This window comes from Pseudophryne corroboree, chromosome 4 (genome assembly GCF_028390025.1).
Source record: "Pseudophryne corroboree isolate aPseCor3 chromosome 4, aPseCor3.hap2, whole genome shotgun sequence".
NCBI classification, from domain to species: Eukaryota; Metazoa; Chordata; class Amphibia; order Anura; family Myobatrachidae; genus Pseudophryne; species Pseudophryne corroboree.
The window spans coordinates 349,555,390-349,627,478 of record NC_086447.1 but is presented as its reverse complement, the minus strand read 5'-3'; positions in this window follow the sequence as shown (position 1 = coordinate 349,627,478).

The following is a 72,089-nucleotide window of genomic DNA, read 5'->3' as shown; positions in this document are numbered from 1 at the left end:
GTGCCACCCCCCATTCCCCCTAGACCACCAGGGATTCGGGCACTAGGCCCATGGGGCATGGCAGGCACTAGGCCTGAGGTGCATTAGGCGGGCGCTAGGCCCGGGGGACCAAAGGGGGCATTAGGCCCACCAGGCCTGAGGGGCATTAGGCGGGCACTAGGCCCGTGGGGGGTAGTTCTAGGTGGTAGCCCCTCTTTCCCCCTAGACCACCAGGGATTCGGGCACTAGGCCCGTGGGGCAAAAACAGGCACTAGGCCTGAGCAGCGTAGGGCGTTAGGTCCCCATTTCCCCCCCACAGTTAGGCAGGCCCACGGCCTGAGTACCAAAGGGCGTTAGGCCCCCATTTTCCCCCCACAGTTAGGCAGGCCCACGGCCTGAGTACCAAAGGGCGTTAGGCCCCCATTATCCCCCCACAGTTAGGCAGACATAGGCAAGGGGCATCCAGGGCAAGGAGCCCAACGCTATGGTGTGTACAGTAAGTCGGCGCTAGGCCGCAGGTTGCTGAAGTCGGCGCTAGGCCGCAGGTTGCTGAAGTTGGCGCTAGGGCGCAGGTTGCTGAAGTCGACGCTAGGCCGCAGGTTGCTGAAGTCGGCGTTACGCCGCAGGTTGCTGAAGTCGGCGTTACGCCGCAGGTTGCTGAAGTCGGCGTTACGCCGCAGGTTGCTGAAGTCGGCGATAGGCCGCAGGTTGCTGAAGTCGGCGATAGGCCGCAGGTTGCTGAAGTCGGCGCTAGGCCGCAGGCTGCTGAAGTCGGCGCTACGCCGCAGGTTGCTGAAGTCGGCGATAGGCCGCAGGTTGCTGAAGTCGGCGTTACGCCGCAGGATGCTGAAGTCGGCGTTACGCCGCAGGTTGCTGAAGTCGGCGATACCCTGCAGGTTGCTGAAGTTGGCGCTACGACGCATGTGTGATGAGTTCTCAGTTTTCCCCACAGCCAGGCCCCCATGGAAGGTAGGCTGTCGGAAGTACGCGTTGGTGAGTACCACAAGGTTGAAACAGTATTACGGTGTCGTGCTATAACCTCTGTATAAGTGTCTCTCCGTCATAAAGCGTAAGCAGCGCCACGTTCTGTGGGCTGTGTTGTGTGTTCTCTTACAGGAGCAAAGAAGAAGGGCCAGTCGTCTTGCGGAAGCCAAGTATATAGCTGGTGAGCATAAAGGTGTTTTGGGTGTGTTCGTGGTGTATGTTGCCCCCTCCCCCACATCCCCTTTGGGTGTTTTTCGTTCGGGGTCGCCCCTGGTGCTTCGCACCACTACGGGGGCACCCAGTCTGAGGCCACAAGTGCCAATGATGACCCTTCACTGAGCCCATGTCAAGATCCGGGTATCTGGACGCCATTTCTTACCCATCAGATGCCTCATAAGGCTGGCTCAGCGCTCCAGGACCGGATCCCATCTGTTATCCTGATGTTTACATTCCTGTATCCTCTCCTGTCACTCTGAGACGCTGTCACAGTGAACGCCATATTACACCTGGCATGGCGTCTCCCGCGGCCTCCGCCGCCGTCCCTGAGCTTCTGCATGCAGAGTGTCTGAGTGGCGATTACGTCAGCCGCGGCCTCCGCTGTGTCCGCGTGGTTGGATGTGCACCTGTCAGCTTGGCGCCTCCTGTCTCCGGTGGCCGGCGCCGCCATTACTGTTTTCATTACCACATGGATTACAAACCAAACTTCCCTCCAAGTGTCTGCATGGGCGCAGCCATCTTGGATTCTGTCAGCTGATCATTTCCACCAATCTGTTCTCAGTATTGATAATCTGCATAATTGCCTAGCCAATCCCTTCCTTGCTGCAGGTATAAATACACTGTGCCTGAGCAAGGAAGGCGTCAGTGCTTTGGTTGTCAAACCTAGTTCCTGTTTGTCTCTCTCCTGTGATTGTCTTCCAGGTTCCAGCTCCTGTCTCAAGACTTCCACCATAGAGACCCGCACCAGCATTCCACCTGCGGTGTAGCCTGACTCTCCAATCCATTGTGGATTCATCTGTTTCCAGCTACAACATTACCTGCTTCCAGCCCAGCTTCCAGCAGAGTACAGCTTCTCTTAAAGGGCCGGTGTCCTTTCTACACTTTACCACTCTCCACCGGTATTATTATTTCTCCGCTCTCAAGTTCTACATTTCAGTTCATATTTCATCGCTCCCAAGTTCATTTATTATTTAACTGGTTCCAGCCAGTATCCACTCCGTGCTAACAACAGTCTGGTTCCAGCCAGTATCCACAGCAGCCGTTTTATCTTCAGCAACCCAGCTTTTCCTGGAACACCAGCTGGCACAATCCTGGGTTATCTCCATTGCTACAGTCGGGCCTGGTAAGGACTTTCCATCTAGAAGATTATAAGAACTATCTCACACTACCAGTGCCCTGTGGCTCCTGCCATCCTGTAGTACCCAGGAACTGTATTTATTCTTTGCTGACTTTTACGTTTTCTTTTACTGCTGCTGTGTTGCGGAGTTGTCATAATAAACATCATTGACTTTTATCCAAGTTGTCGTGGTCACGCCTTCGGGCAGTTATTATTCATGTTACTTACATGTCCAGGGGTCTGATACAACCTCCCAGGTTCCGGTACATCTCAGCCCCTACAACTGAGGCTGCCTCCCGTCAGCTCAGGCCCTCAGTTGTGACAGTAAGCACTGACCTAATGAATCCAGCCGGAGACCAGGATCAAGCGGCCAGGCCGATGCAAGAACTGGCAGCCCGACTAGAACATCAGGAGGCTGCACAGGGCCACATCATCCGCTGTCTCCAGGATTTCTCTACTCGGCTGGATGGGATTCAGACAACTCTCCGTGGATCAGGCGCGTCTGGTGCGTCAACCACAGTGACTCCAGCTATAACCCCACCCACCTTACCCATTTCTGCTCCACGTCTTCATCTTCCAACGCCAGCAAAATTTGACGGATCTCCAAGATTCTGCAGGGGATTTCTCAACCAGTGTGAGATTCAGTTTGAGCTACAACCTGGCAATTTTCCTAGTGACCGTACAAAAATTGCCTACATTATTTCTCTTCTCAGTGGCTCAGCCCTTGATTGGGCATCACCGTTATGGGAGAGGTCCGACACCCTGCTATCTTCCTACTCTGCCTTCGTGTCAACATTCAGGCGCATCTTCGACGAGCCAGGCCGGGTAACCTCAGCTTCATCCGAGATTCTCCGTTTACGCCAGGGGTCACGTACTGTAGGACAATATCTGATACAGTTCCAGATCCTGGCATCCGAACTGGCATGGAACGACGAGGCCCTGTATGCTGCATTCTGGCATGGCTTATCTGAGCGTATTAAAGATGAGTTAGCTACCAGAGACTTACCTTCTAAGTTAGATGAGCTAATCTCACTCTGCACGAAAGTTGATTTACGTTTCAGAGAGAGAGCAACTGAGCGTGGAAGATCATCTGCTCCAAAATCTTCTGCTCCTCCTCCTCGTCAACTGTCACCATCTAAAGATGAGCCCATGCAACTTGGCCGTTCCCGTTTAACTCCTGCTGAGCGCCGAAGACGTCTCTCCGAGTCTCTCTGTCTCTATTGTGCAGCTCCGTCTCACACCATTAATGCCTGTCCCAAACGTCCGGGAAACTCCAAATCCTAGCTCGCCAAGGAGAGGGCCGGCTAGGAGTAATGATCTCCTCTCCATCTCCTCAAGATTGTAATCTCCCAGTCTCGCTTCAAGTTGCTCAACGTTATCGGAACGTCATTGCCCTCCTTGATTCCGGAGCAGCTGGGAACTTTATTACCGAAGCCTATGTTAAACGGTGGTCCCTACCCACCGAGAGACTTCCTTCGTCCATTTCTTTAACTGCCGTGGATGGCAGCAAAATTTTTGATGCAGTTATTTCTTTAAGGACTCTACCAGTTCGTCTGAGAGTGGGAGTTCTTCATTCCGAATTTATTTCTTTTTTAGTGATTCCAAGAGCCACATATCCTGTGGTCCTGGGCCTTCCATGGCTCCGTCTTCACAATCCTACAATTGATTGGACGACTACGCAAATCCTGGCATGGGGTTCCTCCTGTGCTGAGACATGTTTGTTTAAAGTATTGCCTGTCTGTTCTTCCTCCCCCAGGTCGTCTGATGTTCCACCTCCTCCATATCAAGATTTCACGGATGTGTTCAGTAAAGCTTCTGCTGATATCCTTCCTCCTCATAGAGAATGGGACTGCCCGATTGATCTCGTTCCAGGGAAGGTTCCACCTCGAGGCCGAACTTATCCGTTGTCTCTGCCTGAGACGCATTCTATGGAGGAATACATTAAAGAGAACCTAGCAAGGGGTTCATTCGACCTTCTTCTTCCCCAGCCGGCGCAGGCTTCTTTTTTGTAAAAAAGAAAGATGGTGGTCTGCGGCCGTGCATCGACTACAGAGGTTTGAACGACATTACCATCAAGAACCGTTATCCTTTACCCCTGATTACTGAGCTCTTTGACAGAGTTAGCGGAGCTACCATCTTTACAAAGCTGGACTTGAGAGGTGCATACAATCTCATCCGGATCCGTGAGGGTGACGAGTGGAAGACCGCCTTTAACACCCGTGACGGACATTATGAGTACCTCGTCATGCCCTTCGGATTGAGTAATGCTCCAGCTGTCTTCCAGCATTTTGTCAATGAGATCTTCAGAGACATTCTATACCGTCATGTCGTGGTCTATCTAGACGATATCCTCATTTTTGCCAACGATTTAGAGGAACATCGTTTTTGGGTTAAAGAGGTTCTGTCCCGTCTCCGTGTCAATCATCTCTATTGCAAATTAGAGAAATGCGTCTTTGAAGTCAAGTCCATTCCGTTTCTAGGGTACATTGTGTCCGGTTCCGGACTAGAGATGGATCCTGAGAAACTACAAGCAATCCAAAATTGGCCGATACCCTTAACCCTCAAAGGGGTCCAGAGGTTCTTGGGGTTCGCCAACTATTACCGAAAGTTTATACGAGACTTTTCCACCATTGTGGCGCCTATTACTGCTTTCACTAAGAAGGGTGCTAACCCGTCCAAGTGGTCTGAAGAAGCCATGCAAGCATTTCATCTTTTAAAACAAAGGTTCATCTCTGGGCCTGTTCTGAAACAGCCTGACATCGACTCTCCTTTCATCTTAGAGGTGGATGCCTCCTCCGTTGGAGTAGGAGCGGTGTTATCTCAGAGGGCTAAAGATGGCCATTTACACCCTTGCAGTTTCTTCTCCCGGAAGTTCTCCCCAGCTGAGCGCAACTATGCCATTGGCGACCAGGATTTGCTAGCCATCAAGCTCGCTCTAGAAGAGTGGAGGTATCTGTTGGAGGGAGCTTCTCATTCAATCACCATACTTACAGACCACAAGAACCTTTTATATCTGAAAGGCGCACAATGTCTCAACCCTCGTCAGGCCAGATGGGCACTTTTCTTTTCCAGGTTCGACTTTAAACTCCAGTTCTGTCCGGGCTCTCAGAATCGCAAGGCCGATGCCCTTTCCCGCTCATGGGAGCAAGAAAATGAGTCAGAGTCTTCAGACAAGCATCCTATTTTAAATCCGTTGGCATTCTCCACGGTAGGGATGGACTCTACGCCCCCATCAGGGAAAAGTTTTGTGAAACCGATGCTAAGGAAGAAGCTCATGCATTGGGCCCATGCTTCCCGTTTTGCCGGACATACAGGTATCCAAAAAACCCTGGAGTTTATCTCTAGGTCCTATTGGTGGCCAACTCTGAAAAAGGACGTCTTGGAGTTTATTGCATCTTGCCCAAAGTGTGCTCAACATAAGGTATCCCGCCAGTCGCCTGCGGGGCAACTGGTTCCACTATCTGTTCCCCGTCGACCTTGGACCCATTTGTCGATGGATTTTATTACAGATTTACCCATGTGCAACAAGTTCAATACCATCTGGGTGGTAGTTGACCGGTTCACCAAGATGGCACACTTCATTCCTCTCACCGGTCTTCCGTCAGCTTCCAAGTTGGCTCAAGTATTCATACAAGAGATCTTCCGACTCCACGGTCTTCCTGAAGAAATTATCTCAGATCGAGGAGTTCAATTCACAGCCAAATTCTGGCGAAGTTTATGTCAAGTCCTTCAAGTCAAGCTAAAGTTTTCCACGGCTTACCATCCTCAGACCAATGGTCAAACCGAGAGGGTGAATCAGGACTTGGAGGCCTTCCTCCGCATCTATGTGTCCTCCTCTCAAGATGACTGGGTTCAATTACTTCCCTGGGCCGAGTTCTGTCATAACAACCAGTATCATTCTTCATCTGCTTCAACACCATTCTTCACTAACTTTGGATTCCACCCTAAAGTCCCTGAGTTCCAACCGCTTCCAGCAACTTCTGTTCCCGCAGTGGATATCACCTTGCATCAGTTTGCCAATATCTGGAAGAGCGTACGATCAGCTCTGCTCAAGGCATCGTTCAGGTACAAGAAGTTTGCGGATAAGAAGCGTCGAGCAGTTCCTGTTCTCAAGGTGGGTGATCGGGTATGGTTATCCACGAAGAATTTGAGGTTAAGAGTTCCCAGTATGAAGTTTGCACCTCGCTATATCGGTCCTTTCAAGATTGAACAAGTCATCAATCCTGTTGCTTACAGACTTCAGTTGCCTCCCTTTTTAAAAATACCCAGGACATTCCATGTTTCCCTGTTGAAACCGCTGATCTTGAATCGGTTTCATTCCTCACTTCCTCCAACTCCGAAAGTCCAAACTCAACGAGGCGTTGAGTATGAAGTAGCCAAGATCCTGGACTCACGTCACCGTTACGGTCAACTACAATATCTTATTGACTGGAAGGGTTATGGTCCTGAGGAACGTTCATGGACCAATGCTTCTGATGTCCATGCTCCTGCCTTGGTCCGGAGATTCCATTCCAAGTTTCCTCAAAAGCCAAAGAAGTGTCCTGGGGCCACTCCTAAAGGGGGGGGTGCTGTCACGATCCGGGTATCTGGACGCCATTTCTTACCCATCAGATGCCTCCTAAGGCTGGCTCAGCGCTCCAGGACCGGATCCCATCTGTTATCCTGATGTTTACATTCCTGTATCCTCTCCTGTCACTCTGAGACGCTGTCACAGTGAACGCCATATTACACCTGGCATGGCGTCTCCCGCGGCCTCCGCCGCCGTCCCTGAGCTTCTGCATGCAGAGTGTCTGAGTGGCGATTACTTACATGTCCAGGGGTCTGATACAACCTCCCAGGTTCCGGTACATCTCAGCCCCTACAACTGAGGCTGCCTCCCGTCAGCTCAGGCCCTCAGTTGTGACAGCCCAGTGTAGGCCACCCCTGCGTAGTGTGTCCCCCATTCTTTTCAGCTGACCCAGGAAGTTCTTCTCCGTGTCTGGACGTGTGCCAGTATCGTCTGAGATACCTCGACGGACTGAAGGTGAAGGACGGGAGGCGTGAGGTACGTAGGCCTGGTAAGTGAGCGCGCTGAATTCTGTTCCCCAGGGCCCCACCCCCGTGCCTCTTACAGTACTACTGAATCCCCCGGGCAGGCACACACAGGTTAATTTCCTTTGAGAGACTTCACAGGGAGGATCTCTGATGAGGAAACTGAATTAAAAGCTGACTGTCCTTATTCTGTAGTGTCATACTTGTATTCCAAGTTGCCTGCTCAAAAGTACATTTCAAGAGCTCAGAGTTTCATTATTAAAAAATAGCAGCACCAGTGTGCATACCTCCCAACTGTCTCGATTTTCGCAGGACAGTCCCATTTTATGGGTCTGTCCTGCTGTCCCTCCCGCGGGCCGCAGTGTCCCGCGGTGGGGGGGGGGGGGGGCAGTTGGGGAGCTCCCTATCACTCACTGCTCTGCTCAGAGCAGAGCAGCGGTGAATAGACGCATCTATTCCAGTGAGTCAGAGGGACTGAGGGCATCTATTCCAGTGAGTCAGAGGGACTGAGGGCATGACCAGCAGCTCACAGAGTGCTGGCCGTGCCCCCACTGTGAAGAAATTTGGAGGTGTTGCTTGCGATCATGTCATTTACGTGAAGTCATGCCCCCTTTTCAATAGGCCATGCCCATTTTCTGCGCCACGCCAGAAGTCCCAAATTGAGGCTTCCAAATGTTGGGAGGTATGCCAGTGTGTCTAGGGCCAAGTGCTTCAGTCCAACAGTATGTTCCCTAAAGAAATGTGTGGTATGGGTTGTCCAGGAGCAATCTGTGGTAGTCTGCGGGCATGGGGCCTAATTCAGTAAGAGTAGCAGATTCTGCTTTTTAGCAGAATCTGCTACTCGTGCAATCGCATGCTGGGGCCGCCCATCGCAGGGCAAGAATATGCTACCCTGCGCCCACCAACTACGATCACGCTCTAATTGCGATCGTGCCGCAATTAGAGCATGGTTGCAGAAGCTATGTGGGGGCCACCTGACATTTTTTCTATAAGAGCGGCTGCATGTGACAACACACAACCGCCCCGAAACCCAAAAACGCAGCCGACACCCCCCCTCCCCCCCCCCCGTTTCACCGGCACTACCCCAAAAACTCTCCATCGCCGCCCTGCGAACACCTCTGCCAGTGCCTGCCAATAAGGCAGAGGCGTTCGCGGTTAATGTGGACAGACTGCATTAACTGCGTGCGCATGCGCGAGACGAGACTTGCACCGCAGGGGTCCCATCGCTTAAATTGCGGTCACATCGCGTTTGTGATGCAATCTGAATTAGGCCCATGGTCAAAGCTGTTTCAGTTGTCAGACACAAAAGTTGTTGGGTGATGTATGTGGAAAAATAAGGATACATTTAACAAGAGTACATAAAGTATACTGGTATCACTTGCAAGAAGCAATATTCAAAATCTGAGCAACAAGCACACTTGGCTTTCTGTGAAATACAATTACAGCATGAGAAGTGACAGGGAGCCAAATACTGTAGTTTGTGAAAGTCCCATATATGTGTCAATTCGGGACTAGGGCTTCAGTAGCCTTTCTATAATGCCGCTCAAGGTAGGGTACAGGTTTCCACAATCGCAGGTTTCTGAGAATATCATTTCAGTCTGTAAGAATCTGAGCAGCACAGTTCTTTCCTATAACAACGATGCATGCCCATCAATTGTAATACTCAACAATACAACATATTTACAGTTCAGTCTAAATTGTTTTCCTTGTTTTTCCAACAATATCAGATTACCCCTTGACACCAATGGAATGTTGCTGGTTATTTGTTTGCTGAAGCCAAGAGCTAACAAGGGAAAATACAATGCTAGATGCTATAAAATTCACAGCAGCTGCCACATTTAAGAAACCTAATATTATATATTATATGTTCTATGTACCCTATTCAGTGTTGTAAATACATGTGATGTACTTAGGGTGAAGAGTTTAATGGCTCTCAAGTGCGAAAAACAATCTGAAGGTATAAATCTGAAATATTAAACAGATTTCAGCAGATAGTAATTTTTAATTCTAAGAAATGACTACTGAGGCATCACCAATTTTTCTCCTAATTTTGTTTATGTTTGCTATAAATGTACAAATCACGTCAGCTTTTAATTCTGTTGAATAAATGCTTGTAAAAAAAGACAGTTTCAATAATTCAGGAGAGGAGGAACACCACACCAGCATAATCTGTTTAATCTTCTTAATTGTTTGTTCTTTGGATTCATTTCAATATTATAGATGACAGTTCCTAAAATCTGCTGAACATATGCTATTCATTTCGTAATTACATTTGAGTGAACCATAAAAAAAAATATCAGAGCTTTCCAAACTCATTGATAGCAGGGAGTGAAAGGCTCGCTAGATATTTGTCTTTGTACTGCACACTGGGCCTAATTGAGATTTGTATGTAAACCCAGTGGTATACATACAAATCCACTGGTGTGCGCGTGGTAGAGAGGGTCTTGCTGCCATCAGAAATTGTGGTGCCCAGGACTGGCGGATTAGGCAGGGCCCCACCCCCACTCCCGGATCAAACAGAGGTCCTTATGATAGGACTGCAACATCAAAGGACAAGACTGCAGCATAGCCAACCAACTGGACTTACACTCGGGGATTCAGAATTACAAATCACTGATCTGTGCAGAATCTTGGCGTTGTCCTGGATGGTGGCTTGACACATAAACATCAGATATCAGCCACAATCAAATCCTTATTCTTTCACCTGAGGAACACAGCCAGAATCAAGCACTTAGTTCCCTCAGATGATATGCCAAAAGTCATACATGCATTTGTATCATCTCGATTAGACTACTGTAATGCCCTCTACCTTGGTCTACCAGCAAAAGAATTGCAGCGCTTACAGCTGGTGCAAAACACAGCTGCCAGCCTGTTAACCGACCAGCCCCGTTCTAGCCACATAACACCCATCCTCTACTCCCTTCACTGGCTGCCTGTAAGATGGCGAATCATCTTCAAGATTGGCTTACTGAGTTTCAAAGCATTACATGTCCAGGGTACCTGAATCAGCTTCTGATCCCATACTGCCCCACTCGATTACTGCGATCTGTAGATGAAGGACTTTTAGCATTACCTAGAATCTCCTGTAATTCAGAGGCGGTCGCGGGAAGGGGGGTGGTGGGCAACACTCCATTTCCAGGAAGGAGACAGAGCGTTGCGGGGCAGTGCGGGTTTGTGTCGAGGGCGTGCTCACGGCAGCTGCGTGATGTCACACGCAGCCGCCGCAATCAAGAATGTGGCGGCGGGACTCCTGGAACTCCGCTAAGCTGAGCCGACAGGAGCTGTCCTCTGTTGCTGCTAACAAGCAGAAATTGCAATATGATTGCAATTTCTACTTGTTGAAGGTGGGGAGGGGGGTAGCAGTCAGCATGCTGGGCGGCCTTGCTCAGCGATGGACAGCCCCCAGCATACTAGGAAAAGGATTGCAAATTCCTCTAATTAGCATAATTTGCTATCCTTACTGAATTAGGCCATTAATCTGGCAAATTTGCGAGTCATTACAGGCTGGGATCCAATGCAAGATAAGAACAAAAAAAAGCATACACATATAGCCAGTAGCGGATCTTGCCCGGGCGCCGCCTTCCGGAGGGCGCCGCACCATGATAAGATCCGCTACTGCTGTGCCCCCCGCTGCCCGCTGTGTCCCCCGCTGTGAAGGGAACTAGTTTCCCTTCGTGGAGAGGACCTTTGCTGTGCGGTGCGCAATGACGTCATCGCGCACCGCACAGCATTGTGGGACTGACACAGACGCTAGGGGTCATAATTGACCTCTAGTGTCTGTCTATGCCAGATCCGAGGAGAGGAGCGGCGCAGGCGGAGGTCTGCAGCGGTCAGGAATCAGGAGCGGGGATAGTAAGTATTCTTTTTTTTTTTATTATTTCTTCTCTTTCAGCGGCGCTACTCTACTGTACAGGGGGCGTAACTGACCACACCCCCTGTATGAAGCCACGCTCCTATTTCCCGCCCGGGGCGCCAAAAGGGCTAGAACTGGCCTTGTATGTACGTAGCCTCTAATAGTTCATTTACAGTTTTGGTGGAAGACTTCTGCTGGCAAAGCAGTCTACATCATGAAAATACAATACTGATATTAGCATAGCTATGATGTGTTACATGTTTATACTAATTTATAGTACTGTAAGTAGAACTTAGAAACCTGCTTCCACCAAAGTCTGTTATTGTGAATGAGGTAATAATGCATAGGTATTGTAATTTGGCAGTGAGCTAAGTAAAGGCAAAATCACCTGTTTAAATCTATCTGGTATTTAATAATAAATGACTTCATAGTGGAATTAAAGACAGGATATGCACTTCAGCAACAGTACCTTCCAAAGCAGTTATTCTTTCTTAATGCCTGTCTCTAATGACAAAAAATGATCAGGAAGACGCTGAGTTCTTGTACGGGTATAATGTGCCAATGGGTGGTAATGCAGCTTAACTGCTGATTCAGAGAACATTTCTTCCATTCAAAGTGCATAACTAGAGTGAGAGCCTCTGAGATAATAGAACTGAGAGCCATTTATTGCTAAAAGATGCACAGAAAATAACCCACTCTGACACCTTTAATCTTATTTGCCTTTCAAAAACAACATGACAGAAGGATGTATTATTTTAGAACTAGAGAGAATCCACACTTTGGCTGACTATTAGTCACATTCAGGAAAACACGTGACCACTCCATAACTGAACATCTAATGTGACACTAAAATTGGCAGCAGAAAGATGTCTCTTTATGGAGTATTGACTCAGCCTACCTTCCCACATAGTACACAGCCAAATAATGAGCAGTTCATACCCATTGGCTCCAAATGATAGGTTAATTGCTCCTTAAAAATAAACCCTACTGTAGTTATGTCGGTATGTAGTTAATATCCGGGCAGTCGGGATCTCAGCATTCAGGATCCTGACTCCGGAATCCCGACAACAGAGAATGCCGACAGCCTTGCCAGGGCTATTCCCACTCTGTGGGTGTCCACGACACCCATAGAGTGGGAATAGAACCTGTGGCAAGTGTAGCGAGAAAATGCCCGCAACGTGGCTAGCGCAGCAAGGGGCCTCTATGCGCTCACCCCGCAGCCGGCATTCTGGCGGGCGGGATGCTGCTGGCGGGATATTGACAGCCGGCATTCCGTCCGCCAGGATTTCATATGCAACCCGTTGTGTGCCGCACAGAATAGACTGTAAATGTAACCCCCTGTTACTGTGTATATTGCAGTCTAGTCAGTGTGCAATGTACCTCCTCTCTGACACTTTCCTATGCCCTAGCTACTGTAGCTTGTAGGCAGGGCTGCCATCAGACATGATGGTGCCCTGTACAAATGAAACAGAAAGGCCCACCCATCCCCCATGATGACCTCACTCCCGGCCAATGATCTGGTGGATGCAGAGGTGTTCCATGGGGTCCTGGTACCCAGAGCAAGTAAAATGCAATGATGCACCCCTCCAGGGGCGTAACTCCCAGAGGCAATGGAGATGCCTGCTTCCGTTCTCCAAGCCCTGAAGGGGCACTTGTATGTACAGGAGCACTGTGTGGTTCACAGCGGGATCTAATGTGACCGCTGCTCTTCAATGGAGCTCTGCAGCGCACCCACCACTGCTTAGAGTTAGTCTGCTCTGTCTTAGGAGCCAATCTAACATATGCAATAGGGGACAGGATGGCTCCCACTTGGTACAGCTCAATCTGTGCTGCAGCAAGTGATAGTGCACCTGCAGCTGCTGTAGTACTGTGAGATGGGACCCGCCGCTGAACGCTCATTCGCAATGCTGCAGACAGCTGACCCATCGGCCATTGTCATATAGCATAGCTTGAACCCTGGCAATTCACTGCGGCCTCCGGTCTCTGTAGACCAGCTGAGCACACTATAATTATGTAGTCAAATGTGTTTATACAGACACACGTGACATTCTGACATGGATATCCTATTAACTTGGATTTATGGGGATATATGTGGCTATATAGGTACCATCACCCATATACTGGAGACAACCTGTATGAGACACCTAAATTATCCCGGAACCCTCACTTCTCGCTAGCTGGCACAGTGCAGCTGAAAGGATTAACAGCGTCCCCTTGCTTAGGTTGCTAGGCAACGCCAGCAACCAAAGGACAGCAACTTGTGGAGCGCTAGGACCCAGATGCAGACCTGCAGAGCAGGAGGAATCGAAGCTGCTGATTGGGTGGTGCAGAGAGGGAAGAGCAGAAGGAGGAGTTACCATCCAGTGAGTGTGCTCTGAGGTAACAACGCAGAGAGCGATGCTACCCTGAGGATACCGCTGTGAGGAGACACGCTGTGGAGAGCGGAGCTGTCACTGAGGAGACCGCTGTGAGGAGACAAGCTGTGGAGAGCGGAGCCACTGCTGAGGAGACCGCCATGAGGAGACACGCTGTGGATAGCGGAGCCGTCCCGAGGAGACCGCTGTGAGAGCCGCCAGCTGTTGTAGTAACACCAGCCTGCCCAGTACTGAGAGAAGCTGCCGGGAAAGGTCTCAGGTGATAGAGGGGAGTGGGTGAGGCCGCTGATAGCAGGTACCTATCTCTGACGCACAGACACTTCAGCTAATGCCCTCAGTTAGAAACCCAGAGTCACCCAGCTCCACATACACAGCTGAATAGGGGTCAGATGAGAGAGAGAGAGAGAGAGAGAGAGACGTTCTTCCTTTTACTTGGCAGACACAGCTATTAAGAGTACTGGACAGTATCAAATATTGTACATCTCAACAGGGGAATCCATTTAATGGCAAGCACGACCCTTTTTGGACATAATTTACCTCAGGAAAGGCAGGCACCAGGTAGCAAAAGGAACTCTAAACTGCCTCAGTGATAACGAACAGGGGAAGTTTTATTCAGGTTTACAACAATTACCCTGTCAGGTGGTGAAAGACAGCGTAACACAGGAATTATATTGCGCCCTCCAATACCACACAACTCTGCTTCATCCTCTGCCTTTGCTTTCTGTCATAAGGCTATGCATGGTACTACCCTGAGGCAATTTTTTTGCTACAAGCTTACTCTTGTATGTCTGCACTGGGCAAATACTCTGAACTAAACTTTGATGTGTGTCAGGTAGTTGCATGCTCATTTTCTCAGGGGAAGTGACTGAACTGCTGCCCTATACTGTATAACTGCTGTCGCTACTCTGCATGTACGAACTGTGCTTACTTCTGCTACCCTACCCTACAGACTGTGTTATATATTTCTATTTTACTATTGACTTTCAATTACTAGCTTTATCTGCTATATTTTGAGACTGCAATTTGTAGGGTGTTCACACTTCAAAAGATTTAAAGGGACTTCTTTGCTACTTAGAGTAGCTCCGGACTGAGTACATGCTTTGAGTTAAAAGTATATCCGAGTGACAGCTGAGGTTATGCACCACCCTGTGCCCAGGTTAGGGTATTATAGGGGATTACAGGGGATTAGCACATTCACAGTAAAAGGAGATATTATACTGATACATTGTGAAGTTACATTATGGTTTTGTCAAATTATTGTATATTCTTATTTGCACTGTTCTCCTCTTTGTGGAATTGTATTTGCCTTTAATCCTTTAATCCCATAGTGGTTCCTGTATAATAAATTATATGTCACCGTCCTAACGTGGTGACTATTATATTGGGTCCTCTGGGGTTGGGGTTCCTCGTTCCTCTGTCTAGGGTTCCAGCAGTGAGTTCTGGTCCCAGAGGTGATTCCGGGTGAACAATCCAGGTACGTCCACCTGCACCTGCACAACACATCCACAGTACTTACCTGTTACACACACACTAGCACACATACACACACCATATTTTTTTCCCCTTTTGATTTTTAGGGGGGGGTGCTCCAAACTCTAACTTGCCTCTGTGCGACTGGAATTAACTTCCACCCCTTCACCCCTCCATAGTACCAACATGCATCAGATGCTCCTCAGACCTCATCACATACACCCAGATCTTCCTACATGCCTACAGACATTCCACATTCCCGATGCATACCTCTCAGACCTCCACATATGACAGACACACATACTAGTTAACAAATGGATCCATAAAACCTGTAGGTAACCTCAGTAACTGTGCTCCTTCTGTGTTCTCCCCCTCCTATCTTATTATACTTATTCCCCTTGTTCCCAGTCCTCCTTATTCCCATCGCTGTGGTGAACATCTGCATGTGACATGTTCAGTATGAATTGCAGTCTACAGGATCCCGGCGGTCATAATACCGATGCCGGGATCCTGATCACTGTAATGCAGACAAGGGTGAGTTAGGGCTGTTCTCCCCTCTCCCCTACCCCCTATCCCTCCATTCCTGCCTCCCTTCCTGCAGCCTAACCCTAACCTCTCCCCTTAGTGCCCAACCCTAACATGCTCCTGGAGGTGCCTAAACCTAACCACCCATCCCCGTTACCTAACGCTCCCTCCCCTGCAGCCTAACCCTAACCCTCCCCAGGGGTGCCTAACCCTAACCCCCCCCCCCCTCGCAGCCTAACCCTAACATACCCTTCCCTCACAAGGTAGCCCTAACCCTACCCCGCCCCCCACCCGGGTGTTGCCTAAACCTACCCCCTCCTTTTCACAAGCCTAAACCTAACTTGCTTGCTATACTTGCGGTCAGGATGCCAGCTGTCGGGATTCCGACGTTGGTCTCCTGACATTTTCAGGATTTCAGTGTCAGCATTTTGACGGCTGTCGGGATTCCGGCATTGACATTCCGACTGCTGGGATCCCGACAGCCATCATCGTAACCGCATCCCACCTGTAACATCTAATGTGCAAGGTGCGCACTGTGGGAGCAGGGGTGTGAGCCATGCATGCTATGTGTGACAAGTATGTGGCATAGCCACAATTCATAAATATCAGGGCCGCATTTTGCAATAGTAATATATATATATATATATATATATACATATTAAGGTGAGAGGGCTTGTGTCTCACCACAGTTGCCCACAATCTGGTGGGATTAGCTCCCTCCAAGTGAGAAGAAAACAAGGCCTGCACTTTCTACAACTGTAGTGGAGGTTTATACCTCCGGGCTTTATGGTTTGCGCAGCTGTAACTGGAGAAACAGAGGCCCGAGTTTTCCACTTCACCCAGAGACAGCAGGAAGTCAGGTGCAGGAGAGGGGTTTAATAATCCCATTTACCTAGAGTTCTGTGCGCTGATGTCTATTAGGGCACAGTGAGCAGGGATCCGTTTGCAGTAACAGGGATTATGGACATTGGCTGTACCGGACAGCATGGCATGTGTGTGGCTGCAAGCCACTACAGAGGACTGATGATGGATCACAAGAAGTGCTAGGACTTTTTATGTTTGTGTTTTTATTTTTCTGTTTGTACCTGTGCTGTTTTCTGTTCAAAAGACAGGTTTGGCTGCTGTTAGGTGCACCCGAACAGAGCACAGCACATACATTGAGGTGTAATTATGCACTGCACTGCTGAAAGGGTAAACCTCAGGTTTTTATTCTATGTTCTGTTTAACCCATACATTACTGGAAAGAGAAAAAAAAGTGTTTTGTTTTTGTGTGCAGTACTAAAAACCTATCTGTGTGTGCAAACTGGCTTCTTATTTAAAAACACCAACATTTATGTATACTCCATCTGCTATAAACATGGAGGAACATTTCAGTGCTGTAGTAAATGTGTTAGCCTCCCATCAAAAGACAAGAGGAGCAGATTGGGCTGACTAGATTCAGTGCGCCAAACAATGGGCACCACAGCTGCTGCAAGGCAAAGAAAATGTCTGCTTCAGACGATCCAGATGTGTATTTATTAATATTTGAAAGGGTGGAACAGCTCTTAAAGTAGCCAGTTGAAACTTGGGCTGATAAGCTTGCCCCCTATCTTACTGGTGAGCTGATCAGAAAGCCTATGCTGATCTATCTTCTGCTGATGCAGGAAAATATGACTTGGTTAAAAGCACCATTCTAGCCCGGTCAGGTTTAACTCCTTCTGGTAAAGTGCAGCGCTTCCACGAATGGGCCCTATTACCAGGGGTCCCAATTCAAAAGCAGATGGCAGAACTCACCAGACAGGGGCAGAGTTGGCTCCAGCCAGAAGACTGCACTGTCACTCAGATTGTGGAGACGGTGGTAATTGACCAGTGTATAAGAACACACGGACAGAATATGCAGTGCTGGGTCATACATGTTGATCCTCAGAACTTAGAGGAATTAATCACAGTGTTGGAGCAATATGAGACCACTGGAAATATGTCAAAAACATCAGAAAAGAAACCAGGGAATGGAAGACCAGTTAAGATGGCATCCCGTGGCCTGTGACCCCGTCTGTCACCCCTCCAGAAGGAAACACCACTTGAGATTCCAGGGTCATTTGTTATGAATGTGGAGAGCCAGGTGATATAAGGCGAGACTGTCCCGGAAAAGCAGAGCCTAAGGAGTGTGGGGTTGCTAGTGTGGGTGCTACATACCCCGCTTTTTGCACGATGGTACCCCTGGATTCTAGACATCCATTAGTGCGGGAAACTGTGTTGCTAAATGGACAAGAACTTACAGCTGTTATAGACGCAGGTAGTGAGCTGACTCTGATCTCAGAGGCTATCCTGCCATGCCAGTGGAAAAGGTGCCAGGGTTAGTTCAAGTACTCTGCACACATGGGTCCACAGAAAACTTTCCCCGGGGTGCTTGTGAACCTCACCATAAAGGGGTGCACTTATGAGGTGGTTGCTGTGGTTGGTCCTCCTAAGTTCCCCTATCTTCTCATATTGGGATGCAATTTCCCAGGGTTTAGTGAGCTCTTAAAGGAACTACAGAGACAAAACTACTATAAAGTCTCTAAGGCCCTACCTCATAAAAAGGAGAAGAGTGGAAGAGCACAGCCAGACCTCTTTGGAGAGAAAACCTCTAAGTACCTTTCTGGTTCTCCTGGGCATTCAACTGTTCCGTTGGTGGATACATGGTCAGTGGGACAAGGGAAAGAAGCTGTTAAGCAGTGACAACATTGCGTTCTGGAGAAGCAGTGCCAAGCTGTCAGGCAAGAGATAATAGATGAAAGTCTGATCATGGTACTCTTTGCTGGACCACTCGGTTGTCATGCTGTCCCATTGAGGGATACGTTGTCCTTACAGTGGAGAAAAAGCATGCAGCCTAGTGTCCGCAAGAAAAGGGGTCAATTTGTTCCTTTGCCAGAATGCACCACATATGGCAAGAAGGAAAAAGATACACCTGAGATGATTAAAGAAGAGAAAGGTGAACTATGGCGCACTGAATCTAGTCAGCCCAATCAGATCCCTTAATACCTGCCCAACCAGGTATTGGAAATGTGGAAAACGTGAATGAAAGAGAAATGATCAAAGGCGACAAATGGAAGACAATGTGAATGCAAATGAAGAAATATAAAGAAAATCAATGAAAATAAATAAATAAGATAATTTCTACAATACGGTGAGTTGACCAGAGGACTTTCTTCGGAAAACTCACCGTATTGTAGAAATTATCTTATTTATTTATTTTCAATGATTTTCTTTATATTTCTTCATTTGCATTCACATTGTCTTCCATTTGTCGCCTTTGATCATTTCTCTTTCATTCACATTTTCCACACCTGAGATGATTGTCAGAAAGAATCAGCCCGGTTCCCGAACCAGAGATAAGGATGTCTTTTCCAGCGAATTTAGAAAGGCTGAATGGTGTCGGGCGACACAAAGGAAGAATTGCACTCCCTCAAGCATGGAAAAGCAAAAGGGGGGAAATGTGGTGAGAGGCAAGGGCGTAGCTACCATAGATGCAGGGAGTGCAGCAGGAGAGGGGCCAACCTTCCCTGTCACAGTTAAATGTGTTATATAAATTTTTCGTCATTGGGTGATACATAGAGGCCCTTACAAAATTTTGCCTTTGGCCTACAATATATTTAGTTATGCCCCTGGACCTGCTCATTGTAATGTGGTATAAAATTAATGGGAGAGCATTATAATGTTACATAATATGAACTGGGGGCACTGTAATGTGGCACAATATGAAGTGCAGGCTCTATAGTGTGGTATATTATAAAGTGGAGGCACTATAATGTGGCATAATATGAACTGGGGCACTGTACTGTGATATAATATGAACTGGGAGCACTGTATGTCATTATGTGAATTGGGGGTACTGTGAGGCATAATGTGTACTGGCAGCCCTACAATGTGACATAATGTGAACTAGGGTACTATTATGGTTCATAAAATAAACTAGGGTACTATTATGGTTCATAAAATAAACTATGGCTCTACTATGGGGCATACCATTAACTAGAGCACTATTATAAGGCATAAAATTAACAACTTCTTTATAGAGGTGTCACTCTAGAAGCATTTGGACAGGGGCCCCTTAAAAATTATGCTGTAGGACCCACAAAGCTCTGGCTACACCCCTGGTGAGAGGGCTTGTGTCTCACCACAATTGCCCACATTCTGGTGGGATCAGCTCCCTCCAAGGGAGAAGAAAACAAGGCCTGCACATTCTTCAACTGTAGTGGAGGTTTATAACTCTAGGTTTTATGGTTTTCACAGCTGTAACTGGAGAAACAGAGGTCCGAGTTTTCCAGCTCACCCAGAGACAGCAGGAAATCAGATGCAAGAGAGGGGTTTAAAAATCCAATTTACCCAGCGTTCTGTGCACTGATGCCTATTAGGGGCCAGTGAGCAGGGACCAGTTTGCAGCGCCAGGGACTATGGACTATGCTGGGTTTATGCGTATTGCTGCTTCGCTTTATGGGTGGATGATACTAGGGTTGCCTGGCTGCAGCAGAGACTGTGTGGTATATTTTTTTAAAGTGCAAGTTTTTAGAAGTGGAGAAGTTGCCTAGAGCAACCAATTAGATTCTAGCTATTATCTTCTAGCAGGTGCTAGATAAATGATAAGTAGAATTGATCTCCACTTCTAAAAACCCACACTTTAGTAAATATACCCCTGAGTGAGGCAGAGGCGGCCTCCAACTCCAGACTGACATGTGCTTTCAGCCTATGGTTATAGCTTTTGGCAGTTGCATGCAACATAAACATGACTCAGTCAAAGGCTGATGTGGCCACCCAGCAGTGTCCAGGCAGAGGCACTGGCAGCTACAGTATACAGAATCTGTGGCTGTGACTATCCAGAATCTGCAGCCTTTACTTTATCCCAATCCATGGAACACTACCAGGCTGCACCTTTGTTGTGACTTCACTGACTCAGGTAAGGGCAATAAGCGATCAAAGGGTACTACTGTATAAAGGGACACACTGCTGTGTGCTGCGCTGCACTCTGTTGCTTAAATTGGCTGTGCTGTGTCCATCTAAAGTGGCATTGTGATCACAAGCAGCACTACAGTGTGTACTGTCATTGTTAAAAAAAAGTTATTCACATACATAATAAAATAAAATCCCTTTGAATTGCTGCAGTGTGAGTTGAGCTGTGAAGTGAAAAATAAATATATTCTTCTATTATTTGTACTGATGGTGCACTTTACCCTGGTGTGCTTTGTTCAAAGCCCTGTGACTACACACAAGGCTGCGAGTTAAAAAATAAAAATAAATATATAGCTTTATTGTTTGTACTGTTTGGTGGGCTTTACTCTAGTGCACTGCTTTGTTGCTTAGTAACCAGCCAGGTCGCTGCAGCCTTTGGCGTAAAGCAGTACTGATGGTGCAATGGTTAGCATTACTGCCTCACAGCACTGAGGTCGTGGGTTCAATTCCCACCATGGCTCTAACTGTGTGGAGTTTGTATATTCTCCCCGTACTTGTGTGGGTTTTCCTCCGGGTACTCCGGTTTCCTCCCACAATCCAAAAAATAAATACTGGTAGGTTAATTGGATCCCAACAAATAAATTAACCCTAGCATGAATGTGTGTGTGTGATAGGGAATATAGATTGTAAGCTCCAATGGTGCAAGGACTGATGTAAATGGGCAAGTATTCTCTGTGAAGCGCTGTGGAATATGTGTGCACTATATAAATAACTGGTAATAATAATAATAAAGCAGATGAAAACAATTTTGTGATCTGTGAGGTAGTCAGAATTGACTGGAAATGAATGTTATTCAGGTTAATAATATTAATAATAATACTATAGGGGGGAAAAAAGGCCCAAATTATGTGATTTTAGCTTTTTTGTCAATTTGGGGAGAATCCCAAACCAAAAACAGTCACGGACGAATCCAAATCCAAAGCCGAATCCAAAAACAAAACAGAACAACAAATTAGCACAATGACCAAAACCAACAAAAATGGTCTGGCGCACATCTCTCTAAAATTTGACCAGTGATAATCCATAAATGACAGTATATCTATATTTCAGGACATACGCAAAGCCTGCAAATGCAGTGCTTAAACCTTTAAATCATAATAAGCATAAATTAATAACTGTAATAACAACAGATGGGTGTGAATGTATTCGTCATCAGCAATTTTCATAGAAATATTTAAAGACTGAATTTAATCCTTATGTAGGTGAAATATTGATGTGCATATGTATATAGTGAGTGACTAAGCAAAATTAAGATAAATAAATCTCCTGGTCTAGATAGACTTCACCCAAGGGTTCTTATGGAGCTAAACTTCGAACTAGTAAGGCCCTTATATATAATTTACGATGATTCAATTAAAACAGGTATGATACCAAAGGACTGGCGAATAGCTGAGGTAATTCCAAAAAAGGGAATCAAAACTCATCCTGGTAACTATAGACCAGTAAGTTTGACATCTATAGTGGAGAAAATATTGGAGGGAATATTAAGGGATAGCATACAGGAGTTCTTGGAGACCACCAAGGTCATGAATAGGAACCAGCATGGTTTTGTGAGGGACAGGTCATGTCAAACTAACTTAATTAGCTTCTATGAGACAGTGAACGATAATCTTGACCGGGGTACGCAGTGTATGTGGTCTATTAAGATTTTGCTAAAGCCTTCGATACAGTGCCTCAAATGAGCCTGATTTTCAAATTAAGAGAGCTCACAAACACGATTTGTACTTGGGTAAGTAATTGGTTGGATAACAGGGAACAGCAGGTGGTGGTTAATGGGATGTTTTGCAACTGGGCCACTGTATTCAGTGGAATAACACAATGGTCAGTACTAAGGCCACTACTGTTCAATATATTCATTAATGACTTAGAAGTAGGTCTGGAAAGCTCAGTGTCAATTTTTGCAGATGTTACTAAGCTGGGTAGGGTAATTAACTCAGTCATGGATGTTGAGTCCCTACAGAACGACTTATTTAAACTGGAAGTTTGGGCAGCTACATGGAGAATGAGGTTTTTATAAAGATAAATGTAAAGTTATGCACTTTGGGACTAAAAATAAACATGCAACCTACAAATTAAATAGGGATAATGTAGGAGAAGTGGTATTAGAAAAAGATTTGGGGGTGCTTATTGATAATAGACTCAACAACAGTACCCAATGTCATACTGCAGCAATGAAGGCAAATAAGGTATTAGCATGCATAAAACGGGGAATTGAGACAAAGGATGAGAGTGTAATCCTACCACTGTATAAATCATTGATACAGCCGCATCTGGAATATTGTGTACAGTTCTTGGCTCCACACTATAAAAAAGATATCTTAGAGCTTGAAAGGGTGTTATGCACACCAGTGCCAGCAGGAATGTACTGGTGTCTGAACGGTGAGGGATGCAAAACAAATGAACTCACAGACAGACTGGGGAATATGACATTACATACACAGAAGGTGATAAGGTAACAAAATAAACACAAAGTGAACAGAGAAGCCCAAAGGCTAAGAAACTGGGTGTCTCCCTAGTATTAGGAATGCTCAGATGGAAAGAAGCGAGATGTAGTGATTTAATACGTAGAGAACCCGAAATGCTGTTGCTAAGGGCAACAGCAAAACCCTAAAGGGTTACCAACGGGTGTGGCAGTAAACTCCTTGGTCAGAGAGGGAATAATAGACACAAGGAGAGTCTCCACAATCCTAGTCCTCACTTGCAGTGCACTGGTTCAGCTTACTGCCACTAAACTGACACCTGAACACCTTGCACAGTGAGAAAGGATTTTGGCAGGCAAGTCTGAGAATACAGCCGCAAACTTGCTAGGTTCACAGAGTAGCAAAAGAACCCCAGCAGGTTAAACGACTGACTCCAGTCTTACTGCTAGGTCTGGATTGGCAGAGTGTAATACCAAATCCCAAGGCCTATTTGCAGTAAGCAACAAACAAATACAAAGTTTACACAGTACTAGCTAGCTTTCAGGAACTGACTAACCAACAAAGATTCAGCAGCATCTGCCTAACCTGAGAAGAGGGTTTATATAGCAGGTGCTGTCCACGCCCCACTCAGACCTCACAGACTGTGAGCACAAAAACCAGCACCGGATCCCCTGCCGTGCACAGAGCCTGTAACCACTGCACAGCAAAAGACCCGAACCGGAGTATCAGCTACGCTCAGGTTACTCCGCTAGCACTTGTCTCCCGGTTGCCATGACGACGTGGCAGCACAGAGCAGGAGACCCTAACAGTACCCCCCCTCTGACGAGGGGTCAAAGAACCCCTACCACCGGGTTTATCGGGGAACTGCGAGAAGAAAGAGCGTAACAGTTTGGGGGCATGAAGATCACAACTGCGTACCCACGACCGCTCCTCCGGGCCATACCCCTTCCAGTGCACCAAAAATGACAGCCGACCCCGAACCATCTTGGAGTCAAGAATCCTTTCAACAACAAACTCCCTCTGGCCACGTATCAGAAGAGGGGAAGGTCTTCCACTGGAAGAAGGATTACAAATCGCCCGTTTTAAAAGGGAACAATGAAATGTTTTATTGATACCCAAAGAATGGGGTAGATCTAACTGAAATGCCACCGGATTGATAACCCTAGTGATCTTATAAGGACCGATGAACCGGGGGCCAAACTTATGAGATGGCTGTCTCAACTTCAAATTCTTGGTAGACAACCAGACGAAGTCTCCTAATTTGAAGCTGCAGGGTCTTTTCCGCTTATCAAAAACCCTTTTGGTCACTAATGACACAGACACAAGGGCTTTCTTCACTTTCCTCCAAATACCTCTAAGGACCGAAACCACAGAGGAACCACCAGGCGTGGAATCCAGGGGGTCAAAAGAATTGGCCTTAGGATGATGCCCATACACACAAAGGAAGGGAGAGATCCCTGTAGCAGAGTGAGCCGCGTTGTTATAGGCAAACTCCGCCATGGACAGATGAGCCACCCAGTCAGTCTGACACTTGGAAACATAACACCTGAGGAACTGCTCCAAGGACTGGTTCACCCTTTCAGTCTGCCCATTAGACTGCGGATGGTAGCCTGACGACAAGCTGACAGAAATCTGGAGATCGGAACAAAATGCCCTCCAGAATTTGGCCACAAACTGGGATCCGCGGTCAGAGACCACATCAAGTGGCAACCCGTGGAGGCGCACAACATGCAGCATAAATAATTCAGACAGGCGTCTGGCCGATGGCAGCCCAACCAATGGAACGAAGTGCGCCATCTTCGAAAACCTGTCAACGACAACCCAGATGGCTGTCATCCCCGAGGATTTGGGCAAGTCCACAACAAAATCCATGGAAATGTGGGTCCATGGCTTAGATGGAATAGAGAGTGGATGTAATGGGCCAACAGGAACCCCTCTAGGAGTCTTATTTCGGGCACAGATGTCACATGCCCGAACCCACTGATCCACATCCCTAGCCACCGAGGGCCACCACACCGCCCTAGATAGCAACTCCCGAGTTCTGGCAATACCCGGGTGACCTGCCGACTTCTTGGCATGGAATTCCAGGAACACTCGCTGTCTTAACCTAGGAGGCACAAACAAAAGACCTACCGGAAGGTCTGGACGAGCCTGCTCCTGTGTTCTAAGGACTAATGACAAGAGGTCCTGGGTAATGCCCACTTTAATACATGATGGGGACACAATGGGCAATGGCTCCTCAGTGGTCTCCTGGATTGGAGCAAAACTCCGCGAGAGCGCATCAGCCTTGATGTTTTTTGACCCAGGGCGATATGTTATCAAAAAATTGAAGCGAGCGAAAAACAAAGCCCATCGTGCCTGCCTGGCATTGAGGCGCTTCGCTGACTCTAAATATGCCAAATTCTTATGGTCGGTGAGAATTGAGACCACAAACTTAGCCCCCTCAAGCCAGTGTCTCCACTCCTCGAGTGCATCCTTAATAGCCAACAATTCCCGGTTACCCACGTCATAATTCATCTCGGCAGGCGAAAATTTACGGGAAAAGTAAGCACAGGGATGAAGGCGATTATCAGACACCCCCATCTGAGAGAGCACTGCCCCAATACCCATCTCAGAGGCATCCACCTCCACCACAAAAGGACGCTCTGGATCTGGGTGTCGCAGCACCTTGGCCGAGACAAATGCCCTTTTGAGACGGGCAAAAGCCGCTTTGGCCTCACAAGACCAGTGAGCAACATCCGCCCCTTTCTTAGTGAGTGCCACCAAGGGCGCCACTATAGACGAAAATCCAGCGATAAATCGTCTATAAAAATTCGCAAAGCCCAGAAAACGCTGAAGCGCCTTCAAACTAGTGGGCTGCACCCAATCCAGGACTGCCTGTACCTTGAACCCTCCATTTGGAAACCTTCTGGGGAGATAATATATCCTAGAAATGCGATTTGTTGAACTTCAAATTCGCACTTCTCCAGCTTTGCCCCAAGCCGGTGGTCTCTGAGTTTCTGGAGGACTAAGCGTACATGCTTCCGATGTTCCTCCAGGGAATGGGAGAAGATTAGGATGTCATCTAAGTATACAACTAAGAATCTATCCAAATATTCCCTGAGCACATCGTTCATGAAGTCCTGGAAGACTGCCGGGGCATTACAGAGCCCAAAAGGCATCACCAAATATTCATAATGCCCTGAGTGGGTATTAAAGGCAGTCTTCCATTCATCCCCCTCTCTTATTCGGATTAGATTGTACGCACCGCGTAGGTCAATCTTAGAAAAAATGGTGGCAGTACGAAGCTGGTCAAACAAGACCGAAATGAGAGGCAGTGGGTATGAGTTTTTAATCGTGATACGGTTAAATTCCCTGAAGTCGATGCAGGGTCGCAACGAACCGTCCTTTTTACCCACGAAGAAGAACCCCGACCCAACTGGAGACTGTGAAGGTCTGATAAATCCCTTAGCCAAGTTCTCCTGAATGTACTCTGCCATAGCCTGAGTCTCAGGACGTGACAGGGAGTACAACCTGCTCTTGGGAAGCTTAGCATTCGGCAACAAATCAATGGCACAGTCATAGGGGCGATGGGGAGGGAGTACCTCTGCAACTCTTTTGGAGAACACGTCCGCAAAATCTGCATAACATCCTGGCAATCCTGGCAAACTTAGCTGCGAAAGCCTGACTGGAAGGCTCAAGCAACTCCTGAAACAATCAGTACCCCAACTAAGAATCTCCCCAGAGACCCAGTCAAATTGAGGATTGTGGGCCCTTAACCAGGGTAACCCCAACACCAATGGGGCAAAAGTACAGACAGTCACATAAAAGGACAATTTTTCAGAGTGTGTGGCTCCAATAAACAAAGAAATCTGGCTAGTGCAAGAGGTAATTTTACCCTGGGATAATGGTTCCCCGTTTAACCCACAAATCTCAATTTCCGATGCCAAGGGTACTAAGGGAACAGAGTGTTTCAGGGCGAATTGGCGGTCCATAAAAACCCCGTCGGCCCCACTGTCCACAAAGGCCTCAGTCTTGACAGTTTGACCGAGGATCTTCAAGGTCACCGGAATGATAAAAGTCTTCTTGGGAAATTCCGACTTCTGACCTGACAGGATATTTCCCATCACCCTCAGGCCCTGAAGTTTTCCGGCTTTTCTGGGCATGATACTACCACATGACCTTTATTCCCACAGTACAAACATAACCCCTGCTGTCTCCTCCGCGTCTTCTCACGCGAGGAGACGCGGGTAGCCCCAATCTGCATAGGCTCCTCGGATAATTCCTCAGAGTCTGAGGTTCCCTTGGGAAAGAAGGAAACCTCGGTCTCCCTTTCAAGCCTGCGCTCTCTCAGCCGTCTATCCACCCGAATGGATAACTGCATGAGCTGATACAAGCTATCAGGCAAGGGATATTGTACTAGTTGGTCTTTTAACTGGTTAGAAAGACCTCTGCGGTACTGGTGTCTCAGGGCTGGGTCATTCCACTGGGTATCATGGGCCAACTTCCGAAACTCCGTACAATAAACCTCAACTGGCCTTTGCCCTTGCTTAAGGATCGAAATCTGAGCCTCGGCTGAGGCCGTCTTGTCAGGGTCATCATACAACATGCCCAGTGCCGTAAAAAAAGCATCAACACTTTTAAGCGACGGACAGTCAGGCTGCAACCCATATGCCCAGACCTGTGGGTCTCCTTGTAGCAAGGAAATCACTATGCCCACCCGCTGAATCTCCGACACAGAAGACTGAGGCCTAAGCTGGAAATATAGCTTGCAGCTCTCCTTGAAACAAAAGAACTGTGAGCGATCTCCAGAAAAACGATCCGGGAGATTTACTTTCGGCTCCTTAACCCCTGAAGGTACTGCTGCTGCGGGAGCTCCGCCAGCGGCCTGCGAGGTGTGCATTTTAATGGACAAATCATTAAACCTGATCGACCACCTGTTGCAAAGTATTTTGAGGGGTATGCTCCATATTCCCACAAAATTTCAACAGGAGTATTGGCTGCTGAATATGTTATGCACACCAGTGCCAGCAAGAATGTACTGGTGTCTGAACGGTGAGGGATGCAAAACAAATGAACTCACAGACAGACTGGGGAATATGACATTACATACACAGAAGGTGATAGGGTAACAAAATAAACACAAAGTGAACAGAGAAGCCCAAAGGCTAAGAAACTGGGTGTCTCCCTAGTATTAGGAATGCTCAGATGGAAAGAAGCGAGATGTAGTGATTTAATACGTAGAGAACCCGAAATGCTGTTGCTAAGGGCAACAGCAAAACCCTAAAGGGTTACCAACAGGTGTGGCAGTAAACTCCTTGGTCAGAGATGGAATAATAGACACAAGGAGAGTCTCCACAATCCTAGTCCTCACTTGCAGTGCACTGGTTCAGCTTACTGCCACTAAACTGACACCTGAACACCTTGCACAGTGAGAAAGGATTTTGGCAGGCAAGTCTGAGAATACAGCCGCAAACTTGCTAGGTTCACAGAGTAGCAAAAGAACCCCAGCAGGTTAAACGACTGACTCCAGTCTTACTGCTAGGTCTGGATTGGCAGAGTGTAATACCAAATCCCAAGGCCTATTTGCAGTAAGCAACAAACAAATACAAAGTTTACACAGTACTAGCTAGCTTTCAGGAACTGACTAACCAACAAAGATTCAGCAGCATCTGCCTAACCTGAGAAGAGGGTTTATATAGCAGGTGCTGTCCACGCCCCACTCAGACCTCACAGACTGTGAGCACAAAAACCAGCACCGGATCCCCTGTCGTGCACAGAGCCTGTAACCACTGCACAGCAAAAGACCTGAACCGGAGTATCAGCTACGCTCAGGTTACTCCGCTAGCACTTGTCTCCCAGTTGCCATGACGACGTGGCAGCACAGAGCAGGAGACCCTAACAAAGGGTTCATAGGCGAGCTACAAAATTTATAAAGGGGATAGAGGAACTGGAGTATGAGGAAAGGTTTACTAGGTTAGATATGTTTACACTTGGAAAGAGGCGTCTAAGAGGAGACATTATTACTATTTACAAATATATAAAGGGACAATACATGGAGCAATTGGGCGTTTTGTTTAGAGATGAGCGCCTGAAATTTTTCGGGTTTTGTGTTTTGGTTTTGGGTTCGGTTCCGCGGCCGTGTTTTGGGTTCGAACGCGTTTTGGCAAAACCTCACCGAATTATTTTTGTCGGATTCGGGTGTGTTTTGGATTCGGGTGTTTTTTTCAAAAAACACTAAAAAACAGCTTAAATCATAGAATTTGGGGGTCATTTTGATCCCAAAGTATTATTAACCTCAAAAACCATAATTTACACTCATTTTCAGTCTATTCTGAATACCTCACACCTCACAATATTATTTTTAGTCCTAAAATTTGCACCGAGGTCGCTGTGTGAGTAAGATAAGCGACCCTAGTGGCCGACACAAACACCGGGCCCATCTAGGAGTGGCACTGCAGTGTCACGCAGGATGTCCCTTCCAAAAAACCCTCCCCAAACAGCACATGACGCAAAGAAAAAAAGAGGCGCAATGAGGTAGCTGTGTGAGTAAGATTAGCGACCCTAGTGGCCGACACAAACACCGGGCCCATCTAGGAGTGGCACTGCAGTGTCACGCAGGATGGCCCTTCCAAAAAACCCTCCCCAAACAGCACATGACGCAAAGAAAAAAAGAGGCGCAATGAGGTAGCTGTGTGAGTAAGATTAGCGACCCTAGTGGCCGACACAAACACCGGGCCCATCTAGGAGTGGCACTGCAGTGTCACGCAGGATGTCCCTTCCAAAAAACCCTCCCCAAACAGCACATGACGCAAAGAAAAAAAGAGGCGCAATGAGGTAGCTGACTGTGTGAGTAAGATTAGCGACCCTAGTGGCCGACACAAACACCGGGCCCATCTAGGAGTGGCACTGCAGTGTCACGCAGGATGTCCCTTCCAAAAAACCCTCCCCAATCAGCACATGATGCAAAGAAAAAGAAAAGAAAAAAGAGGTGCAAGATGGAATTGTCCTTGGGCCCTCCCAACCACCCTTATGTTGTATAAACAAAACAGGACATGCACACTTTAACCAACCCATCATTTCAGTGACAGGGTCTGCCACACGACTGTGACTGATATGACGGGTTGGTTTGGACCCCCCCCAAAAAAGAAGCAATTAATCTCTCCTTGCACAAACTGGCTCTACAGAGGCAAGATGTCCACCTCATCTTCACCCTCCGATATATCACCGTGTACATCCCCCTCCTCACAGATTATCAATTCGTCCCCACTGGAATCCACCATCTCAGCTCCCTGTGTACTTTGTGGAGGCAATTGCTGCTGGTCAATGTCTCCGCGGAGGAATTGATTATAATTCATTTTAATGAACATCATCTTCTCCACATTTTCTGGATGTAACCTCGTACGCCGATTGCTGACAAGGTGAGCGGCGGCACTAAACACTCTTTCGGAGTACACACTTGTGGGAGGGCAACTTAGGTAGAATAAAGCCAGTTTGTGCAAGGGCCTCCAAATTGCCTCTTTTTCCTGCCAGTATAAGTACGGACTGTGTGACGTGCCTACTTGGATGCGGTCACTCATATAATCCTCCACCATTCTATCAATGTTGAGAGAATCATATGCAGTGACAGTAGACGACATGTCCGTAATCGTTGTCAGGTCCTTCAGTCCGGACCAGATGTCAGCATCAGCAGTCGCTCCAGACTGCCCTGCATCACCGCCAGCGGGTGGGCTCGGAATTCTGAGCCTTTTCCTCGCACCCCCAGTTGCGGGAGAATGTGAAGGAGGAGATGTTGACAGGTCGCGTTCCGCTTGACTTGACAATTTTGTCACCAGCAGGTCTTTGCACTAGAGATGAGCGCCTGAAATTTTTCGGGTTTTGTGTTTTGGTTTTGGGTTCGGTTCCGCGGCCGTGTTTTGGGTTCGAACGCGTTTTGGCAAAACCTCACCGAATTTTTTTTGTCGGATTCGGGTGTGTTTTGGATTCGGGTGTTTTTTTCAAAAAACACTAAAAAACAGCTTAAATCATAGAATTTGGGGGTCATTTTGATCCCAAAGTATTATTAACCTCAAAAACCATAATTTACACTCATTTTCAGTCTATTCTGAATACCTCACACCTCACAATATTATTTTTAGTCCTAAAATTTGCACCGAGGTCGCTGTGTGAGTAAGATAAGCGACCCTAGTGGCCGACACAAACACCGGGCCCATCTAGGAGTGGCACTGCAGTGTCACGCAGGATGTCCCTTCCAAAAAACCCTCCCCAAACAGCACATGACGCAAAGAAAAAAAGAGGCGCAATGAGGTAGCTGTGTGAGTAAGATTAGCGACCCTAGTGGCCGACACAAACACCGGGCCCATCTAGGAGTGGCACTGCAGTGTCACGCAGGATGGCCCTTCCAAAAAACCCTCCCCAAACAGCACATGACGCAAAGAAAAAAAGAGGCGCAATGAGGTAGCTGACTGTGTGAGTAAGATTAGCGACCCTAGTGGCCGACACAAACACCGGGCACATCTAGGAGTGGCACTGCAGTGTCACGCAGGATGTCCCTTCCAAAAAACCCTCCCCAAACAGCACATGACGCAAAGAAAAAAAGAGGCGCAATGAGGTAGCTGTGTGAGTAAGATTAGCGACCCTAGTGGCCGACACAAACACCGGGCCCATCTAGGAGTGGCACTGCAGTGTCACGCAGGGTGTCCCTTCCAAAAAACCCACCCCAATCAGCACATGATGCAAAGAAAAAGAAAAGAAAAAAGAGGTGCAAGATGGAATTATCCTTGGGCCCTCCCACCCACCCTTATGTTGTATAAACAAAACAGGACATGCACACTTTAACCAACCCATCATTTCAGTGACAGGGTCTGCCACACGACTGTGACTGATATGACGGGTTGGTTTGGACCCCCCCCAAAAAAGAAGCAATTAATCTCTCCTTGCACAAACTGGCTCTACAGAGGCAAGATGTCCACCTCATCTTCACCCTCCGATATATCACCGTGTACATCCCCCTCCTCACAGATTATCAATTCGTCCCCACTGGAATCCACCATCTCAGCTCCCTGTGTACTTTGTGGAGGCAATTGCTGCTGGTCAATGTCTCCGCGGAGGAATTGATTATAATTCATTTTAATGAACATCATCTTCTCCACATTTTCTGGATGTAACCTCGTACGCCGATTGCTGACAAGGTGAGCGGCGGCACTAAACACTCTTTCGGAGTACACACTTGTGGGAGGGCAACTTAGGTAGAATAAAGCCAGTTTGTGCAAGGGCCTCCAAATTGCCTCTTTTTCCTGCCAGTATAAGTACGGACTGTGTGACGTGCCTACTTGGATGCGGTCACTCATATAATCCTCCACCATTCTATCAATGTTGAGAGAATCATATGCAGTGACAGTAGACGACATGTCCGTAATCGTTGTCAGGTCCTTCAGTCCGGACCAGATGTCAGCATCAGCAGTCGCTCCAGACTGCCCTGCATCACCGCCAGCGGGTGGGCTCGGAATTCTGAGCCTTTTCCTCGCACCCCCAGTTGCGGGAGAATGTGAAGGAGGAGATGTTGACAGGTCGCGTTCCGCTTGACTTGACAATTTTGTCACCAGCAGGTCTTTCAACCCCAGCAGACCTGTGTCTGCCGGAAAGAGAGATCCAAGGTAGGCTTTAAATCTAGGATCGAGCACGGTGGCCAAAATGTAGTGCTCTGATTTCAACAGATTGACCACCCGTGAATCCTTGTTAAGCGAATTAAGGGCTGCATCCACAAGTCCCACATGCCTAGCGGAATCGCTCCGTGTTAGCTCCTCCTTCAATGCCTCCAGCTTCTTCTGCAAAAGCCTGATGAGGGGAATGACCTGACTCAGGCTGGCAGTGTCTGAACTGACTTCACGTGTGGCAAGTTCAAAGGGCATCAGAACCTTGCACAACGTTGAAATCATTCTCCACTGCACTTGAGACAGGTGCATTCCACCTACTATATCGTGCTCAATTGTATAGGCTTGAATGGCCTTTTGCTGCTCCTCCAACCTCTGAAGCATATAGAGGGTTGAATTCCACCTCGTTACCACTTCTTGCTTCAGATGATGGCAGGGCAGGTTCAGTAGTTTTTGGTGGTGCTCCAGTTTTCTGTACGTGGTGCCTGTACGCCGAAAGTGTCCCGCAATTCTTCTGGCCACCGACAGCATCTCTTGCACGGCCCTGTCGTTTTTTAAAAAATTCTGCACCACCAAATTCAAGGTATGTGCAAAACATGGGACGTGCTGGAATTGGCCCAGATTTAATGCACACACAATATTGCTGGCGTTGTCCGATGCCACAAATCCACAGGAGAGTCCAATTGGGGTAAGCCATTCCGCGATGATCTTCCTCAGTTGCCGTAAGAGGTTTTCAGCTGTGTGCGTATTCTGGAAAGCGGTGATACAAAGCGTAGCCTGCCTAGGAAAGAGTTGGCGTTTGCGAGATGCTGCTACTGGTGCCGCCGCTGCTGTTCTTGCGGCGGGAGTCCATACATCTACCCAGTGGGCTGTCACAGTCATATAGTCCTGACCCTGCCCTGCTCCACTTGTCCACATGTCCGTGGTTAAGTGGACATTGGGTACAGCTGCATTTTTTAGGACACTGGTGACTCTTTTTCTGAGGTCTGTGTACATTTTCGGTATCGCCTGCCTAGAGAAATGGAACCTAGATGGTATTTGGTACCGGGGACACAGTACCTCCAACAAGTCTCTAGTTGGCTCTGCAGTAATGATGGATACCGGAACCACGTTTCTCACCACCCAGGATGCCAAGGCCTCAGTTATCCGCTTTGCAGTAGGATGACTGCTGTGATATTTCATCTTCCTCGCAAAGGACTGTTGAACAGTCAATTGCTTACTGGAAGTAGTACAAGTGGGCTTACGACTTCCCCTCTGGGATGACCATCGACTCCCAGCGGCAACAACAGCAGCGCCAGCAGCAGTAGGCGTTACACGCAAGGATGCATCGGAGGAATCCCAGGCAGGAGAGGACTCGTCAGACTTGCCAGTGACATGGCCTGCAGGACTATTGGCATTCCTGGGGAAGGAGGAAATTGACACTGAGGGAGTTGGTGGGGTGGTTTGCGTGAGCTTGGTTACAAGAGGAAGGGATTTACTGGTCAGTGGACTGCTTCCGCTGTCACCCAAAGTTTTTGAACTTGTCACTGACTTATTATGAATGCGCTGCAGGTGACGTATAAGGGAGGATGTTCCGAGGTGGTTAACGTCCTTACCCCTACTTATTACAGCTTGACAAAGGGAACACACGGCTTGACACCTGTTGTCCGCATTTGTGGTGAAATACCTCCACACCGAAGAGCTGATTTTTTTGGTATTTTCACCTGGCATGTCAACGGCCATATTCCTCCCACGGACAACAGGTGTCTCCCCGGGTGCCTGACTTAAACAAACCACCTCACCATCAGAATCCTCCTGGTCAATTTCCTCCCCAGCGCCAGCAACACCCATATCCTCCTCATCCTGGTGTACTTCAACACTGACATCTTCAATCTGACTATCAGGAACTGGACTGCGGGTGCTCCTTCCAGCACTTGCAGGGGGCATGCAAATAGTGGAAGGCGCATGCTCTTCACGTCCAGTGTTGGGAAGGTCAGGCATCGCAAACGACACAATTGGACTCTCCTTGTGGATTTGGGATTTCAAAGAACGCACAGTTCTTTGCGGTGCTTTTGCCAGCTTGAGTCTTTTCAGTTTTCTAGCGAGAGGCTGAGTGCTTCCATCCTCATGTGAAGCTGAACCACTAGCCATGAACATAGGCCAGGGCCTCAGCCGTTCCTTGCCACTCCGTGTGGTAAATGGCATATTGGCAAGTTTACGCTTCTCCTCCGACAATTTTATTTTAGGTTTTGGAGTCCTTTTTTTTCTGATATTTGGTGTTTTGGATTTGACATGCTCTGTACTATGACATTGGGCATCGGCCTTGGCAGACGACGTTGCTGGCATTTCATCGTCTCGGCCATGACTAGTGGCAGCAGCTTCAGCACGAGGTGGAAGTGGATCTTGATCTTTCCCTAATTTTGGAACCTCAACTTTTTTGTTCTCCATATTTTATAGGCAGAACTAAAAGGCACCTCAGGTAAACAATGGAGATGGATGGATTGGATACTAGTATACAATTATGGACGGACTGCCACGGTTAGGTGGTATAAAAAAACCACGGTTAGGTGGTATATATTATAATAATAATACAATTATGGATGGACGGACTGCCTGCCGACTGCCGACACAGAGGTAGCCACAGCCGTGAACTACCGCACTGTACACTGGTTGATAAAGAGATAGTAGTATACTCGTAACAATTAGGATGACACTATGACGGTATAAAGAATGAAAAAAAAACCACGGTTAGGTGGTAGGTATATAATAATAAATAATACAATTCTGGTCGGACGGACTGCCTGCCGTGTGCCGACACAGAGGTAGCCACAGCCGTGAACTACCGCACTGTACACTGGTTGATAAAGAGATAGTAGTATACTCGTAACAATTAGGATGACACTATGACGGTATAAAGAATGAAAAAAAAAACCACGGTTAGGTGGTAGGTATATAATAATAAATAATACAATTCTGGTCGGACGGACTGCCTGCCGTGTGCCGACACAGAGGTAGCCACAGCCGTGAACTACCGCACTGTACACTGGTTGATAAAGAGATAGTAGTATACTCGTAACAATTAGGATGACACTATGACGGTATAAAGAATGAAAAAAAAACCACGGTTAGGTGGTAGGTATATAATAATAAATAATACAATTCTGGTCGGACGGACTGCCTGCCGTGTGCTGACACAGAGGTAGCCACAGCCGTGAACTACCGCACTGTACACTGGTTGATAAAGAGATAGTAGTATACTCGTAACAATTAGGATGACACTATGACGGTATAAAGAATGAAAAAAAAACCACGGTTAGGTGGTAGGTATATAATAATAAATAATACAATTCTGGTCGGACGGACTGCCTGCCGTGTGCCGACACAGAGGTAGCCACAGCCGTGAACTACCGCACTGTACACTGGTTGATAAAGAGATAGTAGTATACTCGTAACAATTAGGATGACACTATGACGGTATAAAGAATGAAAAAAAAACCACGGTTAGGTGGTAGGTATATAATAATAAATAATACAATTCTGGTCGGACGGACTGCCTGCCGTGTGCCGACACAGAGGTAGCCACAGCCGTGAACTACCGCACTGTACACTGGTTGATAAAGAGATAGTAGTATACTCGTAACAATTAGGATGACACTATGACGGTATAAAGAATGAAAAAAAAAACCACGGTTAGGTGGTAGGTATATAATAATAAATAATACAATTCTGGTCGGACGGACTGCCTGCCGTGTGCCGACACAGAGGTAGCCACAGCCGTGAACTACCGCACTGTACACTGGTTGATAAAGAGATAGTAGTATACTCGTAACAATTAGGATGACACTATGACGGTATAAAGAATGAAAAAAAAAACCACGGTTAGGTGGTAGGTATATAATAATAAATAATACAATTCTGGTCGGACGGACTGCCTGCCGTGTGCCGACACAGAGGTAGCCACAGCCGTGAACTACCGCACTGTACACTGGTTGATAAAGAGATAGTAGTATACTCGTAACAATTAGGATGACACTATGACGGTATAAAGAATGAAAAAAAAACCACGGTTAGGTGGTAGGTATATAATAATAAATAATACAATTCTGGTCGGACGGACTGCCTGCCGTGTGCCGACACAGAGGTAGCCACAGCCGTGAACTACCGCACTGTACACTGGTTGATAAAGAGATAGTAGTATACTCGTAACAATTAGGATGACACTATGACGGTATAAAGAATGAAAAAAAAACCACGGTTAGGTGGTAGGTATATAATAATAAATAATACAATTCTGGTCGGACGGACTGCCTGCCGTGTGCCGACACAGAGGTAGCCACAGCCGTGAACTACCGCACTGTACTGTGTCTGCTGCTAATATAGACTGGTTGATATTTAAAGAGATATTAGTAGTATACAACAATACTATACTGGTGGTCAGGCACTGGTCACCACTCCTGCAGCAAAAGTGTGCACTGTTAATTAATATAATTGTACTCCTGGCTCCTGCTAACAACCTGCAGTGCTCCCCAGTCTCCCCCACAATTAATTATAAGCTTTTAATTTATACATTGATGACTGTGCAGCACACTGGGCTGAGCTGAGTGCACACAGACTGAGTCACACTGTGTGACTGACTGTGCTGTGTATCGTTTTTTTTTTCAGGCAGAGAACGGATATAGCAGAGAGAAGTGAACGGATATATTATATTAAATAAAAGTTAACTAGCAACTGCACTGGTCACTGACTGTGGTAAACTAACTCTGTCTGCGACTCTGCACAATCTCTCTCTCTCTATCTAATCTATCTCTATTCTAATGGAGAGGACGCCAGACACGTCCTCTCCCTATCAATCTCAATGCACGAGTGAAAATGGCGGCGACGCGCGGCTCCTTATATAGAATCCGAGTCTCGCGATAGAATCCGAGCCTCGCGAGAATCCGACAGCGTCATGATGACGTTCGGGCGCGCTCGGGTTAACCGAGCAAGGCGGGAAGATCCGAGTCGCTCGGACCCGTGAAAAAAAACATGAAGTTCGGGCGGGTTCGGATTCCGAGGAACCGAACCCGCTCATCTCTACTTTGCACCCCAGCAGACTTGTGTCTGCCGGAAAGAGAGATCCAAGGTAGGCTTTAAATCTAGGATCGAGCACGGTGGCCAAAATGTAGTGCTCTGATTTCAACAGATTGACCACCCGTGAATCCTTGTTAAGCGAATTAAGGGCTGCATCCACAAGTCCCACATGCCTAGCGGAATCGCTCCCTTTTAGCTCCTTCTTCAATGCCTCCAGCTTCTTCTGCAAAAGCCTGATGAGGGGAATGACCTGACTCAGGCTGGCAGTGTCTGAACTGACTTCACGTGTGGCAAGTTCAAAGGGCATCAGAACCTTGCACAACGTTGAAATCATTCTCCACTGCACTTGAGACAGGTGCATTCCACCTCCTATATCGTGCTCAATTGTATAGGCTTGAATGGCCTTTTGCTGCTCCTCCAACCTCTGAAGCATATAGAGGGTTGAATTCCACCTCGTTACCACTTCTTGCTTCAGATGATGGCAGGGCAGGTTCAGTAGTTTTTGGTGGTGCTCCAGTCTTCTGTACGTGGTGCCTGTACGCCGAAAGTGTCCCGCAATTTTTCTGGCCACCGACAGCATCTCTTGCACGCCCCTGTCGTTTTTTAAAAAATTCTGCACCACCAAATTCAAGGTATGTGCAAAACATGGGACGTGCTGGAATTTGCCCATATTTAATGCACACACAATATTGCTGGCGTTGTCCGATGCCACAAATCCACAGGAGAGTCCAATTGGGGTAAGCCATTCCGCGATGATCTTCCTCAGTTGCCGTAAGAGGTTTTCAGCTGTGTGCGTATTCTGGAAACCGGTGATACAAAGCGTAGCCTGCCTAGGAAAGAGTTGGCGTTTGCGAGATGCTGCTACTGGTGCCGCCGCTGCTGTTCTTGCGGCGGGAGTCCATACATCTACCCAGTGGGCTGTCACAGTCATATAGTCCGGACCCTGCCCTGCTCCACTTGTCCACATGTCCGTGGTTAAGTGGACATTGGGTACAACTGCATTTTTTAGGACACTGGTGAGTCTTTTTCTGACGTCCGTGTACATTCTCGGTATCGCCTGCCTAGAGAAGTGGAACCTAGATGGTATTTGGTAACGGGGGCACACTGCCTCAATAAATTGTCTAGTTCCCTGTGAACTAACGGCGGATACCGGACGCACGTCTAACACCAACATAGTTGTCAAGGCCTCAGTTATCCGCTTTGCAGTAGGATGACTGCTGTGATATTTCATCTTCCTCGCAAAGGACTGTTGAACAGTCAATTGCTTACTGGAAGTAGTACAAGTGGGCTTACGACTTCCCCTCTGGGATGACCATCGACTCCCAGCGGCAACAACAGCAGCGCCAGCAGCAGTAGGCGTTACACGCAAGGATGCATCGGAGGAATCCCAGGCAGGAGAGGACTCGTCAGAATTGCCAGTGACATGGCCTGCAGGACTATTGGCATTCCTGGGGAAGGAGGAAATTGACACTGAGGGAGTTGGTGGGGTGGTTTGCGTGAGCTTGGTTACAAGAGGAAGGGATTTACTGGTCAGTGGACTGCTTCCGCTGTCACCCAAAGTTTTTGAACTTGTCACTGACTTATTATGAATGCGCTGCAGGTGATGTATAAGGGAGGATGTTCCGAGGTGGTTAACGTCCTTACCCCTACTTATTACAGCTTGACAAAGGGAACACACGGCTTGACACCTGTTGTCCGCATTTCTGGTGAAATACCTCCACACCGAAGAGCTGATTTTTTTGGTATTTTCACCTGGCATGTCAACGGCCATATTCCTCCCACGGACAACAGGTGTCTCCCCGGGTGCCTGACTTAAACAAACCACCTCACCATCAGAATCCTCCTGGTCAATTTCCTCCCCAGCGCCAGCAACACCCATATCCTCCTCATCCTGGTGTACTTCAACACTGACATCTTCAATCTGACTATCAGGAACTGGACTGCGGGTGCTCCTTCCAGCACTTGCAGGGGGCGTGCAAATGGTGGAAGGCGCATGCTCTTCACGTCCAGTGTTGGGAAGGTCAGGCATCGCAACCGACACAATTGGACTCTCCTTGTGGATTTGGGATTTCGAAGAATGCACAGTTCTTTGCTGTGCTGCTTTTGCCAGCTTGAGTCTTTTCATTTTTCTAGCGAGAGGCTGAGTGCTTCCATCCTCATGTGAAGCTGAACCACTAGCCATGAACATAGGCCAGGGCCTCAGCCGTTCCTTGCCACTCCGTGTGGTAAATGGCATATTGGCAAGTTTACGCTTCTCCTCCGACAATTTTATTTTAGGTTTTGGAGTCCTTTTTTTTCTGATATTTGGTGTTTTGGATTTGACATGCTCTGTACTATGACATTGGGCATCGGCCTTGGCAGACGACGTTGCTGGCATTTCATCGTCTCGGCCATGACTAGTGGCAGCAGCTTCAGCACGAGGTGGAAGTGGATCTTGATCTTTCCCTAATTTTGGAACCTCAACATTTTTGTTCTCCATATTTTAATAGGCACAACTAAAAGGCACCTCAGGTAAACAATGGAGATGGATACTAGTATACAATTATGGACTGCCTGCCGACTGCAGACACAGAGGTAGCCACAGCCGTGAACTACCGTACTGTACTGTGTCTGCAGCTAATATAGACTGGTTGATAAAGAGAAGATGTCTATGTAACTATGTATGTATAAAGAAGACTGAAAAAAATCCACGGTTAGGTGGTATACAATTATGGACGGACTGCCTGCCGAGTGCAGACACAGAGGTAGCCACAGCCGTGAACTACCGTACTGTACTGTGTCTGCAGCTAATATAGACTGGTTGATAAAGAGAAGATGTCTATGTAACTATGTATGTATAAAGAAGAATGAAAAAAAACCACGGTTAGGTGGTATACAATTATGGACGGACTGCCTGCCGAGTGCAGACACAGAGGTAGCCACAGCCGTGAACTACCGTACTGTACTGTATCTGCAGCTAATATAGACTGGTTGATAAAGAGAAGATGTCTATGTAACTATGTATGTATAAAGAAGAATGAAAAAAATCCACGGTTAGGTGGTATTACAATTATGGACGGACTGCCTGCCGAGTGCAGAGACACAGAGGTAGCCACAGCCGTGAACTACCGTACTGTGTCTGCTGCGACTGGATGATAAATGATATAAAAAATATATATATATCACTACTGCAGCCGGACAGGTATATATTATATATTATATAATGACGGACCTGCTGGACACTGTCTGTCAGCAGAATGAGTTTTATTTTTATAGAATAAAAAAAAAAAAAACACACAAGTGAAGTCACACGACGAGTGTTTAACTTTTTCAGGCAATCACAATATAAGTATACTACTAACTATACTGGTGGTCAGTGTGGTCAGGTCACTGGTCAGTCACACTGGCAGTGGCACTCCTGCAGCAAAAGTGTGCACTGTTTAATTTTAATATAATATGTACTCCTGGCTCCTGCTATAACCTATAACTGGCACTGCAGTAGTGCTCCCCAGTCTCCCCCACAATTATAAGCTGTGTGAGCTGAGCAGTCAGACAGATATATATAATATTATATATAGATAATAGATGATGCAGCACACTGGCCTGAGCCTGAGCAGTGCACACAGATATGGTATGTGACTGACTGAGTCACTGTGTGTATCGCTTTTTTCAGGCAGAGAACGGATATATTAAATAAACTGCACTGTGTGTCTGGTGGTCACTCACTATATAATATATTATGTACTCCTGGCTCCTGCTATAACCTATAACTGGCACTGCAGTAGTGCTCCCCAGTCTCCCCCACAATTATAAGCTGTGTGAGCTGAGCAGTCAGACAGATATATATAATATTATATATAGATAATAGATGATGCAGCACACTGGCCTGAGCCTGAGCAGTGCACACAGATATGGTATGTGACTGACTGAGTCACTGTGTGTATCGCTTTTTTCAGGCAGAGAACGGATATATTAAATAAACTGCACTGTGTGTCTGGTGGTCACTCACTATATAATATATTATGTACTCCTGGCTCCTGCTATAACCTATAACTGGCACTGCAGTAGTGCTCCCCAGTCTCCCCCACAATTATAAGCTGTGTGAGCTGAGCAGTCAGACAGATATATATAATATTATATATAGATAATAGATGATGCAGCACACTGGCCTGAGCCTGAGCAGTGCACACAGATATGGTATGTGACTGACTGAGTCACTGTGTGTATCGCTTTTTTCAGGCAGAGAACGGATATATTAAATAAACTGCACTGTGTGTCTGGTGGTCACTCACTATATAATATATTATGTACTCCTGGCTCCTGCTATAACCTATAACTGGCACTGCAGTAGTGCTCCCCAGTCTCCCCCACAATTATAAGCTGTGTGAGCTGAGCAGTCAGACAGATATATATAATATTATATATAGATAATAGATGATGCAGCACACTGGCCTGAGCCTGAGCAGTGCACACAGATATGGTATGTGACTGACTGAGTCACTGTGTGTATCGCTTTTTTCAGGCAGAGAACGGATATATTAAATAAACTGCACTGTGTGTCTGGTGGTCACTCACTATATAATATATTATGTACTCCTGGCTCCTGCTATAACCTATAACTGGCACTGCAGTAGTGCTCCCCAGTCTCCCCCACAATTATAAGCTGTGTGAGCTGAGCAGTCAGACAGATATATATATAATATTATATATAGATAATAGATGATGCAGCACACTGGCCTGAGCCTGAGCAGTGCACACAGATATGGTATGTGACTGAGTCACTGTGTGCTGTGTATCGCTTTTTTCAGGCAGAGAACGGATTATAAAGTAAACTGCACTGTCCTCACTAGTAAACTCTCTCCACTCAGTCTCTACACTTCTACAGTAACAGTACTCCTCCTAGTCAGCTCCAGTAAATCTCTCTCAGTCTCTTATAATCTAAATGGAGAGGACGCCAGCCACGTCCTCTCCCTATCAATCTCAATGCACGTGTGAAAATGGCGGCGACGCGCGGCTCCTTATATAGAATCCGAGTCTCGCGATAGAATCCGAGCCTCGCGAGAATCCGACAGCGTCATGATGACGTTCGGGCGCGCTCGGGTTAACCGAGCAAGGCGGGAAGATCCGAGTCGCTCGGACCCGTGAAAAAAAACATGAAGTTCTGGCGGGTTCGGATTCAGAGAAACCGAACCCGCTCATCTCTAGTTTTGTTTATTGAGAGATCTCTACATAGGACACGAGGACACCCTCCGAGGTGAAAGGAGAAAAATGTCATACCCAACGAAGGAAGGGGTTCTTCCCAGTAAGGATTCCGAACTTTCTGTCAGAGAAGGTAGTAATGGAGGACTAAGTCAATATGTTTAAAAATGGATTAGATAAATTTCTAATTGAAAAAGATATTCAGGGTTATAGCATTTAAAATGAATGTATGGTAGTATTAGAAGCATGCTTTCTAATTGTCAACTGGACAAAAAACCACACTGGAATAGTTAGAGAAGAACTAATGGATACAGGGGGTAATTCAGACCTGATCGCTGCTGTGCGTTTTCACACAGTGGGTGATCAGATCTGTACTGCATCGGGCATTGGTGTATAGCAACGGGATGGTGCGAAAAAAGCAAGGTGATCACAAAAGCGATCGCAAGGTGACTGACAGGAAGAGGCCGTTTGTGAGTGGCAACCGACCATTTTGTAGGAGTGTCCCAGGTGTTTGGAGGGAGGGTTTCTGATGTCAGCTCCGGCCCCGATCATCGCAGCACCAGAGTAAGTCCTGGGCTGAGCAGAGTCTGCACAAACTCATGTTTATGCAGCTCTCCAACAAATGTGATTGCACACCTGCATACAGCAAATACCCTCCCCCTGTTTGTGACAATTACCTGATCGCAGGGATGCAAAAAACGCACCCTAGCAGTCAGGTCTGAATTACCCCTACAAACAGAATAGTGTAGGATTTTTAATACAGGTTGAACTTGATGGAAAACTTGTCTTTTTTCTCATTAACTATGGCCCTCATTCCGAGTTGATCGGTCGCAAGGCGAATTTAGCAGAGTTACACACGCTAAGCCGCCGCCTACTGGGAGTGAATCTTAGCTTCTTAAAATTGCGACCGATGTATTCGCAATATTGCGATTACTAACTACTTAGCAGTTTCTGAGTAGCTCCAGACTTACTCTGCCTGTGCGATCAGTTCAGTGCTTGTCGTTCCTGGTTGACGTCACAAACACACCCAGCGTTCGCCCAGGCACTCCCACCGTTTCTCCGGCCACTCCTGCGTTTTTTCCGGAAACGGTAGCGTTTTCAGCCACACGCCCCTGAAACGCCGTGTTTCCGCCCAGTAACACCCATTTCCTGTCAATCACATTACGATCGCCGGAGCGAAGAAAAAGCCGTGAGTAAAAATACTTTCTTCATAGTAAAGTTACTTGGCGCAGTCGCAGTGCGAACATTGCGCATGCGTACTAAGCGGAATTTCACTGCGATGCGATGAAAAATACCGAGCGAACAACTCGGAATGAGGGCCTATGTTATTATGTAAACACAAAGAATCTTTTTCCATGTCTGTTGCAAACAGTTTATTATTTATTTATTTATTATTTATTTATTTATTTATTTATTACCAGTTATTTATATAGCAGACACACATTCTGCAGTGCTTTACAGAGAATATTTGGCCATTCATATCAGTCCCTGCTCCAGAGGAGCTTACAATCTTTACCACATGTACACATACACACATTCACACTAGGGTTAATTTTGAAGGGATGCAATTAACCTACCAGTATATTTTTGGATTGTGGGAGGAAACCGGAGTACCCGGAGGAAACCCACACAAATACGGGGAGAATACGGGGAGAATATACAAACTTTATGAAAAAATTGCTGCAGCACTGTTACAGAATTTGACACCTGAGTTTTACTTCCTAGTTGAGGCATTGGAAGCAAACATAGCAAAGTTAACCACAGACAGTCAAAGCAAAGTTGCTACAGTTCCCAGAATATGTGCACTTTGAGTAAAATACTGAGACTACAGCCTTGCATACAAAAAGTAAAAACTTTTGAAAATTCAAGTTCAAGTGCTACAATTGTCACAAGCTAGGTCACAAAGAATTTGAATTCAGTTAAAGGAATGTGAACCCTATGCGAAACAAGACTTGTTACAGTAAAGATGAGATAGCCACTGAAAAGATTGCTAGTATAGCGATTAAGGTGCAACAAGGCATTTCAGCGGCAATAAGGAGTGGTTCACCATTTTAAACAAATGTGACCCTATCACAGTGAAAGGGATTAGCAATCAAGTACTTACAGCTACAAAAGTTGGAACAATTAAAGGTCACTTACAAATTGGAAAAAATACAAAAGTCACAGAAATGCAAGATTTGCTTTATGTACAAGAGATGGAAACAAACCCTATTGATATCAAAGTTCTAGAACAAAGAGGACAGAGTTCTCTTTGCTAAAGTGCATTGTGAGAAACCGAAAAAGGCAGAAGGTGTCAGCAATTTTATGTCCTTGATACACAGCACTGCCACACAATGAAGACAACTGATTCACAGTAACTAGATCTCTGGAATAGAAGATTTAGTCACCTTGGATATGACAAGTATTCAGCAGCTACAGATTGGGATGGTCACAGGAATATCAGTGACTAACACAGAGAAACCCATATGTAAAAAACTGTGTATCAAGAAAGCAATTTTCAAAATCAGAAAGTAAAGCTACAAAACTACTTAAAAAAGTACATTCAGATGTATATGGTCCAATAGGCGTAAAATCTGTGAGTAGATACAGATATTATGTGATGTTTATAGATGACTTCACAAGGATGATGTGTACTTCATGAGAGAAATCTGATGTGCCAAAAAAGATTGCAGAATACTGTACAAGAGGCGTGTAGAAAATCTAGCAGGTCACAGACTCAAGACCCTGAGATCTGATAATGGTCAGATCTGTCAACAGAGAGGTTGAACAATTCTTGAGAAAATATGAAATTGAGAACATCAACTGACTATTGCCTATACTACTGAAAAAACACTGACAGTGGATTGGTAAATCATACACTACTGGAGAGAGCGCGATGCATGCTAAAGGATGCAGACCTAGACAAGCAGTTTTGGGTAGAAGCCGTGTCCACAGCAGTTTATCTCAAGAACTGTTCTCCTAAAGTTGCCCTAAAGGACATACTGTAACACCTATAGAAGCCAAAAGAGAAAACCCGGTATAAAACATTCCAAAGTTTTTGGAAGTATTGCCTATGTCAATAAACCAAAATAATGAAGATAAAAGCTGGATTCAAAATTAGTAAAATGCATCATGCTTGACTATTGCCATGAAAGCAAAGGCTACCGATTATGGAACCAAATACCAAAAAGCTAGTCAGATCTACAGATCTTACCTTCAAAGAAACTACCCAACTTGTAGGAAAGCTGGAAGTTGATATGCAGAACAAGTATGTGCCACTATACATGCCAGTAGCTGGAGATTTATCCTAATAGAATAGCTAACACTTAGCACCACGCAGAGCCGGAGTAATGGCGGGGCGGAAGGTGCGGTCATCCCGGGGCCCCCACACACTGTCCTCACAACTGCAAAAAAACATTGGCATAGGAGTAGAGCATTTACCTGTCTCCTCTCCATTCTCCTCGGCAGCTGAGACATTCCATTACAGCTGCGGCCGCTGAGGAGCTTCACTCACTGCAGTATGAAGTCTCACGAGATTTGACATCTCGAGCGACTTCACACTGCTGTGAGTGAAGATCCTCGGCAGCCGCAGCAGTAAAGGAACAGCTCAGCTGCCGAGGAGGACGGAAAGGAGACAGGTATTTTATTTATTATTTTATTTATTTATTAACAGTTTCTTATATAGCGCAGCATATTCCGTTGCGCTTTACAATTAGAACAACAGTAATAGAACAAAACTGGGTAAAAACAGACAGACAGAGGTAGGAAGGCCCTGCTCGCAAGCTTACAATCTATAGGGAAATAGGCATCGATACACAAGGATAGATGCTACCTATTACATAATGGTCCACCAGATTCCTAGGTTCTTAATGGGTTGTATGATATGATCACCCCACAAAGTTGGCCAAGTGTCAGGAGGGTGTGAGAGTAAAGAAAGACAAGATATGTGATGTTATGTGTACTGTACAGAGAGGATGTAATTAGATGAGGAAGCGCTGAAGGTTATGTGGGTGGGTCTGGAATTTGATAGGCTTGTCTGAAGAGGTGAGTTTCCAGGGAACGTTTAAAGGTTTGGAGACTAGAGGAGAGTCTTACTGTGCATTGGAGGGCATTCCACAGAGTCGGTGAAGCCTGGATAAAGTCCTGTAATTTTGAGTGTGAACAAGTAATGCGTGTGGATGAGAGACGTAGATCTTGTGCAGAGCGGAGAGGTCGGGTAGGGAGATATTTTGAGATGAGTGAAGAGATGTATGTTGGTGCAGTTTGGTTAATAGCCTTGTATGTGAGTAAAAGTATTTTATATTTAATACGGTAGAATACCGGTAACCAATGGAGGGACTGACAGAGCGGATCTGCAGACGATGAACGTCTGGCAAGGAAGATTAGCTGCATTCAAAATGGATTGTAGTGGTGAGAGCCTATGTTTGGGAAGACCAGTCATGAGACTATTACAATAATAGTAAATGCTGTACTCCTACTCCAATGTTTTTATTGCAGTTGTGAGGATAGTGTATGGGGGCCCCAGAAATTTGTTGCCCAGGGGCCCCCACAGACCTTAATCCGGCCTTGTCACCACACAACATGCTGCAGCACAGTTGCGCCTTCCCCATTTCTCAGGCAACAGAGCATTTGAAGTCCTGCAAGAAGTAGCTTTATACAGATAAAGAATTAAAAAAATGGTATTATATATAGATAGATAGAAAGAAAGATATATATATATATATATATATATAAATGTTTTTTTACTGTATAACATTCTTGTTACTACTGAATCTTAATGATCTATTATTTACATTATTTGATAATTAAAAAAAATGGACTCTCTTGGGGACATTACTAGAACTAATATTAGTTGGTTAAGAAAAACATAGGTAGTAAAGCTCAAAATATATTAACCATCATCTCTCCTTCACTGGATGCAGGGCCGGTTCTACGTCTTCCAGCGCCCCGGGCGGGCAAAGGGGCGTGGCTTCATACAGGGGGCGTGGTCATTTACGCCCCCTGTACAGTAGTAAAATGATGTGCAGTGCGCGATGACGTCATCGCGCATCACACAGCAAAGGTCCTCTCCACGAAGGGAAACTAGACGCTTGCGTCTATTTTCCCTTCGTGTAGAGGAGCTTTGCTGTGCGGTGCGCGATGACGTCATCGCGCACCGCACAGTAAAGGTCCTCTCTATGAAGGGAAACTAGACGCTACGCGTCTAGTTCCCTTCACAGCGGGGGGCAGCGGCAGCGGGACAGAGCGATCAGCGGGGGGCACAGCAGCAGCGGATCTTGCCATGGTGCGGCGCCCTCCGGAAGGCTGCGCCCCGGGCAAAAGTCCTGCTTGCCCGTGGCAAGATCCGCTACTGACTGGATGCTCTTATCTGATTAGTTACTATGGGTTCCATTGGACTCCACCCAAAACTTTATTTTGTTCAAGTAAGTCCTTTTGTTTCTGTTTGGCATATAAAGGGAAATATGAGGAGAAAACTAACCCTGTAATCTGCATAATTACTTATGAAGAATTGTTCATGTTGCTGATAATGTGAGAAAGGCAAATACATTGTAACATGATTCTGCATTACAGCATTATCACTATGACCAATAGACAGTAACATATACAAATGTAAGGGCTTTTGCAGCAAGAGCACCACAACCTTTTAAACTTGACACTGATAAGAAATATGGGAAACATCTGTTCCTAACTGGGTTAGCAGGAAGAGATGGGAGTGAAATCATTCACTGTTAGTTCCAAGAAATTCTGACTGTATTATTGCTAGTATACAGGATATATTTGCACATAGAAAGTCCCCCAAACCCCAAAAATCAGCAAAATGATTTTATTGTGCTCCAGAGAGGATTAAAATTTCAGAAATCATGCATATTCTACTCAGAATTATAGTTTACAACTACTTTATTTAGCAATACATTGTTGCATTAATAAAATGAAGCATACAGTAGTTAATTACTGTGGGCTGCATCAAGACATGTAAAATCTTCTTATTGCCTAAATGTTATAATTGTGATGCTCACTACAATTTTTAGTTGATATTTTAACTCAGTTTATGGGAGGTATCCAATTAGCCGTGATAACGCAGTTTCACAATATTTCATATCATTTGCGATAATTTGGTATCCAATTAGCTGTGAAAAGTTATCAGCGACAAGTCTCCAAAGAGTCTTTTGCAAATTTCTCTTCACCATCTCTGAGCAGGGAATAAGTGGTGCAAAATCCCTATTTTAAGTAAGAAATGTTGGGATTTTGGGCCTTATTCAGAGATGGCCACAGATTGTTGCACACGCAGACAGACCTGCGTCCATCTCCTCACATGCTGGGTGCTGCCTAGCACAGAGCAATGTATGAGGCCACCTCCCTATGTGTCCGCAATTAGATTTCGGATGCATCGGAACTAGTGATGTGCACCGGACATTTTTCGGGTTTTGTGTTTTGGTTTTGGATTCGGTTCCGCGGCCGTGTTTTGGATTCGGACGCGTTTTGGCAAAACCTCACCGAAAATTTTTTGTCGGATTCGGGTGTGTTTTGGATTCTGGTGTTTTTTTCAAAAAACCCTAAAAAACAGCTTAAATCATAGAATTTGGGGGTCATTTTGATCCCATAGTATTATTAACCACAATAACCATAATTTCCACTCATTTCCAGTCTATTCTGAACACCTCACACGTCACAATATTATTTTTAGTCCTAAAATTTGCAACGAGGTCGCTGGATGGCTAAGCTAAGTGACACAAGTGGCCGACACAAACACCTGGCCCATCTAGGAGTGGCACTGCAGTGTCAGACAGGATGGCACTTCAAAAAAATAGTCCCCAAACAGCACATGATGCAAATAAAAAAAGAGGCGCACCAAGGTCGCTGTGTGACTAAGATAAGCGACCCAAGTGGCCGACACAAACACCTGGCCCATCTAGGAGTGGCACTGCAGTGTCAGGCCGGATGGGACTTCAAAAAAATTGTCCCCAAACAGCACATGATGCAAAGAAAAAAAGAGGCGCACCAAGGTCGCAGTGTGACTAAGATAAGCGACACAAGTGGCCGACACAAACACCTGGCCCATCTAGGAGTGGCACTGCAGTGTCAGGCAGGATGGCACTTCAAAAAAATAGTCCCCAAACAGCACATGATGCAAAGAAAAAAAGAGGCGCACCAAGGTCGCAGTGTGACTAAGATAAGCGACACAAGTGGCCGACACAAACACCTGGCCCATCTAGGAGTGGCACTGCAGTGTCAGGCAGGATGGCACTTCAAAAAAATTGTCCCCAAACAGCACATGATGCAAAGAAAAAAAGAGGCGCACCAAGGTCGCTGTGTGACTAAGCTAGTATACTTGACGACACAGAGGTAGGTAGAGCAGTGGCCTACTGTACCGTAATGCTATATATTATATACTGGTGGTCAGCAAACTGTGCAAAACTGAAATGCACCACAGGTATGGATGGATAGTATACTTGACGACACAGAGGTAGGTAGAGCAGTGGCCTTCCGTACCGTACTGCTATATATACTGGTGGTCACTGTGTCAGCAAACTGCAAAACTAAAATGCACCACAGGTATAGAATGTAGATGGATAGTATACTTAATGACGACACAGAGGTAGGTACAGCAGTGGCCTTCCGTACCGTACTGCTATATATAGTATACTAGTGGTCACTGTGTCAGCAAACTGCAAAACTAAAATGCACCACAGGTATAGAATGTAGATGGATAGTATACTTAATGACGACACAGAGGTAGGTACAGCAGTGGCCTTCCGTACCGTACTGCTATATATAGTATACTGCTGGTCACTGTGTCAGCAAACTGCAAAACTAAAATGCACCACAGGTATAGAATGTAGATGGATAGTATACTTAATGACGACACAGAGGTAGGTACAGCAGTGGCCTTCCGTACCGTACTGCTATATATACTGGTGGTCACTGTGTCAGCAAACTGCAAAACTAAAATGCACCACAGGTATAGAATGTAGATGGATACTAGTATACTTAATGACGACACAGAGGTAGGTACAGCAGTGGCCTACTGTACCGTAAAGCTATATATTATATACTGGTGGTTACTGGTCAGCAAAACTCTGCACTGTACTCCTCCTATATAATATTATACTGGTGGTCCCCAGTCCCCACAATAAAGCAGCACACTGAGCACAGATATGGAGTGTTTTTCAGGCAGACAACGTATACTGGTGGTCACTGTCAACAAAACTCTGCACTGTACTCCTGCTATATAATACAGCTGCTCCCCAGTCCCCACAATTAAGCAGTGTGAGCACAGATATATACAGCACACTGAGCACAGATATGGAGTGTTTTTCAGGCAGACAACGTATTACTGGTGGTCACTGTCAGCAAAACTCTGCACTGTACTCCTCCTATATACAGCTGCTCCCCAGTTCCCACAATTAAGTAATAAGCAAGCACAAAATATTTGCAATGCATCAACATAAACGGAGAGGACGCCAGCCACGTCCTCTCCCTAACATTTCCAATGCACGAGTGAAAATGGCGGCGACGCGCGGCTGCTTATATAGAATCCGAATCTCGCGAGAATCCGACAGCAGGATGATGACGTTCGGGCGCGCTCGGGTTACCCGAGCCATACGGGAGAATCCGAGTATGGCTCGGACCCGTGTAAAAATGGTGAAGTTCGGGGGGGTTCTGTTTCCGAGAAACCGACCTGCTCATCACTAATCGAAACTAAGGTTAACCCCTGGCTGCACAGCCTGGCTGCGCTGTCAGGTGGGCAGCCATCATTTTTTTAATCAGAGCGGTTGCATGTGATGTCATGTAAATCACATTACATGTGATGTCGTAAATCACATTATCACCATTTTGGAATAGGACCAGTGGTGCAAGTGTGTGGGTACGGGTGGGTACGGTGTACCCGTAAGAATTTAGCCGTGGGTACGCCGTACCCACACCGACGGGCCGCTGCTCCTCTTCCCTCCCTCTGCTGCTCCCCGCCGCACACGCCGCACCGCCGCTGATGTGAGGGGAGGAGAGCGCAGCCTGCGCCTCTCCTTCCCCTCAGTCTCCGGCGGGTGTCTCAGTTTAATTCAGCGCCGATCCGTGAGCCAATCAGTGTGAGCTCTCCTCCCCTCACACAGACAGACGGCAGCGGCAGCGGTGAGCAGGGGAGGAGGGGGGCATGTATACCTGACACTGGGGGATATCTGGCACTGGAGGGGCATGTTATACGTGGCACTGGGGGGGGGGGCATGTATACCTGGCACTGGGGGATATCTGGCACTGGGGGGGCATGTATACCTGGCACTGGGGGGCATGTTTACCTTGCACTGGGGGATATCTGGCACTGGGGGGGCATGTATACCTGGCACTGGGGGATATCTGGCACTGGGGGCATATCTGGCACAGGGGGGCATATATACCTGGCACTGGGGGATATCTGGCACAGGGGGGGGGGGGGGGGCATGTATACCTGGCACTGGGGGATATCTGGCACTGGTGGGGCATGTATACCTGGCACTGGGGGATATCTGCCACTGGGGGCATATCTGGCACAGGGGGGCATATATACCTGGCACTGGGGGATATCTGGCACTGGGGGGGCATGTATACCTGGCACTGGGGGATATATGGCACTGGGGGGCATTTATACCTGGCACTGGGGGATATCTGGCACTGGGGGGGCATGTATACCTGGCACTGGGAGCATATCTGGCACTGGGGGGGACTTGTGTACCTGGCACTGGGGGATATCTGGCACTGGGGGCATATCTGGCACTGGGGGCATATCTGGCACTGGGGGGACATGTGTATCTGGCACTGGGGGGACATGTGTATCTGGCACTGTGGCCATATCTGGCACTGCGGAGACATGTGTATCTGGCACTGGGGCATATCTGACACTGAGGACATATCTGGCAATGGGGGCATACTTGTGTATCTGGCACTGGGGGCATATCTGGCACTGGAGGTATACTTGTGTATCTGGCACTGGGGGCATTTCTGTATCTGGCACTGGGGCATATCTGGCACTAGGGGCATTTCTGTATCTGGCACTGGGGGGCAATGTATATCTGACACAGTGGGGGCATTTGTGCATCTGGTACTGTGGGGCAATGTGTATCTGACACTGTGAGGCAATGTATATCTGGCACTCTGGGGGCATTTCTGTATCTGGCACTGTGGGGCAATGTGTATCTGGCACTGTGAGGCAATGTGTATCTGGCACTCTGGGGACATTTGTGTATCTGGCACTCTGGGGGCATTTGTGTATCTGGCACAGTGAGGCAATGTGTATCTGGCACTGTGGGGCAATGTATATCTGGCACTGTGGGGCAACGTGTATCTGGCACTATTGGGGTCATACGTGTATCTGCCCCTCCCCCCATATGTGTATCACGCCCCCATTTTCATTGACCACGCCCATGTGACATTTGGCCACACCCATTTTTCTGCCCGCGCGCTGAAGGCGCGCGCACACAGTACCCGTAAGACATTTTTTCTACTTGCACCACTGAATAGGACAGGTGCGATATTGCAGGCTGCAATATGCTGATATATCGGGAGATTATTATTATTATTATTACCAGTTGTTTATATATTGCACACATATTCTGCAGCGCTTTACAGAGAATAATTGGCCATTCACATCAGTCCCTGCCCCAGTGGAGCTTATAATCTATATTCCCTACCACAAGTACACACACACACTCACATTCACGCTAGGGTTAATTTTGTTGGAATCCAATTAACCTACCAGTATATTTTTGGATTGTGGGAGGAAACCGGAGTACCCGGAGGAAACCCACGCAAGTACAGGGAGAATATACAAAATTCCACACAGTTAGGGCCATGGTGGGAATTGAACCCATGACCTCAGTGCTGTGAGGCAGTAATGCTAACCGTTACACCATAGATTAGAGCGATAACCTTAGCTGCGATTGCGTATTGCATTTTCGTGGCTAATTGAATACCCCCTAAGTGTTAAATATATTGGGTCTGATGCAGGGCTGAACACAAATCAGCTGTATCTGCAGTGCCCCGACCTATAGGTATTTGGGGTAAGTATGCACAAAGACCACCACCAAGAGGAGGGTACCATACAGAACATGGAACAATATAGATTTTCAAACTTGACAAATTTACTCCTTAATGAGGCAATAGAGAACTGTCGCTTGTGTTGATATGACCTATTGGTGTAGAAACCAGCGGAATATGAAATGGAGTTTAGGTCAAATAATGTATCTTCAAGCAGGCTTGGTGGTCTATTCAAGATAACAGCAGTTGCCAGCAGTAACAGAGTACAGTACAGAGTAAGTGCTTATGTTACCAGATATTGCAGTAATGGCAAAGTGACATCCCCAGAGGAACATGTGCTGAACATCTGTACCATATATCAGAGTCAAACACCATCTAAAACGGTGCAGGGTCATGCATGCGCAGTAGAGGTTACAGCACCCATCTTTGTAAAGGTACCTGCATGGACTCAGTTTAAAGGTGCTGGAATGCACTCGCCTCTAAAACCTCCCTTGCCATAGACTATCTCTGGCTACTACAAAGGGTGAGATGTATCAAACGAATTTTGCGGAAAAACCTCTCAAGAATGCAGTTTTCTGAGATTATACTACATCTCTATTAGGCATGTGCAGGCTCAGTTTCCAGTTTTCCTGACTTGCTTGGATTACAGAATGAGGCAAAATGTCATCTTCCCGGTGTCTGATGTCTTGTGTTTTGGATTTGATATAAATCCCTCCCACAGTGATTCGGGTGCCATTTCACACAGCACTTCAGACAGAGAGCATATCCACTAGACTGCCAGGGCATTATAGCTAAATTTATCCTTTAGCATCTTTATTAGTGCACTGCACACAGCCCAGAGCTCATCCTAAGGGCAGCATTATTTTTTTTTTATTAATGCCATTGTCTTTTAACCTTTAGATTAACCCTTTATTGGTGCACAGTCAGTCAAACTGGTGCTGTTACTGCCAGTGGTGCAGCCCAGAGCTCCTAATAAGGGCAGGATTAACCCTAAACTGGTACTGCAACTGCTCATAGTGCAGCCCAGAGCTCCTACTAGTAATACTGGGCAGCATTACTCTTTTATTGGAGCACACTGGTGCCTGTAAAAGATTTTGTTCAGATTTTAACAATCTGCTAAAATAATACAGTGCAGTCCAGCATTATCTAGCTCTCATCTCTCAGCTATATCCCAGCACATGCAATCTCCACCGCCAACACCTTTATCATCAATATACTCATTAATGATCAGAAGTAGTCCTCTTGCATCCAATTTGCTAAGGCTAACTGACTCCTCCCCTATCCAGGATTCCTCAGAAGATCCCTTGAGTGCTAGGCCTGCTGCTGTTGCTGCTGGTGGAGAATCTTCATTCCAGAAGCGGATCAAGAAAACTACTAGTAGTTTCAACAACAATTGATGGTAAAACAATCCTATCCAGGAGTAAGCAAGTATGAAAGCTGCCATTTGGATGCACAGCATATCACTGAAGCTATGATGGCTATGCTAGTATTACATCTGTGGCCGATATCCTCCATCAATGCATCTGGCATTAGACAGTTAATTGAGGTCCTGTGTCCCTGCTACCAAATTCCACTTGGTCCCATGTTACCCAAAAAGCAATTAATCGCCTGTACCAGAACTTTAAGAATAAAATAATTCTTGGCTTACAAAATGCTATTGTACCCACTGTCCACTTGGACAAGTGGTATTGGTCAAAATCAAGATTACTGTGACAGCCCAAAGGGTGGGTGTATCGCCTTCAGAAGCAGTATGTCACACAAAATGCCAGCTCATTCACAGGCAGGCTATTCTCTATATCATTGGCTTCACTAAGGCATACCAGTGTCAACCTGTTCGAAAAGCTTTGGGATGTCATAGCAAATAGCTTATCCCACTAGGACTCTCCTCAGGATTTATATTTTCTGATAATGGAAATAATATTGTGAGAGCATTACAACTGGGTGAATTTGGAAAAGTCCCATGTTCAACTTGGTGGTACAGAATTTTAAAATGACAGGGGTGGGCAGGAGATACTGTCTGTGGTCTGACATTTTTCAGGACATTTTTGCCATTCAGCAACAACAGATGTAAGAACAGTTCAATTTGCCTGGCCACCAACTGAAGCAAAAAACAGTAACAAGGTGGAATGTCACCCTTTATATGCTTCAGCAAATGGAGGACCAGCAGCAAGCCATGACATATGGAGAGAAGGGTCCAGTACAGTGGAGAATTATTTATGTCTTATGCAATGTACTGAAATCCTTCAAAGTAGTAACCTTTGAAGTTAGTTCAGACAATGCCAGCTTGTCAGGTGATTCCTTTAATTAGACTTACGGAAATACAGCTTGAGAAACTGAAAGAGGAGATGGACCAAAGTAATTCTGCTAAGTATGTCAAACTTATAGATCAAGTTTTATTTGCTTCACCAGGACAAATGGGTTGTCAACATCTTGAAACCGAATCACTACATTTTGGTGACCGTACTTAATCCTAGGTTTAAGTCATACATAATGTCTTTCTGTCTAATTGGCACAGATCTTAAGACAACACAACACAGGGTGTAATCCTTATATGCACCAGTAAAGCAAATTAAGAGTTAGTCAATCTGTTACGCCCATGGTTAAATCTTCTGCCATAGAGCCACCCTACCTTTCTGATCTCCTACAGACCCTATTACATGTTTAAGACCTCTGTCAGACCTCAATCAGTAGCAATAGGGCTTCGTACCCCATTCAGTTGTATGTATGTCAACCACATGTTTATTTTGGGTAAAGTCAGTGCACACCCTCTGAAGGGATATTCATCAGTGTTTGTCTGGATAATTTCGTAGTAACGTAGTATTCAAGGTTGAAAAGAGGCAAAATGACCATCACGTTCAACCTGTATATTGTATTAAGTATTAAAATATTTATAATATATTCAGCTATTAGTATCTTTAAAATTATGTTATTACTCTGTCTCTGTTGTCTGATACCATTATATAGTGTCAGAATACAAGGACTTTTTACCATTATACTTACTCTATTTGCTATATTTTCACCAGGACAAATACTGTCTGTTATGGGTGGTTTTTGGAGAAAGAAAGTATGACAAGGAATGACTAAGTCTATAACACCCTGTTATTTTAATCAATGTAAAATAAAGCATACGTTTTAACGTTACAATCATTACATTTAAGTGATCATTTTAAGAGTGCCCAAAAAAGGAATTACTTGATTAGCCACTACTAATTTAGGTGTTTTTTTTGTATCTCTGAATACACTGTATTCTATTCCTGGGAGCACCACCAACACTGAGTTACATTCCAAGTACAGCTGTAGCCAGGTACATGCATCAGAGGATGGATGAGTGTGGCTACTTCTGTACAGTTCAGATAGATAACCCACAAATGTTGTTTTGTTGTGAGATTATTATTAATAATAGTCTGGTGTAGGATCATTTCCTCTCTTCACAGATCTTATCATCTAAGAGATGCACAGAGTTCCTTGTGAGCAAGTTTGCAGCTTAAGTGGCACATGACATGATGATGTTTCCTCCTTTTGTTTCTCCTGCAACTGCTGCTGCCATGAAAATAATTAGGCTTCCCAAGAGACCAACTGGTGATGAGTCAACTCTGCGCACCAGAATGACACAACATTTTGACATCTGGTCAGGTCTTGGAGAATTGCCCAACGTTAGTGACATTTCTACCGGGGCTCAATTTTGATCTGATCACCATCCATAGAATGGTAGAGGATCATTTTAATGACAGTGTACAAATGACCATGTCAGACAGTCCCTTTGACTACTCGGAGGAAAAAAAGTCTATTTGGAGCTCATTGTACAAATTCACTATGCTTTACTTAAGCTGCCCACCCTCCAGTGTGTACTCGGAAATAGTTTTTTGCACAGCCGGGAACCTTGTGAGCAATCGATGTAGGAGGCTGCTTCCTCAAAATGTGGAAAAGATGATGTTCATAAAAATGAACCACAAATTCCATGAGGAAGACTTTAACTGCCAATTATGTCAAAGTACAGAGACTTCTGTAATGGTGGATTCCAGTGGGGATAAGTTAATATTCTGTGATGATGTTACCACTGATGAGGGTGAGGATGATAATGACAACATCTCCAAACTGTAGAAAAAAGATCACAAACAAAACAACACTGTTATCTGCCTTAAGCCCATTGGTAGGTTGTTTTGTGGGGAACCAAACAAACCAAGCACTTCAGCCACAAAAGAGGCAGCCCATGTTGCTAAAGTGCTTGATTTGTTAAACTGCGCATGTTCCTTGTAATATCCAATATAAGGATGGGTGGGAAGCAGAGCCGGCCCTAACCAATATGATGCCCTAGGCAAGATTTTGGCTGATGCCCCCTAGCACCACCGCTAGTTCCGCCTCTGACCCTGCAACCCTTTCCCAGCACCATCACCCCCCACACATAGTCCTTTTTTTTCCTACCCCCTGTAATTTAAATAAGAACAGTGTGCACATTCGGCGCACAGCCCAAAAAGGTATGTGTTTTTGCTGACATGGGGCATGCCCACACAATAGTACTCTCAATTCAAATTATGCCTCACAGTAGTGCATCTTTATTCACAATTTATCATGTGATAGTGTCCCTTATTCACATTACATCACACAGTAGTACCACTTTACCTTATATACGTTACTCCTCACAGTAGTGCCCCTCATTCACATAACATCATACTGAATTGCTCCTTATTCACATTACACCACACCATGGCCCTCATTCCGAGTTGTTCGCTCGCAAGCTGCTTTTAGCAGCATTGCACACGCTAAGCCGCCGCCTACTGGGAGTGTATCTTAGCTTAGCAAAATTGCGAACGAAAGATTCTCTAAATTGCGATTAGAAATTTCTTTGCAGTTTCTGAGTAGCTCGAGACTTACTCTGCCACTGCGATCAGTTCAGTCAGTTTCGTTCCTGGTTTGACGTCACAAACACACCCAGCGTTCGCCCAGGCACTCCCCCATTTCTCCAGCCACTCCCACGTTTTTCCCAGAAACGGCAGCGTTTTTTCACACACTCCCATAAAACGGCCAGTTTCCGCCCAGAAACACCCACTTCCTGTCAATCACATTATGATCACCAGAACGAAGAAAAAACCTCGTAATGCCGTGAGTAAAATACCAAACTTCTTAGCAAATTTACTTGGCGCAGTCGCAGTGCGAACATTGCGCATGCGCAATTAGCGGAAAATCGCTGCGATGCAAAGAAAATTACCGAGCGAACAACTCGGAATGAGGGCCCATATTGCTCTTTATTCTCATTATACCACACCATATTGCTCGTTAGTCACATTACACCACATTGCTCTTTGTTCACATTAGACCACACAGTAGTGCCCTTTCTATACGTTAAGCCACACAGTAGAGCACCTTATACAAATAATGCCACACATTGGTAATGCATTTATACACATAATACCACACAGCAATGCCCCTAACACATATGACACATTATTAATGTCATTATAAACATAATGCGCATTACACATTATGCCAACCCTTATTAATGCCCTTATACATATAATTTCCCTTACACATATGCCGCACATTGTTAATGCCCTTATACACATAATGACACACATAATGTTCCTTACACATATGCCGCACATTATTTGTGCCCTTATACACATAATGACACACATAGTGCCCCTTACACATATGTTACACATTATTAATGCCCTTATACACATAATGACATATATAGATCCTGGCGTGAGTCAACTGGCAGCTCTGCTAACGTTGAGTGCCTATTTTTTATGAAAATGCATCTTATTTGCATTGCTATGTGGCTAGGAGGCACAAGCAGCTTCTGCTGATTAAAATGATATGTGGCATGCCTATATACTGTGTGCGACTGTGGCTGTATCTGCATACGGAATGCTACACACAGAATATAAGCATGCCACATATAATTTTAATCAGCAGAAGCTGCTTGTGCCCCTAGGCATACCAAATGCCCTAGGCAATTGCCTAATTTGCCTATGCCTACCGGCTCTGGTGGGAAGGCCCAGATACAATTCCATCTCGCACCACTATTCTTTTTGCCACTGTGCGGTGAGGCATTGTTTCATAGATGTTGTGAATGCCAAATTGATTTCTCACAAATATTTAAAATGACCGCTCTAATATATATTGTAAATGCCTGCACCTCTTATTACCATATCCCATGAATGTGCGCTATACATCGCAAAACACTGCATCCCATAAGAGAAAACAATACACCCACACATTATCTGAGTTCCAAAGCTCATTGATGTATATATTTGTTATTAAAAGGATATGGATTCAATATATATTACAAAGTACAGTATACCAATAGTTACATGATTACAACTCACACAGTAAGCAGTTAATACATAAAGTTACATACAGTTACATGCCATTACATACAGTTTCAGTTGCAGGCCAGCAATACAATTACCATTCCCTCCAATGCATCTTATGTCTCTCTCTCTCAGTAAATAAATACAGGAACTGATCTGCCAGCAAGTCCATCATCGTCTCAGACCTTACAGCAACTCTGAGACCAAAACAGGAACTACCTTCCTGTGTGATCAGCAATGTGTTATCTAGTTTGGGGGAGGGGACTCTCTCATGATGAGTCACTGGTTTCTTTGTATATGCTGAAAGGTTCAGCCTTGGGGACATCCAAAGGGCTGGCCTGAGTTTCCTGTCCACTACCTGTTTCGTCTATGTATTGTTCTAATAAAAGTGATTTTAGCTTTTATACATGTAATCATAATTATCCACTGCAATGTCCCACAACTTCACAACAAGCATCAAATGAATCTACACATCAATCTGGTTGCTTCAATAGTAAACATGACTGGTCTATCTGGTATCGTTCAAATAATACACATACATGACATCACTCCATCATATACAATTCTAAATCATCATGATGTCTGGCGCTTGATACCACCACAATTTTGTACTGCATGAAATAAGTGTTGAATCCATCTCTGTGGCATGTCCGTGTAAATGCGGGTGTTACCATATATTGCTGTGCTCGCTGCGCGTATTTGCAAGTATAGCGACTCATAATGTGTGTAGTTTGTATGTTTTCTTTATGTAATATTTTTTTGACTTTGACAATGTGCTATAAACTGCTGTGTGTTTGCGCCTCTGCTTTGTCACTCAGTAACCAGCCAGCTCGCTGCAGCCTTTGCCTAATTTAAAAAAAAATAATATTATGAGCTGTGTGGTCAAAATTGACTTGAAATGAATGTTATTAAGGTTAATAATACTGTAGAAACAAAAACAGGCCGAAATGACATGATCTCAGCAGTTTTTTGCATTTAAAAAAACAAACAAAACCAAAACAAATAAGGGTGGTTTTGCCAGATTAGAAACAAAATATAAAATTATTACAGACCCAAAACGCAGGGTCAACGCACATCGCTAATCTCTGTAGGACCCCCATATGTATGAGTAGTGGTCCTGTGACACAGCAGTTCCCATAGATTCCATGGGGCTATGATGTGGCCGAATGCATTGAGCTCCAAAAACTTACATGGCTTTGGCTACTGTAGCCTATATTATGGGTTATTTTCCATAAAATTCACCAGCAAGGTATCCCATGCACATGCCGATGATTGTGCAGGGATAGCTGTTTATCGAACAGGTGTCCCAGTAAGATCTTGTTACATGCTGGCAAAAATTCAATATGCGATTAATGATACATCTCCGCCGTAGCCTTGTTAGCATGTGTTACAGCAAGTATTGAATATGCTTTGCTAGAGCACACTGTGCAGTGGTGGAACTACAGTCACTGTACACAATGTGTTTGCTATGGGGCACAGATTTGAGAAGGACCCAGAAATTCTTGCACTTAACTCTGAGGATCCCATTCTTACATCCTGAGCATCTGTACATGATGGCACAGTAAAGCACCCAAAAAACAGTGGAGGCCTCATCTTGCACAATGGAAGTAAGTTTTTACTATACATGTGCCAACCACTTCACTCAAGCCACACACTCAGAAGAGCAGAATTTAGTACTCAGGAAGGTGGTGTGGCATGACTAAATTGTCTCTATGTGGCCTGGTCAAGTTCCACCCATTATTCTTGTTGGAATATGTGTGTACAGTTGCAGATGGTATGGCACAGTAAATGTACAGTATATGCCAGTGGATGCCCTGAAGTCATTGAACAGCCCAGTACTTGTAGAGTGGTTTATTTAACAGTAACTTGGATGTACAGCTGTAGTCACAGTTATCCATATAAAAGACTCTCAGCATGGAGTGGTGCATACAGAACACCAGTCAGTCACTGTATACTGATAGTGGGTCAGGATACAAGCAGTGAACAATGCTGAGAATGCTGTCATCGAAGGATCTGTGTCTCACTGTGTCACTCTAACACAGTGACAAGATGGCTCTGTGCATGCACTGAAGGTGGCCATCTTGGTTAGGGATTGAAGCCTTCCTAAAGGATTTCCAACATGGAGACAGCGCAGCGGTTCTTTCCTGTGTTCAACACCACACCTGTATTGGAATGTGCATACAGTTGCAGATGGAATGGCAGAGTAAATGTCACACCTGTCGATGCCCTGTAGTCACTGAGCAGCCCAATACTTAACCAGTGGAGTGTTTTGGCGGTAACTTGTATGTAAAGCTGTACTTGCAGTTATGTATGTAATCCCACTTTTACACCAAAATCCCAGATCCAAGCTGGGTTAATAAACACTGTTTCAACCTGCTCAAACCCCTTTCACAACGCACATTTGACCTGGGTTATTCCTTGTCATCACCTTTCACACTGCATACATGTCTGCCCTACAAAACCGTGAGTTGTTATAAGAGGATGGTACAGACTTATAAGAAGATGACGCATTGCACCTCTGAAAAGTTTTCAAACTGTATAAGCAATTCTAAAAAAAAAAAATGATCTAGTACAGGGTTATGCAATCTGTGTCCAGGGGCGCTGATAGCTGTGCCAGGCCTAGGTAATTGGAAGGGGCTTGGCCAATGTAGGCAGGTATGGCCAGCCTCCCTCCTTTAGATATATATATTTTTAAATGTGCTTGATGGGGGGGTGCTAAGTCAGCAGCAGGAGGCTGTGGAGGATTGCCCCCCCCGCACATCACACAGGAAGAGTAGACACTGCTGCAGCTGCCTCTCACCCCACCGCAGCACACAGCTGCGTGCGTGCTGCACTGGGGAGAGTCCTCTCTCTCCCGGCTGACTACATTGGGAAAGGGGGGGGGGGGGGCTGTTGGACCCAGGGTAAAGAGTACCTGTGCCCCCTCCCTCTCAGCGCCACTACCTATGTCCCTCCAGCTTGTCCTGTTACAGTTTTAGCATGCCCTAACAGTAAAACTGTGGCAGATCATGCTGGTAAGTATAGTTCTACAACAGCTGGACTGCCACAAGTTGCCTAGCCCTGACCTATTCAGAAGATGGGGGGAATATATCTTTATATATGTTCAGTCTGCTTTACTGAGCATCAATAACGTGACTGATTACAGAGATTGATTAACTGTGCTGTATGACATCAAACAACAAACCTTTTATTGACTTTATCTCACCATACACTGGAATGTGAAACTTAAAAGGTGAAAATATGTGAAGATTAACAGTATGATACACCCACTGGTGTTTTCCCTTAGCTCTTCTGATTAAACTGTCACGTACATATGAGAAGTTGCAGGAAATCATAGACAGGAAGAGAGCACTGGAAGGAATAACTGAGCAACTAAATTTATGTCAGGGATTTATTTCTAGCATAAGTGTCTTTTCTAGGAAAGCAGTGCTACAGTAAGATACAAGGAAAAAACTTATTAAGCTTGGGAAGGAACATAGGGAGACAATTGAAGGCATGCTTCTTTCCATTGAGTGTTACTACCAATCCATCTACTAATGTACTTTTCCCTTTCTCCCAGTGAAGACAGAGCCTTTGAAGTACAGTACACATAGCTTACCATAGTTTCCATATGCTATCAGCAGCCCAGCAGATGTTCTGTACTTGGAGTGTGTTTGCTTACTTTTTTTTATTCTTTGTTACAATCTCTCCTTCTAACATTTTTTTTTCCTTCTTGGATAGAGTAGCTAGCTAGCCTGCAATTGACTCTTAGGGGGAAATTCAATTGCCAGCATTATCTCGCCCCAGAGGGGGGGCCGTTGGAGGCGTTACATGCTACGGCAACAGCAATTTGTATCCTTCACCTGCAACTAAATTACAGAGCTGTTTATCAAATGGTGAAAATCCACTGCCCCAGTTAAACTGGTGTCATCAAAGTGTCACTACAGCTGATAGCACTGGTATTACTGGCATTAGCCCCTGCTGCAGGAAATATCTAGGACTTGCCAGTGAAAGTTTCCATATGCAAAGAATGGGGAAGCCTGTATACAAGTTTTACTGCAGTCCTATTTTTCATATCTTGAGATGTGCAATAACAGTAGAACATAAAAAAATAAAGCAGTTTACCCCAGTTAATGGGTCTAATTCAGACCTGATCGCTAGGGTGGGTTTTTGCATCCCTGCGATCAGGTAGTCGCCGCCTACAGGGGGAGGAGGAAATCGCTGTGCAGGGGTGCGATCACATGTGCAGGAGAGCTGCACAAACAGAAGTTTGTGCAGTCTCTGCACAGCCCAGGACTTACTCTTCCAGTGTGATGATTGGGACCGGAGCTGACGTCAGAAACCCTTCCTTCAAACGCCTGGTTCCTCCTGCGTTTCTCTGGACACTCCTTAAAAATGGTCAGTTGCCACCCACAAACAGCCTCTTCCTGTCAGTCACCTTGCGATCGCCCGTATGATTGCTTTTCTCGCACCGTCCCGTCGCTGCCCGGTGATCCCCTTAGCTGCAGATCGACGCACCTGTGCAGTGCGGTGCATATGCATGCGCAGTTCAGACCTGATCGCAGGCTGTACAAAAACACAGCCTACCGATCAGGTCTGAATTAGGCCCAATATCTTTAAAATAGTTATTATTTTGTTTCAAAGAATTTTTATAGAGTTTTACTAGATATGTTATACTTTTTTATTTATTTTTATTAGTGAAACTGAAAGTTTAAGGGGGACATCCTATTTGCAGCGGTAATTTACATCTGCTAATAGGTTCACCAGGGGCTATCTTAATCCCCCAATGACAGCACTTATCAGGTATTATTAATCATAATCCCTGATGTACACTCCTTCAGAGCCGCAATAACACACGTGTGCATGAATTTATCCTGGATAACGTGTGTTATTGGCCAAAAATGGGAATTTATTGGCCAGAAAAAAATAGAATAGGATAGCCCAATACCCACCATTGGGCTAAAATAGCAATATTAGCCTGGCCTATTTTAAGACATACCGCAGAATCACTCAGATGCCCCAGCAATATAATATAAATTGCAGCAATAAATGATTTTATAATATTCTGATAAGTGGTGATAGCATAACTGCCTCATTGCCGCAGACTAGTAAATGTGCACATCACATTGCAGAGCTCCTCCCATAGCAGTGTACATCTTTCATATTTTGCTACTCCACATAGGCAAATGCAAGAGATATTTCTAGGTGACAAGAAACCCATCACCTTCCTGGCCAGTGGCTCGAATCATAACCACAATAGCAGTAGTATATCCAAGGCCGGTTCTATGATTTGTGGCGCCCCGGGCAAAATATGGGGGGCGTGGCTTTGATTGGGGGCGTGGTCAGCGCGCTGAAAGAAAAAATAAAAATAAATAAAAAGTATACTTACCATCCCCGTTCCTGATCCAGACCCCCTCCGCCGGCGGCGCCGCTCTTCTCCTCTCCTCCTCTCTTCTGTTCTCTTCGATCTATGGGAGAGATGTTATTACGTCTCTCCCATAGAACAGCATAGACACTAGAGGTCAATTATGACCCCTAGTGTCTGTGCCACTATGCTGTGCGGTGCGCGATGACGTCATCGCGCATCGCACAGCAAAGGTCCTCTAGACGAAGGGAAACTAGACCGTAGCGTCTAGTTTCCCTTCATGGAGAGGACCTTTGCTGTGCGGTGCGCGATGACGTCATCGCGCACCGCACAACTAAGGTCCTCTCCATGAAGGGAAACTAGACGCTACGCGTCTGGTTCCCTTCAAAGCGGGGGGGGGCACAGCAGGGCACTATGGGGGGCACAGTGGCGGATCTTGCCCTGGTGCGGCGCTTTCCGGATGGCACCAGCGCTCTCCGGAAGGCGGCGCCCCGGGCAAAAGTACCGCTTGCCCGTGGCAAGAACCGCCACTGAGTAAGGTATATCATACAATTTTCATAGCACTGCGGCCACAACATCCAGTAAAAGTGACGGAACGGAGTTGCTGTGCATGACCAGTGGCTGAACGTTCTACTACCATGTATGCTATATACTGGACCCAAGAGCAGCTGCCAACAAGAGGAGAATGGAGTCTTACCATAAAGTGGGAGAATGTACATATGCTTAGAAAGCTCAGTTCTGTCTCCTACTGGTTATATTATGTATGTATATTTATTATGAGCTGTTTAACCTTTTCATGACCACTTACTGTCTGTTAGTGACACTTTGTTTGAGGTAGACTATAGCTCATTAAGGTGGACATGTACTAAGCAGTGATAAGAGTGGAGAAGTGAGCTAGTGGAGAAAATTGCCCATGGCAACCAATCAGCATCGAAGTAACATTTATAATTTGCATACTGTAAAATTATACAGAGCAGCTGATTGGTTGCCATGGGCAACTTCTCCACTGGTTCACTTCTCCACACTTTTCACTGCTTAGAACATCTCCCTGTGTCATTTTTATGTCATTCATGGGCTACCCACACTCACTCTAAAATCAAGCATTTGGAGACTCCCTTTTCAAATCCTGCTTCTGCCCCTGCTCCAGGTGTTTTGAGTTAAATAACAGGGGTAAAATTTGGTGTCCCTAGTGTAAGCACTAACTATGAAAGCCAAGGAACTAATTTTGTCCCATTTTAAAGAACTGAAAGATGTGCATGTCCTTAAGCAGGTTTGATTCTATACATTATGGTGGTATTAAGTTGCCCAAATTGGGACAACAAAAACGCAAAAACTCAGATTAACCAGGAAAACTGATATCACAGGACTAACTCCACTAAAATGAAGGACATAGCTTTTATTAAGAAATACACAAATTAATTAGTAATAAAACGCATATGGCATCATGTAAAATTTGTGAATGATAATTTACTAATAGCTATAGAATTGTACTGAATTTGAAATTGCGCTTACAGCCTTATACTGTATGCTTTTAGAGGAGGCTCAGGGCTGTTCATGTGGAATACAGTAAAGGCATTAGGTGCAAATGGACACCCTCCCTTTCAGATATGCCCTATTATGAATTACAAATACTGTTATATACAGTATATTCTATTTATTTAGGCAATGTGGTCACAGGCCACATTGCACCCCAAACTGGGAATGGCGAGTGCAGTGAATTTCTGTATATATATATATATATATATATATGTATATTAAAGATGTGAAGCGGGCACTTTTCGTGTTTTGTGTTTTGGTTTTGGTTCTAATTCCCCGCTCATGTTTTGGTTTCGGGTTGGTTTTGCCAAAACCACCCATTCGTGTTTTGATTTCGGTTTTGGATCTGGATGATTTTGAAAAAATACATAAAAACAGCTAAAAGCACAGAATTTGGGGGTAATTTTGATCCTACGGTATTATTAATCTCAATAACATTCATTTTGACTAATTTCCAGTCTATTCTGAACACCTCACAATATTGTTTTTAGGCCAAAAGGTTGCACCAAGGTGGCTGTGTGACTAAGCTAAGCGACACAAGTGTGCGGCACAAACACCTGGCCCATCTAGGAGTGGCACTGCTGTGTCAGACAGGATGGCACTTTTAAAAAAAAGCCCCAAACAGCACATCATGCAAAGAAGAAAAAGAGGTGCAATGAGGTAGCTGGATTATTAAGCTAAGCAACACAAGTGTGTGGCACAAACACCTGGCACATCTAGGAGTGGCACTGCAGTTGCAGACAGGATGGCACTTAAAAAAACTAGGCCCCAAACAGCACATCATGCAAAGAAGAAAAAGAGGTGCAATGAGGTAGCTGTATGACTAAGCTAAGTGACACAAGTGTGCGGCACAAACACCTGGCCCATCTAGGAGTGGCACTGCAGTGGCAGACAGGATGGCACTTAAAAAAACTAGTCACAAACAGCACATGATGCAAACAAAAAAAGAGGTGCAAGATGGAATTGTCCTTGGGCCCTCCCACCCACCCTTATGTTGTATAAACAGGAAATGCACACTTTAACAAACCAATCATTTCAGCGACATGGTCTGCCACACGACTGTGGCTGAAATGCCTTGTTTGTTTGGGCCCCTACCAAAAAAGTAGCAATCAATCTCTCCTTGCACAAACTGGCTCTACAGCGGCAAGATGTCAACCTCATCCTCATCCTCTGATTCCTCACCCCTTTCACTGTGTACATCCTCCTCACAGAGTATTAATTTGTCCCCATTGGAATCCACCATCACAGGTCCCTGTGTACTTTCTGGAGGCAATTGCTGGTCAAGGTCTTCCCAGATGAATTTATAATTCATTTTGATGAACATCATCTTCTCCACATTTTGTGGAAGTAACCTCCTACGCCGATCGCTGACAAGGTTACCGGCTGCACTAAACACTCTTTTGGAGTACACACTGGAGGGGGGGCAACTTAGGTAAAATAAAGCCAGTTTGTGCAAGGGCATCCAAATTGCCTCTTCTTCCTGCCAGTATACGTACGGACTGTCTGACATGCCTGCTTGGATGCTGTCACTCATATAATCATCCACCATTATTTCAATGGTGACAAAATCAAATGCAGTGACAGTAGACATGTCAGTAATCGTTGGCAGGTCCTTCAGTCTGGACCAGATGCCAGCACTCGCTCTTGACTGCCCTGCATCACCGCCAGAGGGTGGGCTAAGAAATCTTATCCTTTTCTTCGCAGCCCCAGTTGCGGGAGAAAGTGAAGGAGGAGCTGTTGATGGGTCACATTCCGTTTGAGTTGACAATTTTCTCACCAGCAGGTCTTTGAACCTCTGCAGACTTGTGTCTGCTGGAAAGAGAGATACAACGTAGGTTTTAAACCTAGGATCGAGCACGGTGGCCAAAATGTAGTGCTCTGATTTCAACAGATTGACCACCCTTGAATCCTGGCAATGCGAATGAAGGGCTCCATCCACAAGTCTCACATACTTTGCGGAATCGCTCTGTCTTAGCTCCTCCTTCAATTTCTCAAGCAGCTTCTGCAAAAGCCTGATGAGGGGAATGACCTGACACAAGCTGGCAGTGTCTGAACTGACTTCACGTGTGGCAAGTTCGAAGGGTTGGAGAACCTTGCACAAGACGGAAATCATTCTCCACTGCACTTGAGTCAGGTGCATTCCCCCTCCTTTGCCTATATCGTAGGTGGATGTATAGGCTTGAATGGCCTTTTGCTGCTCCTCCATCTTCTGAAGCATATAGAGTGTTGAATTCCACCTCATTACCACCTCTTTCTTCAGATGATGGCAGGGCAGGTTCAGGTGTGTTTGATGGCGCTCCAGCCTTCGGCACATGCTGGCTGAATGCCGAAAGTGGCTCGCAATTATTCGGGCCACCGACAGCATCTCTTGCATGCCCGTCATTTTTCAAAAAATTCTGCACCACCAAATTAGTTGTATGTGCAAAACATGGAACGTGCTGGAATTTGCCCTGATGTAATGCATGCACAATATTGGTGGCTTTGTCCGATATCACAAATCCCCAGGAGAGTCTAATTGGGGTAGGCCATTGTGGCTCTTACGGAAAGCAGTGATACATAGCGTAGCCTGCCTACGAACGAGTTGGCGTTTGTGAGATGCTGCTACTGGTGTCGCTGCTGTTCTTGCTGCGGGAGGCCATACATCTACCCAGTGGGCTGTCACAGTCATATAGTCCTTAGTCTGCCCTGTTCCACTTGTCCACATGTCTGTGGTTAAGTGGACAGTGGGTACAACTGCATTTTGTAGGACACTGAGGACACTTTTTCTGACGCCTCTGTACATTCTCGGTATCGCCTGCCTAGTGAAGTGGAACCTAGATGGGATTTGATACCGGGGTCACAGTACCTCAAACAATTCTCTAAGTCCCATTGAACTAATGGCGGATACTGGACGCATGTCTCACACCAACATAGCTGTCAAGGCCTCAGCTATCCCCTTTGCAAAAAGATGACTGCTGTCATATTTCATCTTCCTCACAAAGGAATGTTGGACAGTCAAATTGCTTAGTCGAAGTAGTACAAGTGGTTTTCCTACTTTCCCATCTGTGATGATGATCGACTCCCAGCAGCAACAACAGCAGCGGCAGCAACAGCAGGCGTACCATTCATGGATCCTCCGGAGGAATCCTGGTTAGGAGAGGACTCCTCAGTCTTGCCAGTGACATGGCCTGCAGGACTACTGACGTTCCTGACTGAGGAGGAAGTTGACATTGAGGGAGTTGGTGGGCTTGCAGGAGCTTGGGTACAAGAGGAAGAAGGGATTTAGGTGTCAGTGGACTGCTTACGCTCTTACCCAAAGTTTCACAACTTGACACTGACTTCTGATGAATGCGCTGCAGGTGATGTATAAGGAAGGACATTCCTAGGTGGTTAACATCCTTACCCATACTAATTACAGATTGACAGAGGCAACACACGGCTTGACACCTGTTGTCCGGATTTGTGGAGAAATAAATAAACACTGAAGAGGTGGCTTTTTTGGCATTTTGCCCAGGCATCACAATGGGCTTCTTCATCCCACAGACAACAGGTGTCTCCCCCGGTGCCTGATTTAAACAAACCACATCACCATCAGAATCCTCATCGTCAACTTCCTCCTCAGCGCCAGCAACACTCATATCCTCATCCTGGTGTACTTCAACAGTGGCATCTTCAATTTGAATATCAGAAACTGGACTGTGAGTGCTCCTTCCAGCACTCGCAGGGGGCGTGCAATGGTGGAAGGAGCCACCTCTTCCCGTCCAGTGTTGGGAAGGTCAGGTTTCGCAACCGCTGACACGCTTGGACTCTCCTTGGGGATTTATGATACCATGTTAGAATGCACAGTTCTTTTCTGTGCTTTTTCCAGCTTAACTCTTATCATTTTTCTAGCGGGAGGATGAGGGCTTCCATCGTCATGTGAAGCTGAACCACTAGTCATGAACATAGGCCAGGGCCTTACCCGTTTCTTGCGTGTCGTAAATGGCATTTTGGAAGTTTGGCTTTTTGGATTTTACATGCCCTCTACTATCACATTGGGCAACGGCCTTGGCAGACGACGTTGATGGAATTTCATCATCTATGTCATGAGTAGTGGCAGGAGCTTCAGCACTAGGAGGAAGTGGTTCTTGTTCTTTCCCTATTTTACCCTCCAAATTTTTGTTCTCCATTATTTTTCTGGAGTTATATAACTAAATGCGGTACAGAAGAGCGTACCTCTACACCACTCAGGGCAAACCCTGTGAAAATTATTTGGATTAAATATTTATAACCCCTTTTTTTTAGTAAATAATATACAGCACAGGACAGCACCACTGAACTTATATGGCAGCACCACTGTACTGGATTTATACGGGATTATATGGATTTATATGGAATTATACAGCAGGATCACTGGAATTATACGGCAGGATCACTGGACTTATACGGCAGGATCACTGGATTTATATGGCAGTACCGCTGGGCATATACGGCAGAATCATTGGACATATACAGCAGTATCACTGGACATATACGGCAGTATCACTGGACTGGACTTATTCGCCAGTACCACTGTAATTAAACGGCAGGATCACTGGAATTATACGGCAGGATCACTGGACTTATACGACAGGATCACTAGATTTATACAGCAGTACCGCTGAACATATACGGCAGTATCAATGGACATATACGGAAGGATCACTTCACTTATACGGCAGGATCACTGGACTTATACGCCAGTACCACTGGAATTATACGGCAGGATCACTGGACTTATACGGCAGGATCACTGGATTTATATGGCAATACCGCTGGGCATATACGGCAGTATCAATGGACATATACGGCAGGATCACTGGATTTATGCAGCAGGATCACTGGAATTATACGGCAGGCTCACTGGAATTATACGGCAGGATCACTGGTTTTATATGGCAGTACCAATGGACATATACGGCAGTACCGCTGGACATATACGGCAGTACCACTGGACATATATGGCAGAACAGGGACACCACCGCTGGACTGATGCAGGACAACACAGCACCACTGCAATGGACCGGACTTATACAGCAGCACTGGACATATGGCAGCAGAGGACACCACCACTGTGACTGGACTGATGCAGTACAATACACCACCACTGGACTG